At 47.8% G+C, this 72,089-nt stretch overlaps 1 protein-coding gene and 1 long non-coding RNA gene across 4 annotated transcripts in view; both read left to right on the top strand.

The window, feature by feature from the left end:
• The window catches only part of LOC142254253 (uncharacterized), a 10,448-nt gene extending 4,687 nt beyond the window's left edge, over nt 1-5,761 (top strand). Inside the window, exons 2-4 of one of the 2 annotated variants that reach the window (XR_012727215.1) lie at nt 361-429; nt 3,919-4,025; nt 5,583-5,761. This is a non-coding gene — a long non-coding RNA (uncharacterized LOC142254253). Of the gene's footprint in view, nt 1-360; nt 430-3,918; nt 4,123-5,582 lie in introns of both variants that reach the window. The other variant, XR_012727214.1, reaches the window with a different exon arrangement.
• A 29,273-nt stretch (nt 5,762-35,034) lies between these two features.
• Nucleotides 35,035-69,136, top strand: LOC142254252 (hemoglobin subunit alpha-3-like). 2 transcript variants are annotated; one of them, XM_075325264.1, is made up of 4 exons: nt 35,035-35,139; nt 45,107-45,277; nt 48,283-48,457; nt 69,008-69,136. In XM_075325264.1, the coding sequence occupies exons 2-4, from the start codon at nt 45,177-45,179 to the stop codon at nt 69,134-69,136; spliced, it is 405 nt and encodes a 134-aa protein (XP_075181379.1). In that variant the 5' UTR covers nt 35,035-35,139; nt 45,107-45,176. The 2 variants fall into 2 exon arrangements, with proteins under 2 accessions (XP_075181379.1, XP_075181378.1); XM_075325263.1 differs by lacking the exon at nt 69,008-69,136 and adding an exon at nt 59,422-59,617 and having other exon boundaries at nt 35,036-35,139.
• The last annotated feature ends 2,953 nt before the right edge of the window (nt 69,137-72,089 follow it).

Genomic DNA, 72,089 nt, shown 5'->3' with positions numbered 1-72,089 from the left:
TCTGTGTATAATCTTATATTGCCTGGAATGCCTTTAATGTGGCTATTAGATCTAATGGCCTTGGCTAGGGGCTCCATAATGATAGTAAACTGTATTGGAGGAAAATAATAACTCTGTCTAGTACCATTTATTATTTTAAAATATATAGAAGAATGATTACTGGTAAAATAGAGACAGACGGACAGTTATATAATACCATAATTGACTAAAATATTTGACCCTGAAAAACAAATTTGTTTAAAGTGTTGGATATATATTCCCAATTTACTTGGTCAAACATGATTTCTGCGTCAAGCGATAGAAATTCTGATGGTATCTTATAGATTTCAATTGCTGTTATTAAATTAATCATCCTTCTAGTGCCATCAGAAGCTTTCCTACCAGGTACAAAACCTATCTGGTCTGAAGGAACAATCTGAATTTCAAAAGGTCAGTATTTTTGCATAAATAAACAAGAATAGACTGTTGAGTTTCACATGAAAGTTCTCTTTTTCTGGATATCTTGAATGGAACCAACAAATGTTATGCTCCAGATTCTCAACTAGCTCAAAGGAAGGACAGTTTTATAGCTTCTCTAATCAGCAAAACTGTTTTCAGCTGTGCTAACATACTTGCACAAGGGTTTTCAAGGAATTTCTAAACATCCATTAGCCTTCTAACACAGTTAGCAAACACAATGTACCATTAGAACACTGGAGTGGTGGTTGTTGGAAATGGGCCTCTATACACCTATGTAAATATTGCATTAAAAACCAGACGTTTGCAGCTAGAATAGTCATTTACCACATTAACAATGTATAGAGGGGATTTCTGTTTAATTTAATGTTAGCTTCATTGAAAAAAATGCGCTTTTCTTTCAAAAATAAGGAAATATCTAAGTGACCCTAAATTTTTGAACTGTAGTGTATATATATATACGGGGAAAGAGACAGACAGGGAAAGAGACAGACCTGGAAAGAGACAGACCTGGAAAGAGACAGACCTGGAAAGAGACAGATGGAGCATATTACTTTGCCGATTTGGTTAAATCGGTGTGGAATATCTGTGGTGTGTGATAACACGCTCTGGGATCGCCTTTGCTAGGTTCAAAGGGCACGTATTCACTTCAGGCAGACAGCCGAATTCAAGGTGTAACTGACGCTTGGTCAGGTTTATTGCAGTGAAGCATAAACAAAAGAAAAAAACACCAACAAAATAAATCCTTGCCTGTCCGGCGCTAACTATACAGGATGATATCCTAACTACCAACTGGAGGGCTTCTCCCTTCCAGCTAAACCATACAGACATCAAGCATTGCTCCAACTTACGAGTGTCTCCTACACAGACAGGCTTACTGTGTTGCCCAGATGGAGACCCTCCCCCAACTTCCCAGATTCCTTTTACCTCCGTCCTTCACATCCCATTAATCCATTAGTAGCCAGGTGATCCTGACCAGGCTAAGTCACATAGGACCGATACCGGGGTGAGATATACCTGCCCTCATCCACTAATCCCACATGAGTCTCACAGGTGTTAAAATATATGTTGTGAAATGCTTCTATTAGCTTAGTTTTTGCCTTTTAATAATTACATTTCTATCTATTTGTTTTGTGGATTTGTGTGCAGAATACATTTTTGTTAATACATTCTATTTTGTTAACAACTGTTATTAACCCGGGCGAAGCCGGATAGTACAGCTAGTATACAGTCAGGGCCAGAAATATTTGGACAGTGACACAAGTTTTGTTATTTTAGCTGTTTACAAAAACATGTTCAGAAATACAATTATATATATAATATGGGCTGAAAGTGCACACTCCCAGCTGCAATATGAGAGTTTTCACATCCAAATCGGAGAAAGGGTTTAGGAATCATAGCTCTGTAATGCATAGCCTCCTCTTTTTCAAGGGACCAAAAGTAATTGGACAAGGGACTCTAAGGGCTGCAATTAACTCTGAAGGCGTCTCCCTCGTTAACCTGTAATCAACGAAGTAGTTAAAAGGTCTGGGGTTGATTACAGGTGTGTGGTTTCGCATTTGGAAGTTGTTGCTGTGACCAGACAACATGCGGTCTAAGGAACTCTCAATTGAGGTGAAGTAGAACATCCTGAGGCTGAAAAAAAAGAAAAAATCCATCAGAGAGATAGCAGACATGCTTGGAGTAGCAAAATCCACAGTCGGGTACATCCTGAGAAAAAAGGAATTGACTGGTGAGCTTGGGAACTCAAAAAGGCCTGGGCGTCCACGGATGACAACAGTGGTGGATGATCGCCGCATACTTTCTTTGGTGAAGAAGAACCCGTTCACAACATCAACTGAAGTCCAGAACACTCGCAGTGAAGTAGGTGTATCTGTCTCTAAGTCAACAGTAAAGAGAAGACTCCATGAAAGTAAATACAAAGGGTTCACATCTAGATGCAAACCATTCATCAATTCCAAAAATAGACAGGCCAGAGTTAAATTTGCTGAAAAACACCTCATGAAGCCAGCTCAGTTCTGGAAAAGTATTCTATGGACAGATGAGACAAAGATCAACCTGTACCAGAATGATGGGAAGAAAAAAGCTTGGAGAAGAAAGGGAACGGCACATGATCCAAGGCACACCACATCCTCTGTAAAACATGGTGGAGGCAACGTGATGGCATGGGCATGCATGGCTTTCAATGGCACTGGGTCACTTGTGTTTATTGATGACATAACAGCAGACAAGAGTAGCCGGATGAATTCTGAAGTGTACCGGGATATACTTTCAGCCCAGATTCAGCCAAATGCCGCAAAGTTGATCGGACGGCGCTTCATAGTACAGATGGACAATGACCCCAAGCATACAACCAAAGCTACCCAGGAGTTCATGAGTGCAAAAAAGTGGAACATTCTGCAATGGCCAAGTCAATCACCAGATCTTAACCCAATTGAGCATGCATTTCACTTGCTCAAATCCAGACTTAAGACGAAAAGACCCACAAACAAGCAAGACCTGAAGGCTGCGGCTGTAAAGGCCTGGCAAAGCATTAAGAAGGAGGAAACACAGCGTTTGGTGATGTCCATGGGTTCCAGACTTAAGGCAGTGATTGCCTCCAAAGGATTCGCAACAAAATATTGAAAAAAAAAATATTTTGTTGGGGTTTGGTTTATTTGTCCAATTACTTTTGACCTCCTAAAATGTGGAGTGTTTGTAAAGAAATGTGACAATTCCTACAATTTCTATCAGATATTTTTGTTCAAACCTTCAAATTAAACGTTACAATCTGCACTTGAATTCTGTTGTAGAGATTTCATTTCAAATCCAATGTGGTGGCATGCAGAGCCCAACTCGCGAAAATTGTGTCACTGTCCAAATATTTCTGGACCTAACTGTGTATATATATATATATATATATATATATATATATATTGTACCTTTTCTCATGATTGGATACACCTGCCTATGAAGTTCAAAGCTCAATGAGGTTACAAAACCAATTTAGTGCTTTAGTAAGTCAGTAAAAATTAGTTAGGAGTGTTCAAATCAAGAAATTGATAAGGGTGCACATACTTTTGCACCAGTCAAATTTTGTTTAAATGCGGATTGCACATTTTCTGTTAGTACAATAAACCTCATTTCAATCCAGAAATATTACTCAGTCCATCAGTTATTAGATATATGAAACTGAAATAGCTGCTGCAAAATCCCAAATTGTTATATTGTTAGAAAAAAGGTTAACATTAATAGGGGTGCCCAAACTTTTTCATATGACTGTACATTGTGTCAATAAAGGTATCATACCTAGAACCCTTTTGTATTTTTAGAAAGTAATTGCATTTATTACTGAGTTAGATATCTTAATCCCCATAGCTTTGTAATCACTATCCATCCACCTATGCAGTTTTTTTTATATATATATATATATATATATATATACATACATACATAACCATACCCTTTCTGCTCCTCCTGTAGTCTGTTCCTGAGTTTCCCTCAGACCACAACCTACTTCAGCCACATTGACCTGAGCCACGGCTCCCAGGATCTCCGCAACTATGGAGGAAAAATTATTAATGCCATTGGTAATGCTGCCCAGCACTTTGATGACCTTGATGGTGCTCTGTCCCCCCCAATGACCTGCAACCCCAGAACATCTGGGCGAATCCTGGCAACTTCAAAGTCAGTAGTTCATTCAAACTGCTAGGGGAAAGATTTATCAAAACTAGTTTATGGGTTACTATTCTACTATGTACAGTGGGTACGGAAAGTATTCAGACCCCTTTACATTTTTCACTCTTTGTTTCATTGCAGCCATTTGGTAAATTCAAAAATGTTCATTTTTTTTCTCAGTAATGTAAACTCTGCACCCCATATTGACAGAAAAAAACAGAAATGTAGAAATTTTTGCAAATTTGCGTCTCCCACGATTATTCACTTTGGCTGGACGGCCAGGTCTAGGAAGAGTTCTGGTGGTCCCAAACTTCTTCCATTTAAGGATTATGGAGGCCAATGTGTTCTTAGGAACCTTGAGGACTTCAGAAATTCTTTTGTAACCTTGGCCAGATTTGTGCCTTGCCACAATTCTGTTTGAGCTCCTTGGGCAGTTCCTTTGACCTCATGATTCTCATTTGGTGTGACATGCAGTGTGAGCTGTGAGCTCTTATATAGACAGGTGTGCGCCTTTCCAAATCACGTCCTATCAGTTTAATTACACACAGCTGGACTCCAATGAAGGAGGGGAACCATCTCAAGGAGGATCACAAGGAAATGGACAGCATGTGACTTACATATGAGTGTCTGACCAAAGGGTTGAATACTTATGACCATGTGATATTTCAATTATTCTTGTTTAACAAATTTACAAAAATTTCTACATTTCTGTTTTTTTCTATCAAGATGAGGGATGGGGAGCAGAGTGTACATTAATGAGAAAAAAACCAAAACTTTTTTGTACTTACCAAATGGCTGTAATGAAGCAAAGAGTGAAACATTTAAAGGGGTCTGAATACTTTCCGTACCCACTGTATATATCCTATGTTTCAGATTATAAGATGCACTTATAAATGCTATTTTTAATAAAGGCCGATTTGGCCGATTTATCCAAGCTGGTGTCCTGTGTTTATTGGGGGGGGGGAGAACTCTGAGAAAAATGGTTAAAGTTAGGAAGCAGGGGGCGTTTTGGTTAAAGACGGGGAGGACGCATCTTCAATAGTGCAGTCAAGCAGCAATGTCTACCTTTCATTTGTTCATTTTCATAGCTTTTTTATTACTTTTGTCAGATTTAAGTTATTTCTGTGACCATTGTGGGTTTTTCGTTCATTAAACGAGGGGAACCAACAATTTTGACCACATGTGTGTATGTGGACCCAACAGCCAGCGGTAGGGCGACATCAGAAGTGAAGAGGAAAAATGGCAGCTCATTTTTGGGACAAAACAGGACCATAATGCAACAGAAATTACCAATAATGTACTAGGAGCTCTCCCATAATAATACATTACAAACTGAACTGAACAAATACATAAAATCACCAGCAGATAGCGCTGTTACCAAAAAAATCCCTATAATAAAGCAGATAATGCACAACTAATATTCATTTTCTGCTATTTCGATTTCTAATGACAATTTCTTTCTCTTTTAGATGATGTCAAACACCCTCAATGAGGTCCTGGCCGATCAATTCCCCAGTGAATACAAAAATATTGAAATAACTTGGATTAAATTCCTGGCTGCTGAGTACTCTGTCCAAATACAAATAAACTGAACTTCAATGGGATAACTGGTTATAAACATGTATTAACCAGTTCAATAAAAATGATTGTGTAAGAATGCCTGGGTCCACTTGGAGTGGGAGAAGTCCAATTGCACGGCGTGACAGTTTTGATCAGACGTACGGACGTATGGTACACTACTAAAACACTTCATATAAAGGGGGGCACTTTAACAACAATGGGCCCTGCCACTAGGGAGGATGGGACATCTCCTGCACTCACTGTCCCCTGCACTCTGTAGCCAGCCCTATATGGTTTCTTTCACCATGTCGCTTATCAGGATACCTAATGTCATTGCAAAGCCCTATACTCACACTCACTAGTGAGATGGCCAGTGAGGAACACTAGTCCCACCTCTGCACTAATACAACATGAAGGGAAGGGAGACAAACAGGGGGAAAAAGGATACAAACACCAACTACACGACTGCAGCCAGTCTCTGAGGCAGCAGATGGATCTGCTCTGGTCAGAATCCCAGCAGTTCCTTCCACCTAGGTGGCCAGGACAGAATGGATTCTATCAAGAGCAAAGGTTGATGGATATTGCGACTATTTGAAGATGAAGGTCATGGTAACAGCATGCACCTGACATGGACTGCTAGAAAGCTGCTGGCAATAAAACTGGCATTAACCCTTAATACACAAAGGAAAGGAAAACACATGTAATCTCCAGAGTCTAAGTCACAAGCCTCCTAATAACTGGCAACATCAGTGACACTAGGGAGACAATCGTGAGTGAGGGGCTCTGTGTCCCCACGCCAGCATTTTACTTTCTCCCATCGGTGTTTCTTGGCCACATGCTACCTTATCATCCTATAGTTCACACTGTGGGTTCTGTGTCCAAAGTTATTAAAGACAAGTCCACAATGGTTAAAAACTACATGTACTCTACTTGTAACACATTTCAAACACTGTCTGTGACAGGTTTCAAACTTGGTTTCTCACAAGATATTAACATCTCAGTACAGACCGGCTCTTTCATTATACAGTGGAATCTTGGTTTACGAGAACAATCCGTTCTGGGAGTGTGCTTGTAAACTAATTTACTTGTCTAGCAAAGCAAGATTTCCCCTAGGCAATTACCGGAATGCAGAAAAGCCGTTCCACAACTTATAGCATGTTCCATCCTGGTCACCTATTGTGCAGAAACACAGGCGCGCATGTGACGCCCTGGACTAATCAGGTCGTCCCAGGTAGTCACACACAACACCACACCCCCTCCCGATTAGGTGACATCAGTCAAACTAAAAACCTTGTCACCACTCTCCAGGTTTCATGTCCACACCAGGGGGCGGAGCCAGGCGGTTAGCTCTGCCCACCAAGGAGTTCACAGGCCTGGAGGCAGGAAAACACTGAGTGAGGTTCAAGTTGAGGAAGAGAGTATTCTGGAGGAGGTAGAGAGTAGACAAGTTCACGGGCAGTCCTGTGTCCAGACCTGCCAAGAGACTACCAGATGGCTGGGTCAGAGCCCAGTCGCCATTGGCAAGGAGGCAGACGGTGGTGGCCGCCTGCAGGAGCCGGGATTACAGCCGGTGAAACCGTAGGGACCGGAGTCGGGCGGTGGCCCGCCGGTACCGAACTGGGGAACCGATTGGAAACCGTAGCACCAGGAGGGGTACTCAGACCCAGTACAAAGCCCTGAACCGACAGGGCCGAGTCAAATCAACTGATTGCGGACTGGACTTTAGGACCTTTCCCACACAAGCCCCGTTAGAAGACAACAGCCCAACCATACAGGGTAAAGCCACCACCAAGGCAGAGAGACCCAAAGGGCCAGCGTCTGCGGGCAAACTGTCTCCTATGGCATATACAAGTCGGGGAGCGGACTACCGGTGTCTAGGCATAGGAGTCAAACATTTACACACAGAGGTGCAGGAGAAAGGCGGAAACCACCAACCTATTCTGGGAGAAGCTCCAGCCGGCTGCGGGCCCCATTCATCACTCCGTTTGGTTTACCAGAGACTCCAATGTCTTGTGTCATAGTGAGTACAACAGTGCCATCAGGCACTACACTGCACCGCAACACTTCACCCTGCACCCCGGCCCTCGCCAACCGGGCCCCGGGACCAACACCCCCTATCCACGGAGGGGTCAACACCTAGCTGCGCCATTACACCGCTCCCGGGAGCCCCCATACTTTCACCGCAGCGGTGGTGTCTATGTGTTGCCCTGGGCAAGCCAGGGGACACGGGTCACAACACCACCACACCCCACACTCCAGGTAGGCACACCATGCTAACCAGAAATCCTTGTTGCCTTCCTCCAGGAGTCTGTTGATGCACACCAGGGGGTGGGCCAGGCGGTTGGCTCCGCCCATCGAGGAGCTCACAACTCTGGAGGCAGGAAGAAACCAGGTAATCTAGTCAGGGAGGAGGAAGTAGAAGGAGTGGAGGAGAAGCCTAGACAGGGCAAAAGTAAACAACAGCTAAGTGAAAGTGAAGGAAGTAAAGTGACAGAAGGAAAGAAAGCCTGAGAGCCCAGCTCTGTGTAGGGCCAGAACAGCAAGGTCAGCGACGGCGGTGACTGTCCGGAGGGGGACCGTTTGGAAGTTCCTGGAAGGACCCCGTTGGCTGTGTGCCCGGTGGTCTGGAGCAGTGTTCCGAAGGACAGTCAGCACCAGGGCAGGGGCCTCTCGGACCCCGGCAAGGCTAGGAGTCGCCAGATTTGCCAAATCCGTCAGTGAAGGGGACGTAGATCCCCCAGCAGCCAAGTCCCGATTGACGGCAACAGCCCGACCATTACCGGGGAGACACCGCCACCGCCAGGGCACCAGTTTCCCCAGGGCCAGCGCCTGCGGGCAAAGTGTAGAGCTCCTCCGGCCCAGATTGCAGTCGGGGAGCGGGTAACCGGAGGGAATCCACCGCTACCATCAGACCACACAGGTGCAAGGAAGAGAGACGTCACCGTCACCTACCGGGAGTGCAGGTGCAGCCGTCTGTGGGACCGTCCTACCAGCCGTTGGTTTACCGTACAAACTGTGTCCGTGTCTCAGGCTGAGTGAGTACCACAGTGCCGCAAGGCACAGCGCTGCCCCCGCGTCCCTGCGCCCACCGGGCCCTACACTTTACATCTCTTCACTGGGCTCCGGGATCACCAACCCCTACCCACGGAGGGGCAACACAACACCTGGCTGCTCCGCATCACCATCCCCGGGACCCCCATACTGAGCAGCGGTGGTGCAATCACCACAACCGTGGGTGGCGTCACGAACTATAACAATCCCCACACCCAACAAACACCCCCTTTCACTCACAGGCGAGGAGTGTCGCTCGAGACACCCCGGGATCCGGCCCACAGCTCGAGCCACCAGGAGCAGCTGCCGGACCCGAGCAGAAGGGGTGAGCGCGGTGTGCTGACACCCTCCTCCCCGCCCGCGACAACTTGGCGTCACGAACAGGATCTTACCGCTCTGCCGTCTGGTAGAGGTGTGCCTTGTTACCGCCGGAGGTATCCGGCAGAAAAATTTCAGAAGCCGCCATCTTTGGCGCGAAAAGTTCCCGCTCGAGCGTCTTCTCGAGCAGTAGAGGCGCGAAGGCCAAAACCCCGCCCCGAGAGAGGAGGGGCCGGAAAGAGCTAAGGGGGACGGAAACAAGATGTCTGCGCCCGACGGAGCCGCTGGAGGAGCGGTGGTCGCAGCCGCAGCGGCACCCGCGGATGGGAATGGGCCTGCCCAGGCCCCGGCCGTACCGGCGGGAGGTGCCGCGGCCCCCGCGCTTGCTCAGGTCATGCCGTTTTCCTTGCCCTATGCGCCCGGAGCTGCCTGGCTACCGCAGTATGACGGGAAACCGGATGCCCTACAGGCCTTCCGGAAAAAGCTTAACCCGTTGCTAGAGCTGTACCCCCTGACTGATAAGCAACGTGCAGCGATAGTGCTAGGCCAGTTAACCGGTGCGGCGGAGCAGGAAGCGGAGACCTGGGCCGAGGGGGACCGGCTCTCTGTAGCCACCATCTTCGAGAAGCTACAGACTGCCTTCGAGACCCGGACTGAAGCTGAGCTGAGGATGCAGTTTTACCAGTGCCGGCAACGAGCTGGGGATAGCATTCGGGACTATGCTCTACGTCTGCAGACCGCCCTCCGCACGCTGAAGCGGGTGAACTCTATTAATGAGGTGGATAGCAACAAGATGTTAGTGGAGCAATTTGCGCAGGGGATGAGGTCCCCTGAGGATCGTAAACAACTCCGGCTGTGGGCCCTGGAACACCCTGATGTGGACTTTGCTGTGTTAAAGGAGCGGGCTATCAAAGCACTACAGCCCCCAGCTGCTGAAGTTCTGGAACCCGTCCCGTGGCCCGTCGAGACAGCTCCTGTTATGGCGGCCTCAGCCAAACCAACCTCTGTAATGCCTGCAGCCCCGAGCAGCACAGTCGAAGAGTTGGCAGCCCAGGTCCGTCGCCTGGACGGAGACCTTGCCAAAATCCTTGCTGCACTGCAACCTCTGACCAGATCCCAGCCTCCAGCGCAGATACAGCTTGCTGACAGTCCCGAAGATGTTCCCTGGATGCAGCGGAGAAGCGCTAACAACCCGCGGAGCCGACCTCCAATCTGCTACAAGTGCCGTAAGCCGGGCCATTATTACCGACAGTGCCCGTTAAACGAGCAACCCCTGGGGCCCCGGGCCAATCCTCAGGAGTAGAACACCGTGGCCCCCCGGACTGGCGAGACCGATATGTCGGGGCCCGCCCTATCATCCCCGTGGCTGTGGACGGCATACCAGTGATGGCTCTCTTGGACACTGGATCACAGGTAACTACCATACCGTACACGTTGTATCAGCAGTATTGGGCCACAGACGAGCTGGCGCCTCCAGACAATAGTATAAATTTGATTGCCGCTAATGGACTTCCATTGACCCAGGTGGGGTATAAACAGGTGGCTATGACAGTGGGGCAAGCTGAACTGCAACATCAGGGCATGATTGTGATCATGAATGAACCCAGTGATCATAACCCGAAAATAGTGCTGGGAACCAATGTGATGGAACACTGCATGGCTGATGTGTTGAACCTATTGCAACAGCTAGCCACCACAGCGGCGGGGAGCCGGCAGAGGGCTGTGCAGCGTGAGATCCGCGCCCTGATGTACCGCCAGCATGTAAGCTCAACCGGAGGGGAGATTGGTGGAGTGAGAGTGATGGATGTTGCTCCATTGACTGTGCCCCCTAGGAGTGAGATGATGATTTGGTGTAGGGCAGCAGTAGGGCCTCAGGGGCGTGACTACCCTGCGATGATGGAGCCCATGCCTTCCGAGCACTGGCCCACTGTAGTAGCCGCCCGAGGGGTGGTAGATGTGAAGAAAGGGAGAGTGCCCGTGAGAGTGTTGAACTGTGGGGAGGAAGAAGTCAGGCTCCCCCGGTATGCCACCATTGCCAAGCTGCTCACCCTGGACCCTCACACTATCCATGAAGCCAGTCCATCCACACCCCCACCTACCACCAGCACTTCCCCACCCCAGGGGGACACAAAGGAGTGGCACCAACAGCTACATGTAGGCACGGATGACACCCCTACACATCACAGGGCAGGGGTACACAGGGTGGTGCAGGAGTACGAACAGGTTTTTAGTAAGCACCCCCTAGACTTTGGGCAGATCAAGGGGGTCCAACACCATATTCCCACGGGTGAACATCCCCCTATCAAAGAGAGGTATAGACCTATTCCCCCTGCACATTACCAGTGTGGCAAGGATATGTTGAGGAATATGCGTCCCATACACGGTAAGTTTTTTTAACTGCATGAGAGGACACACACAAGCTAGGGACCCCAACGTAGAGAAATACTTTGGCGTAGTGTTGGGGCTCTTCTGCATTGATCAATTCAGTAGCTAAATTTCTCTTTATTCATATATTCATGGCAGTAATGCAGGTTCCATTTTTCACATTTCATTCTTACAAATAGCTATTGAATTTTTCATGTCAGTATTCACACAGCAGTTTCTGCTATTCCATGTATTCCCCTTCCATAGTCACTGGTGTGCATACCTTATCTCCCCATAGTGATGTTTTTTAGGTTTTTTGCACCCAGTTCAGACATAGAATGGAGTTCCAAACGTTATTCCTTAATGTTAGTAGTTTTTCGTTTGTGAACCCTCCCCATACACACCTATTGCCAATCCACATTATACGCATATATAGCCTGGGTCTCAGCGTCCCATACACGGTAAGTTTTTTTAACTGCATGAGAGGACACACACAAGCTAGGGACCCCAACGTAGAGAAATACTTTGGCGTAGTGTTGGGGCTCTTCTGCATTGATCAATTCAGTAGCTAAATTTCTCTTTATTCATATATTCATGGCAGTAATGCAGGTTCCATTTTTCACATTTCATTCTTACAAATAGCTATTGAATTTTTCATGTCAGTATTCACACAGCAGTTTCTGCTATTCCATGTATTCCCCTTCCATAGTCACTGGTGTGCATACCTTATCTCCCCATAGTGATGTTTTTTAGGTTTTTTGCACCCAGTTCAGACATAGAATGGAGTTCCAAACGTTATTCCTTAATGTTAGTAGTTTTTCGTTTGTGAACCCTCCCCATACACACCTATTGCCAATCCACATTATACGCATATATAGCCTGGGTCTCAGCGTCCCATACACGGTAAGTTTTTTTAACTGCATGAGAGGACACACACAAGCTAGGGACCCCAACGTAGAGAAATACTTTGGCGTAGTGTTGGGGCTCTTCTGCATTGATCAATTCAGTAGCTAAATTTCTCTTTATTCATATATTCATGGCAGTAATGCAGGTTCCATTTTTCACATTTCATTCTTACAAATAGCTATTGAATTTTTCATGTCAGTATTCACACAGCAGTTTCTGCTATTCCATGTATTCCCCTTCCATAGTCACTGGTGTGCATACCTTATCTCCCCATAGTGATGTTTTTTAGGTTTTTTGCACCCAGTTCAGACATAGAATGGAGTTCCAAAAGTTATTCCTTAATGTTAGTAGTTTTTCGTTTGTGAACCCTCCCCATACACACCTATTGCCAATCCACATTATACGCATATATAGCCTGGGTCTCAGCGTCCCATACACGGTAAGTTTTTTTAACTGCATGAGAGGACACACACAAGCTAGGGACCCCAACGTAGAGAAATACTTTGGCGTAGTGTTGGGGCTCTTCTGCATTGATCAATTCAGTAGCTAAATTTCTCTTTATTCATATATTCATGGCAGTAATGCAGGTTCCATTTTTCACATTTCATTCTTACAAATAGCTATTGAATTTTTCATGTCAGTATTCACACAGCAGTTTCTGCTATTCCATGTATTCCCCTTCCATAGTCACTGGTGTGCATACCTTATCTCCCCATAGTGATGTTTTTTAGGTTTTTTGCACCCAGTTCAGACATAGAATGGAGTTCCAAACGTTATTCCTTAATGTTAGTAGTTTTTCGTTTGTGAACCCTCCCCATACACACCTATTGCCAATCCACATTATACGCATATATAGCCTGGGTCTCAGCGTCCCATACACGGTAAGTTTTTTTAACTGCATGAGAGGACACACACAAGCTAGGGACCCCAACGTAGAGAAATACTTTGGCGTAGTGTTGGGGCTCTTCTGCATTGATCAATTCAGTAGCTAAATTTCTCTTTATTCATATATTCATGGCAGTAATGCAGGTTCCATTTTTCACATTTCATTCTTACAAATAGCTATTGAATTTTTCATGTCAGTATTCACACAGCAGTTTCTGCTATTCCATGTATTCCCCTTCCATAGTCACTGGTGTGCATACCTTATCTCCCCATAGTGATGTTTTTTAGGTTTTTTGCACCCAGTTCAGACATAGAATGGAGTTCCAAACGTTATTCCTTAAATGAGGAATATGAAGGAGGCAGGGGTTATTCGGGACAGCTGTAGTCCCTGGGCCGCTCCGTTGGTACTGGTCAAGAAGAAGGATGGTACCATGCGGATGTGTGTGGACTACCGGAAGATCAACCAGATAACCCATAAAGATGCCTATCCGTTGCCTCGTATTGAAGAGTCTTTGGCTGCACTAAGAACTGCAAACTACTTCTCGACCCTTGACCTCACCAGCGGATACTGGCAAGTGGCCGTGGCCCCAGAGGACCGGGAGAAGACCGCCTTCACCACCCCGATGGGGCTCTGCGAATTCAATAGCATGCCGTTTGGGCTGTGCAATGCCCCTGGGACCTTCCAACGGTTGATGGAGTGCTGTCTGGGACACTTAAACTTCGAGACCGTCCTGCTGTATTTGGATGATGTGATTGTTTATTCCCAGACGTATGAAGCCCATCTGGAGCACCTGGCCGAGGTGTTCGCGTCCCTTGCCAAGTACGGGATGAAGTTGAAGCCCTCAAAATGCCATCTGCTGAAACCCAGGGTGCAGTATCTAGGGCATGTGGTGAGTGCGGATGGTGTCGCCCCCGACCCTGAGAAGATCACTGCCATCCAGAGCTGGCCGAGACCAACCACAGTGAGGGAGGTAAGGCAGTTTCTGGGCCTGGTGGGATACTATCGGCGCTTTATAAAGGGGTACACGAAGATGGCTGCCCCCATGCAAGATCTCCTCGTGGGACAGACCAAAGGTGGAAGACCCATTGGAGCCCCACTGTCGTGGGAAGACAAGCATGAGGAGTCCTTTTGCCAGTTGAAGGCGGCCCTGACCGGAGAAGAGGTCCTGGCGTACCCTGATTATGGACGCCCATTCATCCTCCACACGGACGCCAGTAACGTGGGGCTAGGAGCGGTCCTATCCCAGGTCCAGGATGGAAAGGAGAAGGTGATTGCCTACGCCAGCCGAAAACTCCGGCCGACCGAAAGGAACCCTGAGAATTATAGCTCTTTCAAGCTTGAGCTACTGGCGTTGGTGTGGGCTATCACGGAGCGGTTTCGGCACTATTTGGCGGCAGCAAAATTTACCGCATTCACGGACAACAATCCACTGACTCACCTGAACACGGCCAAGTTGGGCGCGCTGGAGCAGCGGTGGGTAGCCCGGTTAGCCAACTATGATTTCACCATAAAGTACCGAGCTGGTCGTGTCAACATCAATGCAGATGCACTCTCCCGGATGCCCCATTTGTCAGAAGAGGGGTGCGAGGATGACGACCTCGAGGAGATTGAGTTGCCTGCGTTCCACCAGCCGCCTACTGAAAGAGTACAAGTATGTCAGCAACGGGTGGATCTGGACCCGCGGCCCAGTCAAGAGTGGCAGGACGCCCAGGACCAAGCGCCGGCTGTCCGCCTTGTCAAGACCCTGGTGGAACAAGGTGCTATGGGAATAGACCCTGCCGCTCCAGCCGAAGCCCAACGCTTGTGGAAAGAACGAAAACGGCTCTACCTACACCAAGGGAGGCTGTACCGTGAGCTGATCAACCCAAAGACCCATGAGAAAATATGCCAGTTGATCGTTCCTCAAGCTGAGGTTGCTACTGTCCTGCGGGCATACCATGATGGTGCTGGCCACTTCGGGTGGAAGAAGCTGGAGATGCTGTTGAGGGAGCGGTTCTATTGGAGTGGGATGCGTGAATCGGTGGAAGCCTGGTGCCGAGAGTGCGGTCCTTGTACACTGAGGAGAAAGGACGAGACTAGCCAGAGGGCACCGTTACATCCCATCGTCACCCATCAGCCGCTGGAGCTGGTCGCCCTGGACCATGTCAAACTCACCCCTAGCCGAAGTGGGTACACCTACGCATTGACCATGGTAGACCACTACTCAAGATTTATGGTGGTAGTCCCCGTTAAGGACTTGACTGGTCAAACCGCTGCTCGAGCGTTCCAGGCCTATTTTTGCCGACCCCATGGGTACCCCGAGAAGGTGCTGACTGACCAAGGCCCGGCTTTTGAAGCAGAAGTGTTTCACGAATTCTGCCAGTTGTACGGCTGCAAGAAGATCCGGACCACTCCGTACCACGCCCAAACCAACGGCATGTGCGAGAAAATGAACCACTTGGTCCTGGGGCTCCTCAAGACGCTACCGCTGGAAGAACGGAACATGTGGCCGGAAAAGTTACCCGACTTGGTCGACATGTACAATAATATCCCATCCAGCTCGACGAAGTGCACCCCAGCGTATCTGATGAGGGCTCGGCCTGGCCGCCTGCCGGTGGATTTGGAGATGGGGTTGGAGGCTCCGGAAGCACTCCCTTCAACGGCAGAGTGGGAAAGTCGGAGGAGGGCCCAGTACCGGCAAATCCAGGAGTATGTGGAGAAAAACCTCAGTCGAAGTCGAGAACAGCAAGAGCACCGGTTCAACCAGAAGGCGCCTGCAGGTCCTTTCCAGCCAGGAGATGTGGTGCTGAAACGGAAGAGAAAAGCCCACAAACTGGATGACCAGTGGGAGCAAGTCCCTTACGTCGTACAACCCACCGAGTGGGACAATGGGAAGACTTACCAGATCAGTCGTGACCAAGGGGGCACCCTGGCCACAGTTTCTCGGGACCATCTAAAAAAATGCCCCCCAGCGTTGAAAGCAGAGGCTGAAGTACCGGTTCCTCCACCAGTGGAAAAGGCAGCAGAGGTAATCCACACTGTAATGGGTGACTTCCCAGCAAACTGGCCTACACAGAACGGCGCGGTGATACTTCCAGTGATACTGTTCCCACAACCCGTGGATGAAGAAGTAGTGGAAGCGGTTAACCGTGAGCCAGAACCAGTGCCAGTGCCCAGGGATGAACCTGTACCCAGCCCCCCTGCACCTCCGCCTGCTCCACACTATAGCAGGGAGGAGGAACCGATTGCTCCCTCTACCCCACTGTCTAGCACCACTGACACCGGGCCCCGAAGGTCCACCCGTTCCAACCTAGGTAGACCCCCACTTAGGTACAGGGAGACCGTTCTATGAGTAAGAGGGGTCCGCAAATGTAAAAGAGTGTTGTGTGTTTGTTTGAAAAAGTTTAAAAAGTTCTGCAAATGATAAGGAATGATCCCTGAGTTTTTACCTGATTATCTGCTTGATTGAACCGGCTGGAGCTGGCACCGTTGTCCCCGTGGGGACCGTTTAAAATGCATGGGAACTATCCATGGACAAGCCCGTGAACTTGCAGGGCACCACAAACGTTAAGTGGCTTGTAAATATGTTGGTTACCGTTACCGTTTCCGCAATGCCGCCTCCGGAGAGGCAGGTTGGAGGGAGGGCCCTGAGCAGAGCAGGCTAGGGCCCAGCCACCAAAGGAACCGGTGGCTACCCTCTGGAGGGGAAGGACAGATCCCGCTCGGGTGACTTGTGCTGGACTGTGGGTCAAGGGGTGCTGCCTGGGCTTTAGGGGCAGCATCAGGGCCAGGTTGCTTGGGTGGGAGAGAGCGGAAACCGTAGCCGTAAACCGTTGCAACGTTTAAGAAAATGTGCCTCCCGTCTTGGGAAGAGTTTTTGATTAAAAATGTATTTATGTTTGCTTAACCCTGTTATCCCCTTTTTACAGAAAAATAAAACCGGTGTAGGACGGCAGCCCGCGGACGGTCTGCATTTTGCTAAGGGGGAATGTGTCGCCCTGGGCAAGCCAGGGGACACGGGTCACAACACCACCACACCCCACACTCCAGGTAGGCACACCATGCTAACCAGAAATCCTTGTTGCCTTCCTCCAGGAGTCTGTTGATGCACACCAGGGGGTGGGCCAGGCGGTTGGCTCCGCCCATCGAGGAGCTCACAACTCTGGAGGCAGGAAGAAACCAGGCAGTCTAGTCAGGGAGGAGGAAGTAGAAGGAGTGGAGGAGAAGCCTAGACAGGGCAAAAGTAAACAACAGCTAAGTGAAAGTGAAGGAAGTAAAGTGACAGAAGGAAAGAAAGCCTGAGAGCCCAGCTCTGTGTAGGGCCATAACAGCAAGGTCAGCGACGGCGGTGACTGTCCGGAGGGGGACCGTTTAGAAGTTCCTGGAAGAACCCCGTTGGCTGTGTGCCCGGTGGTCTGGAGCAGTGTTCCGAAGGACAGTCAGCACCAGGGCAGGGGCCTCTCGGACCCCGGCAAGGCTAGGAGTCGCCAGATTTGCCAAATCCGTCAGTGAAGGGGACGTAGATCCCCCAGCAGCCAAGTCCCGATTGACGGCAACAGCCCGACCATTACCGGGGAGACACCGCCACCGCCAGGGCACCAGTTTCCCCAGGGCCAGCGCCTGCGGGCAAAGTGTAGAGCTCCTCCGGCCCAGATTGCAGTCGGGGAGCGGGTAACCGGAGGGAATCCACCGCTACCATCAGACCACACAGGTGCAAGGAAGAGAGACGTCACCGTCACCTACCGGGAGTGCAGGTGCAGCCGTCTGTGGGACCGTCCTACCAGCCGTTGGTTTACCGTACAAACTGTGTCCGTGTCTCAGGCTGAGTGAGTACCACAGTGCCGCAAGGCACAGCGCTGCCCCCGCGTCCCTGCGCCCACCGGGCCCTACACTTTACATCTCTTCACTGGGCCCCGGGATCACCAACCCCTACCCATGGAGGGGCAACACAACACCTGGCTGCTCCGCATCACCATCCCCGGGACCCCCATACTGAGCAGCGGTGGTGCAATCACCACAACCGTGGGTGGCGTCACGAACTATAACAATCCCCACACCCAACAAACACCCCCTTTCACTCACGGGCGAGGAGTGTCGCTCGAGACACCCCGGGATCCGGCCCACAGCTCGAGCCACCAGGAGCAGCTGCCGGACCCGAGCAGAAGGGGTGAGCGCGGTGTGCTGACACCCTCCTCCCCGCCCGCGACATCTACAATCACCACAACCTGTGGGTGGCGTCACAAAATTACATCCCAAACCAAACCACCGCGGCCCCGCCTGTGGAACCCCTCACCCAAGTCCCCCGCGTGTAGCGTCAACTCCCTTGCAGAGCGACGTGACACCCGGGTCCGTGAGAGGCTCGAACCACCACCCACAGTACGAGCACGGATCCGAGCGGCTCGGCGGCCGCAGCCGAGCCCGCGGGGCGGTACACGCACACACACACACACACACACACGCACATTATGCTCACTATTATCCTCTGTTCCCTCGCTGGCCTGGTTCTTGCAGTCCGCCGGTAACCATGGCGGTCGATGCAAGGGCTGCCGCTGTCAGCGGCTGTCGTCATTGCCATGAGCCACTTGCCTCTGTGATTGCCGTCTGTGGCTCTGATTGGTCAGCGCGCTGCCATTGGGAAGCACAGCGGCAGCTGCTGTATCGGTCGCGCTGGTTATCGGATCCACATGCCGGTGGACTAGAAGCACCAGGTATGAGGCCGGCGAGGGAACGGAAGATATGTGAGAATAATATGTATGTGTTTATGCATACGGAACCGGAAGTGTGTGCAGTATTTTGCTCGTACAGCAAAGCTTGGTCGTCAATTGAGTTACAAATTTACAGCAAGCTTTCCTCGTATAGCGAAATACTCGCACACTGGGTTGCTCGTAAACCGAGGTTCCACTGTAGTTGTGGACTAGATCACACCGGCTTGGGTATTTAACTACACGGGGCAATGTGTATCTCAGTTATTAGAATACCCTGCACAGCTAGGCTACTTCCTTGGGGTCACTTCTAGAGTTTGTTCCCCTGTGCCAGTGGCCTTTAGTCAGGTGAGCGTCTTCTCTTCTCTACTATTTCTAAGCTAATTCAGTGGTTAAAAATGCTGGAAGAGACAGTAAGCGCAAACAGGGTCTTATCCTTAAACACTGTCAGCAATGGTGCTGTAAGGGTAGACTCACCTGGTGTGGCTGTGAGAGTCACAACCACTGTAATGGCGTAAATACTGAATTCTCAAATTAAAGAGTCTTTAAATTTACTAAGTATGAAAATACCCAAGAGACAAGCGTGATTGAAATGTGTAAACATTTTATTTTCAATAAATTCATAGGGTAAAACAAAGAAATTAAACAAGAAAAGAACCAGAGTATGAGAAGTGATGGAGGGGAAGAAACCCCACGTGCCCCAGGGAAGGATATCAGATCTCACAAATGATCTGCACAGGTGCTTAGATAGGCAGCTAAATACCCGCATGCAAGTGCACAGAGTTGCTAGCAAGGAGAAAGACAAAGTCTCAATGCATAGCCTAACAAGGCAGAATGGCTGACCCAGCTAGCAGATCACCAAGTTTAACCCAGGTATACACGTGGGGACCGGCGTCCCGACACGTGTTTCGCGTGGTGTGCTTCGACGGGGGACAAGTAAAATAGGTGCACAGTAAGGGGATTATAAAGGGAGCCTAATTGCCTCAACGCCGCCTCTTCAGCGGCGCGTCATAGTGTGATTCCCCGCTACGGACCGCGCCGTGGCTCAGCGTCAGCAGCGAAGGCCGGATGGAAGAAAACTTCCGGTGACGTCACTAATACTTCCGGTCCTTCGCTGCTAGGAACGCCACCACATACGCACCCAGGAAGGCGGGTACTACACCAACGACGCGTGACTCGTACCTCCCATCTAAGGAAACAGGCCCATCGCAGCCAGTAGGTTAGATGTGGTGCAATTAGAACGTAATTATGCCGTAGTCGCCTACACACTACAAAAGCAGAATGTGAATACCTTCATTGCCAGGTTGTAGAAAAGAGCGTAGGAGATAAAGATTAGTAAGAAGTAAGATAGTAAAAAAAAGGAGAAAGAGAGAAGGAGCAGACGTCTGCAAAAAGCACATAGTAATCAAAAGGTAGACATAAATAGTCACATAACAGTACAAATACATAAATATGCAGTTGCTGCCCGATTCCTCCATAAATCCAGACATATAAAGCTCATTTGCCAGGCATAATTGCTTCAGAAATTTCCATTCATTCCTCAAAAAAGGCCTGGACTGGGAGCGAAGTGGCGAGTGAATAGCAAAGGATCCATTTTAACTAAACAAATATAAAAACACACTGTTAAAAGAGTCATAATAGGACTGCCACGAGTACAGCATGAACATACATAATATTACATAGAAAATACTACATAGAAAACAGCTCAATATATATGAATCCACATAGTGGATAACCCACAGCTTGGACATATATGTCATAAAAGTTTATTAAAATGTCCATCCTGAGGGGAATTCCAGAATGGGGGTCACTATAACACCAAGGATCTATTAAGACAAGAAGCTGGATAACTAGAGGAACGGGGCAAAAGAAAGCCGTTCATTGAGCCCATACGGTGCCTGAGTACCCAGGGTAAAGATCCAACGGCACTCCACCTGTGCCAAGCGTTTTTTGAGGTCTCCCCCCCAGGATCCCTAGATGTACCCTATCGATACCCCGGACCCGCAGAGATATTGGATCACAATTATGAACCTTTCTAAAGTGACGGGGTATCGTTTTTAGGGATTCGGGGTTGGTGGTCTCCTTGGCTGCTAAAATATCCCGCACATGCTCCCTCGTGCGGATATTCAACCCAATATATATCTTACCACAGCCACACGTGGCGTAATAAATTACGCCAGATGTGCTGCAGGAGATATATTCGCGGATGGAAAATTCTCTCCTTCCATCCGCAGAGCAAAAGGTAATGGCTCTGATAATATTTTGGCATCCCCGGCAGCTACCGCATGGATAGCAGCCAACACGTTGGGGGCCACATCCAAAGAGGGGGGTTCTCTTGACAACATAGTGGCTATGTACCAGTATGTCTCTGAGACTCCTACCCCTCTTTGCGGTCATCAATGGACGTTCTGGCAAATACCCCTCAAGAGAGGCCTTTGTTTGAAGAATGGCCCAATGTTTACTCAACACACCTCTAATTTGCTCCCACTGGCGACAGTAGGTGGAAATAAACCTAGCCACTGGGCTAGATGATGTTTTCGGAGTATCATTCCCAGACAAAAGCTGATCCCGTCGGGAATATTTAGCACACTGATAGCCCTTTTTTATGGACCTCCACTGTAGCCCCTATTAATGAACCTCTCCCTCATATCTCCCGATTCAGATTCAAAGGTACCATCCGAAGAGCACAGTCTGCGTAATCGCAGAAACTGGCCAGTCGGGATTGCATTCACTGCGAAAAATGGTGGTAGATACTGAGCAGCTAGGTTCTATGAAGATCCGAATATCAAGGAATTCGATGGTCCTAGGTCCGATCTGATGGGTCAAAAAGATGTTACGGTCATTGGAGTTGAGTCGACGCACAAAGTCCTCTAGCTCAGAACCGGTTCCACCCTAGACGACAAAAATGTCGTCGATGTAGCGGAGCAAGCACTGCACATGGGAGCTCGCCGGCACGCCGTCCCCGAAAACCTCGCTCTCCCAAAAACCGAGAAAGAGGTTTGCGTAAGATGGCGCACAAGCCGCCCCCATCGCAGTGCCGCGCTGCTGGAGGAAGAATCGGTCCCGAAACACGAAGAAGTTGTGCGTCAACACAAACTCCAACAACTCCATAATAAGACCGGACAAGGACCCATCGAGATTACTCGCATCTAAATAGAACTGTGTGGCAGCAAGACCATCGCGGTGACCAATACTAGAATAAAGGGCCTCAACATCCATGGTTACCAGTATAGCCTCCTCCTCCAAGTTAAGACCCTCTAATCTCCTAAGGACGTTGGAGGTGTCTCTGACATGGGAGGGCAACGTCTCCACTAAGGGATGCAAGTAATGTTCAATAAATTTGCATGTGACGTCACATAGCCCTCCCATGCCAGAGACAATGGGACGTCCCGGAGGTATCTTAGGGTTTTTATGGATCTTGGGGAGGAGGTAAAAAGTTGGAACCACTGGTGTTTTTACTAAGAGGCCCTCATAGATTTTTTGGGGGATAATCCCCGCCTCAAAAGCCCTCAGCAAAATCATCTCCAGGTCGTTGGTGAAACCACGCACTGGATTATGATGGAGAGGTTCATAGGCCTCTCGGTCCCTCAGTTGACGCCATGCCTCCCTTTCATACAATTCCACCGGCCACACCACCACGTTCCCACCTTTGTCGGCGGGTTTAATCACGACCCCCTCAAGAGACTGAACCTCCCTCAATGCCACCTGTTGTTGCCTGGTGAGATTATTTTTCCCACCCCTCTGTGGGAGTTGCTGAATGTCTCTTGTCACCAATTCTCCAAAAATTTGGATCGGGGGACGTAATGACAGAGATGGGAACGTGGTGGATCTTGGCATCGTATGGCGAGGAAAATTACCTGGTGGATGGCACGCAGACTCCTCCTCCAGTTCCTCGAGTGTAGCTATAGCTTCCTGTTCACGGATGGAAGTACTGGGTTCTCCTGTAACTCGCTTAGAGTGCAATTTGTGCAGTACTAGCTTCCGCAGAAACAGGTGGAGGTCCTTAATCACTGAAAAAAGATTGAAGTTAGTCTGGGGCACAAAAGACAATCCCAGCTTCAGTACCTCAATCTGCATGGGGGTAAGAATGTGCCTGGATAGATTAATTACCTCCATGTGTGATTCTCCCCCTTTCCTCTGAACCGGAAGAGGAGCCGCCCGTCCACCACCAGAGGCCATGGTTTGTTTATTACGAGCATTAGTGGCCCTCATATTGGGTCTCAAATTCCTAGTGTTGTCAGGTGCGGGGTCCTCATCCAATGAAGAAATAGATGAAGCTGAAATCGACATAGATGAGGTATGATGTTTATTCTTGGGATGAGAAGTACCCCGCCACCGAAACACCTGGCCATTCTTGTAATCTGTAACATCTCGCTGGAATTTTTTGGCCTTGGTGCTGAGAATCTCTTTTTCCCATTTAGAGAACTCCCTATCCAATGAATCATTATACCTGGACAGTTCATCAGGGGTTAATTCCGAGGTCAGATGAGCCTGGGCGTCCGCGATTTCAGTCTCTAAGTCACTAATGGACTTCTCATTCAGCTCGATCAGGAGCTGCATGAAAGTCCTGGAACAGCTAGACACGGCTTCCTCCCACTTTGTTTTCACTGTTTCATCAGAAACAACAAAAGAGGGGAACACCCTGACCCTCAGTCCCCTCGGGACCAACCCCCTATCCAAGTATCTTTTCATAAAGGCTACGTTCCACCATAGTCTCGTCTTCCTATTGAGCATGGATTTAAGACTGTTCATGCGGTCTAGGGCAGTCCTAGAACTCAAATTAGGTAACTCATCCCCTCCGGCTTCAAATACTCGGTCCAGTTGTGTTTCCCACGTTTTTTCGCAGGCTTTAAGATCCATGGGATCCTGAAAATGACCTGTGATAAACCACAGAAATACTGCAATATAAAACATAAAGGAACCGTAGGTAACATATAATAGGCAACAACTCAAAAATGCTGAATTCTCAAATTAAAGAGTCTTTAAATTTACCAAGTATGAAAATACCCAAGAGACAAGCGTGATTGAAATGTATAAACATTTAGTTAAAGGAGTTATCCGACATACACTCCAAAACAAATTGTAAGCTAATCTGTGCTGTATTGTCATATAAATCACCCCTACATTGTTATTTTCTGTTTTCTAACTTTTGTTTCTCTTGAATTCACACTTTATTCCCTGCAGCTCTTGTTTACATTTAGCTCCAACAAACATGACAATTTCCTGTATTCTTGGTTGACAAACCTCAGTCAGAGCTGTCACCGCCCAGCCTCAGTGTACAGGAACGCCCCCTGCCCGGCCTCAGTGTACAGGAACGCCCCCTGCCCGGCCTCAGTGTACAGGAACGCCCCCTGCCCGGCCTCAGTGTACAGGAACGCCCCCTGCCCGGCCTCAGTGTACAGGAACGCCCCCTGCCCGGCCTCAGTGTCCAGGAACGCCCCCTGCCCGGCCTCAGTGTACAGGAACGCCCCCTGCCCGGCCTCAGTGTACAGGAACGCCCCCTGCCCGGCCTCAGTGTACAGGAACGCCCCCTGCCCGGCCTCAGTGTACAGGAACGCCCCCTGCCCGGCCTCAGTGTACAGGAACGCCCCCTGCCCGGCCTCAGTGTACAGGAACGCCCCCTGCCCGGCCTCAGTGTACAGGAACGCCCCCTGCCCAGCCTCAGTGTACAGGAACGCCCCCTGCCCGGCCTCAGTGTACAGGAACGCCCCCTGCCCGGCCTCAGTGTACAGGAACGCCCCCTGCCCGGCCTCAGTGTACAGGAACGCCCCCTGCCCGGCCTCAGTGTACAGGAACGCCCCCTGCCCGGCCTCAGTGTACAGGAACGCCCCCTGCCCGGCCTCAGTGTACAGGAACGCCCCCTGCCCGGCCTCAGTGTACAGGAACGCCCCCTGCCCGGCCTCAGTGTACAGGAACGCCCCCTGCCCGGCCTCAGTGTACAGGAACGCCCCCTGCCCAGCCTCAGTGTACAGGAACGCCCCCTGCCCGGCCTCAGTGTACAGGAACGCCCCCTGCCCAGCCTCAGTGTACAGGAACGCCCCCTGCCCGGCCTCAGTGTACAGGAACGCCCCCTGCCCAGCCTCAGTGTACAGGAACGCCCCCTGCCCGGCCTCAGTGTACAGGAACGCCCCCTGCCCGGCCTCAGTGTACAGGAACGCCCCCTGCCCAGCCTCAGTGTACAGGAACGCCCCCTGCCCGGCCTCAGTGTACAGGAACGCCCCCTGCCCGGCCTCAGTGTACAGGAACGCCCCCTGCCCAGCCTCAGTGTACAGGAACGCCCCCTGCCCGGCCTCAGTGTACAGGAACGCCCCCTGCCCAGCCTCAGTGTACAGGAACGCCCCCTGCCCAGCCTCAGTGTACAGGAACGCCCCCTGCCCGGCCTCAGTGTACAGGAACGCCCCCTGCCCGGCCTCAGTGTACAGGAACGCCCCCTGCCCGGCCTCAGTGTACAGGAACGCCCCCTGCCCTCCCTCTGCACATTCAATGGCTGTCAGTATTCTGCCCAGCACCTGACCTCTCAGCAGCATGTGACAGAGCAGAGATCCAGCTTCTCTCATCTGTGACACAGCAATCAGCTCACATCCCATCAACAATGGTAACAGAAAGAGTTGTCACATGTTCCTCACCCCTTATAGATAAATGAATACTGTGTAAGGCAGACTATATATAGCACCCAATGTGAGTCTATAGTAGATATATACGCCATGTATGTATGGTACATGTGTGTGTGTGTGCGTGGTTTGTGTCATATAGTTATGTGTATACATATACATTATATATATATATATATATATATATATATATATATATATATATATATATATATATACACACACATAGATTCTCCAGGCTTATCCCTCTATGTGTCACTATATGAATTGACACATTGGGCTCAGAATGTGGAGTGTGCAGCTTGCATACGAGTGGTCACATGACCATTCATTCTGACTGTCGACAACTGTGTCTGCTGCATCTGCATCTGCAACCGTCTGTCTCGTTCACCGTCTGTCTCGTTCACCGTCTGTCTCGTTCACCGTCTGTCTCGTTCACCGTCTGTCTCGTTCACCGTCTGTCTCTGTCTGTCTCTAGCTTTCCGTCTCTTTTCTTTCCCTGTCTGTCTCTCTCTATCCGTCTCCCCACTGACATCTTATTACCTCTTATACTAACACTGTCCTTTGATACTATAGTAACCAATCACAGCTGAGATTAATAAACTGTAGTTCCAGGCTCCATTCACTTTAATGGAGTCATGTTTTTTGGAGAGTGACTGTAAAGCGCAGGGTTAAATTTTCATGTGAAACCGTAGTCTACGGCGTTCCCTGGGTCACATGGGTCATCTGTGCAAAAAAACGTTATTGTAAATGAGAGCTTATTCCTTTAGCGGACATACACACACACACGGTGGATGCAGCGGTGGCCGCGGGTAACCTCAGTGACAGCTCAGCTGATCGCGATACTCACCTCATTTGCTGTGTGGAGCTGACAGGAGCGGCGGCTGAGTAGCGCGATCAGCTGGACTGTCACTGAGGTTACCCGCGGCCACCGCTGCATCCAGGTAACCTCAGTGACAGCTCAGCCGATCGCGCGGCTGTCTTCATTAGCTGCGTGGAGGTGACCGGAGCGGCTGTGTATTATGCAGCTCCTGTCACCTGCATGCAGCAGAGCTGGATGCGACGCTGGAGGAACGTGGATTACGCCGGACAAGGAGGGCTTTGTTGTGGGTAATAAATTGGTAATGAGGGAATTTGTTAGTGTTTTTTATTTCTAATAAAGGATTTTTCGGGTGTGTGTTTTTTAACTGTAACTTACAGATTAATCATGGAAGGTATCTCGGTCAGACGCCTGACATGATTAATCTAGGACTTATTGGCAGCTATGGGCTGCCAATAACTCCTTATTACCCCGATTTGCCAATGCAACAGGGCAAATCGGGAAGAGCCGGGTACAGTCCCAGAACTGTCGCATCTAATGTATGCGGCAATTCTGAGCGGCGCTGGCTGATATTGTTAGGCTGGGGGACTCCCCATAACGTGGGGCTACCCATCCTGAGAATACCAGCCTGCAGCCTTATGGCTTTATCTGGCTGGTATTAAAATAGGGGGGACCTCACGCCGGATTTTTTAATTATTTATTTATTTATTTTACTGCACAGTATAGACACGCCCACCGGCTGCTGTGATTGGGTGCAGTGAGACACCTGTCACTCAGCGTGGGGGCGTGTCTCACTGCAACCAATCATAGGCGCCTGTGGGCGGGGAAAAGCTGGGAATACGAGATTGTTTAATGAGTGGCCGGCTTTTTCAAAAAAGGAAAAGCCGCTGGAGCAGTGTGAATGCCGTGCAGCGCCGGTGATCAGGGATCGGTGAGTATGAGAGAGGGGGGGACACTTCAGTCACTCGGGGGATTAGCGGTCACCGGTGAATCCTTCACAGGTGACCGCTAATCATGACGCTACACAGACAGAGCCGCGTGGTCGCTGTAAAGTCCCCTTTACACACTGAGACTTTCTAGCGATCATGCTGCACAGCGGGAAACAAAAGGAACAAAGAATGGTCCTGAACGATTTCTAGCGATCACAACTTCACAGCAGAGGCCAGGTCGCTGATGTGTTTCACACACTGCAATGTCGCTGGGGAGGTCGCTGTAACGTCACAAAACCGGTGACGTTACAGCGATGTCGTTTGCGATGTTGCAGTGTGTAAACCCAGCTTTAGTGCCTTTCATGTGGCACTAAGGGGTGCTTAGCCTTGTATTTAGCCAATAAATAAAGAATTAATAAAAAAAAAAAACGACGTGAGGTCCCCCTTATCTTTTGTAGCCAGCTAGGGTAAAGCAGACGGCTGCAGCCTGCAGACCACAGCTGGCAGCTTCACCTTGGCTGGTAATCCAAAACAGAGGGCACCCCACGCTGTTATTTAAAATTAAATAAATAATTAAAAACCAAAAACGTGGGGTCCCCCCCAAATTGGATCACCAGCCAAGGTAAAGCGGACAGCTGTGGTCTGTTATTCTCAGACTAGGGAGGTCCACCGTTATTGGACACTCCCCAGCCTAAAAATAGCAGGCTACAGCTGCCCCAGAAGTGGCGCATCCATTGGACGTGCCAATCCTGGCGCTTTGCCCCAGCTCATCCCGCGCCCTGGTGCGTTGGCAAACGGGGTAATATATGGGGTTGATGCCAGATGTGTAATGTCACCTGGCATCAAGCCCTGGGGTTGGTGAGGTCAGGCGTCTATCAGATACCCGACATCACCAACCCAGTCAGTAAGAAATAAAAAATAGACAACCAAAAAATTTTTATTTGAAAAAACACTCCCCACATTCCCTCTTTCAACAATTTATTGACAAGAACAATCAAATCCGGGTCCGGCGTAATCCAATAAGGGTGTCGCACGGCGATCCATACCATAGTCAATGAGACTCCCAGTCAATGAAGAACAAAATGTTCCCCATTGGCTGGGAGAGCCGTGCAGTGACCTGAGCTAACATCAATAGGTCAGCCCAGGTCACTGCAGGGGATGCCGAGCGCTGCCGTCAGGAGGTTAGATGAGTTCATTACCTGCAGTAACGATCTCCTGCTCTCCTGACGTCAGCGCTGTCACTGACTTCTATGCCCGCCGCGTTCTACGCAGTATCGCGAGAGCCCGTGACGTCACTGCTAGTGACAGTCTCGGGCCGCCCGCGAGACGGGCAGAGAAGGCAGTGACCGCGGTGACGTCAGGAGGCAGGAGATCGTTACTGCAGGTAATTATGTCATCTAATCTAACCTGCAGCTACATGTGCAGAGAGCAGGGAGCCGCGCACACTGGGCGCTGGCTCCCTGCTCTCCTAGCTACAGTACACATCGGGTTAATTAACCCGATGTGTACTGCAGCTACATGTGCACAGAGCAGGAGCCGGCGCTGGCAGCGAGAGCGGCGGAGGCTGGTAACTAAGGTAAATATCGGGTAACCACCTTGGTTACCCGATGTTTACCTTGGTTACAGCTTTCCGCAGCTGCCTGATGCCGGCTCCTGCTGGCTTCATTTCGTCGCTCTCTCGCTGTCACACACAGCGATCTGTGCGTCACAGCGGGAGAGCGTCAGTGTCCCGCTCCCTGCCAGCCCCGCGGCGTGAGAAGCTGCAGATACTGCGGGCAGACACTGACATTGCAGTGCGGGAAGCTGCGGGGCTGGCAGGGAGCGGGACACAGACTGCACGGGCAGTGAAGCAGCGCTCGTCATCCCCGCGGATGCACGCAATGCAGGCTGAGAATGAGAGGCAGCTTATACTGCAGAGGGGGGCAAACAATGACAGGGGGGGGGGCGGGGGGGGGTGAAATGGGGGGGGAACAGTTCCCAGGGCGTCAGGCAGTAAACATAATAAAGCGCTGGGGACACAGCGCTGGCAGTGTATCGGACAACAAGTGTTCCTTGCCTTATTGAACTGGACACTGACTCGGCTGCAATTCAGGGCGCACGTAGCTGGGCACAGGAGGCGGAGGAGGGAGACTACGGCGTGTGTGGGAGGTTGTGGGTGGAGTACGGGGTGCGGGGGAATGTGTGGGAGGGGGCAGGGAACGGGGGCGTTTACTCCAAACACTGTACAGCCCAGCAGGGAGGTAACATGCTGTCCCAGATTTGCATGTCAACATGGCCCTGCCCATGTAGACGTGCAAAGGCCGGAAGCAGCAAAATCGCGGCAGGAGGGGTCACATGACCGCTCTGAGCCGGGGGAGACGGGCTGACAGCGGGGCAGGTAAGTGGTCTCTATCTACTTACCTGCCCCAATGTAGCCCAATAGTGTAATAATGAAAAAAAGTCAAAAGAAGCCGGATAACCCCTTTAAAATGGATCCTTTGCTATTCACTCGCCACTTCGCTCCCAATCCAGGCCTTTTTTGAGGAATGAATGGAAATTTCTGTAGCAATTATGCCTGGCAAATGAGCTTTATATGTCTGGATTTATGGAGGAATCGGGCAGCAACTGCATATTTATGTATATGTACTGTTATGTGACTATTTATGTCTACCTTTTGATTACTATGTGCTTTTTGCAGACGTCTTCTCCTTCTCTCTTTCTCCTTTTTTTTTACTATCTTACTTCTTACTAATCTTTATCTCCTACGCTCTTTTCTACAACCTGGCAATGAAGGTATTCACCTTCTGCTTTTGTAGTGTGTAGGCGACTACGGCATAATTACGTTCTAATTGCACCACATCTAACCTACTGGCTGCGATGGGCCTGTTTCCTTAGATGGGACGCCGGTCCCCACGTGTATACCTGGGTTAAACTTGGTGATCTGCCAGCTGGGTAAGCTATTCTGCCTTGTTAGGCTATGCATTGAGACTTTGTCTTTCTCCTTGCTAGCAACTCTGTGCACTTGCATGCGGGTATTTAGCTGCCTATCTAAGCACCTGTGCAGATCATTTGTGAGATCTGATATCCTTCCCTGGGTCACGTGGGGTTTCTTCCCCTCCATCACTTCTCATACTCTGGTTCTTTTCTTGTTTAATTTCTATGTTATACCCTATGAATTTATTGAAAATAAAATGTTTATACATTTCAATCACGCTTGTCTCTTGGGTATTTTCATACTTGGTAAATTTAAAGACTCTTTAATTTGAGAATTCAGCATTTTTGAGTTGTTGCCTATTATATGTTACCTACGGTTCCTTTATGTTTTAAATGGCGTAAATACTGTACGGCTGCAGCAGAACCCACATGGAGATGCAGTACAAGTCTGGGGAGAAAGGGTTAATAGACCGCGCTGCCGTAGAAAAGAGGATCCACGTAGAAGGAATGATTTTATTCCACTACGTGTTTCGAAGCCTTATGGCTTCTTCCTCAGGACAAATCATATACCACGATCATCTTCTCTACGGCAGCGCGGTCTATTAACCCTTTTCACTCCAAATTTGAACTGCAAGATAATTCAGTGTAAAGGCAAATAATCTGTCTAATAATTTTTTTCCTGCGGATATATATATATACAGTTAGGTCCAGAAATCTTTGGACAGTGACACAATTTTGGCGAGTTGGGCTCTGCATGCCACCACATTGGATTTGAAATGAAACCTCTACAACAGAATTCAAGTGCAGATTGTAACGTTTAATTTGAAGGTTTGAACAAAAATATCTGATAGAAATTGTAGGAATTGTCACATTTCTTTACAAACACTCCACATTTTAGGAGGTCAAAAGTAATTGGACAAATAAACCAAACCCAAAAAAAAAATTTTTATTTTCAATATTTTGTTGCGAATCCTTTGGAGGCAATCACTGCCTTAAGTCTGGAACCCATGGACATCACCAAACGCTGGGTTTCCTCCTTCTTAATGCTTTGCCAGGCCTTTACAGCCGCAGCCTTCAGGTCTTGCTTGTTTGTGGGTCTTTCCGTCTTAAGTCTGGATTTGAGCAAGTGAAATGCATGCTCAATTGGGTTAAGATCTGGTGATTGACTTGGCCATTGCAGAATGTTCCACTTTTTTTGCACTCATGAACTCCTGGGTAGCTTTGGCTGTATGCTTGGGGTCATTGTCCATCTGTACTATGAAGCGCCGTCCGATCAACTCTGCGGCATTTGGCTGAATCTGGGCTGTAAGTATATCCCGGTACACTTCAGAATTCATCCGGCTACTCTTGTCTGCTGTTATGTCATCAATAAACACAAGTGACCCAGTGCCATTGAAAGCCATGCATGGCCATGCCATCACGTTGCCTCCACCATGTTTTACAGAGGATGTGGTGTGCCTTGGATCATGTGCCGTTCCCTTTCTTCTCCACACTTTTTTCTTCCCATCATTCTGGTACAGGTTGATCTTTGTCTCATCTGTCCATAGAATACTTTTCCAGAACTGAGCTGGCTTCATGAGGTGTTTTTCAGCAAATTTATCTCTGGCCTGTCTATTTTTGGAATTGATGAATGGTTTGCATCTAGATGTGAACCCTTTGTATTTACTTTCATGGAGTCTTCTCTTTACTGTTGACTTAGAGACAGATACACCTACTTCACTGAGAGTGTTCTGGACTTCAGTTGATGTTGTGAACGGGTTCTTCTTCACCAAAGAAAGTATGCGGCGATCATCCACCACTGTTGTCATCCGTGGACGCCCAGGCCTTTTTGAGTTCCCAAGCTCACCAGTCAATTCCTTTTTTCTCAGAATGTACCCGACTGTTGATTTTGCTACTCCAAGCATGTCTGCTATCTCTCTGATGGATTTTTTCTTTTTTTTCAGCCTCAGGATGTTCTGCTTCACCTCAATTGAGAGTTCCTTAGACCGCATGTTGTCTGGTCACAGCAACAGCTTCCAAATGCAAAACCATACACCTGTAATCAACCCCAGACCTTTTAACTACTTCATTGATTACAGGTTAATGAGGGAGACGCCTTCAGAGTTAATTGCAGCCCTTAGAGTCCCTTGTCCAATTACTTTTGGTCCCTTGCAAAAGAGGCGGCTATGCATTACAGAGCTATGATTCCTAAACCCTTTCTCCGATTTGGATGTGAAAACCCTCATATTGCAGCTGGGAGTGTGCACTTTCAGCCCATATTATATATATAATTGTATTTCTGAACATGTTTTTCTAAACAGCTAAAATAACAAAACTTGTGTCACTGTCCAAATATTTCTGGACCTAACTGTATATATATATATATATATATATATATATATATATGTATATATATATATATATATATATATATATATATATATATAAAAATCCTCTTTATGGAGGCATCATTTTGGTTCTGTACGCATGACAATATGATGTGGTTAATTTCCAATCAGTAATACCTGTGTATATGATGCCTTGAGAGTTCATATTGTGTCTGAGACTTTATTGATTAGGTTATACTGTGTATATATATATACCTCTGTTTACAGTGCCTCACAGAGCTGCTCTCTTTGTAGGGAGCAATGCAGTGCTGTATGAGCTAAGTGCGCTGCTGGATCCATTGTATGCTATGTGCACTATATGAATGGTCTCTATGGTAACAGGATGCTCTTATGTGGATACAAGACTGCATTGGTTATCCGTATGTGTGCTGTGATCATGAGATATCCATCCTGCCTTTTTGGACAAAAATGTGACGTAGCTATCATCTGAAGTTTGTCAGCTGATGCGAATTGGCACCATCCCTATGCGTTTCAGGAGGAGACATATGCGTTCCACTGAGCGCTCTCCTCTCTGGGATAAGCGATGACGCGTGTTATGTGGTATGGTCAGCTGCCCCTTTTTGTGGGCATTGGCTGTGCATTCCATCGCTCGCATCTTTGGATAGGTGTTGACCGCGTCCGTCATGTGACATGGCCAGCTGACCCCTTTTGGTGGACGTGGCCTATGCGTTCCAGCAGCCGCGTGCGGTCCACTGATGGACGGAGTGGGCCCTAAAGAAGGAAGGAGGACAGATTTTTGGGATGCACGGAGGTGTGTCGCCCTGGACAAGCCAGGGGCCACAGAGAACAACAGTTTAGCTCAGGCAGAGCTCGAGTGCGGAGCAGAGTTGTGTGCAGTTCAGTTTTGGACAGTGACAGTGGAAGGAGGAAAGGGTAGTAGCAGAGCAACTGACTGACAGCGTCCGGGTGTGTGGCCCGGGCGAGACAGCAAGGTTGGCAGACGGTGGCGACCGTCTGCAGGAGTGGCCGATTGGAGTCTACCGTAAGGACCGTGGACGGGTGGTGGCCCGGCGGTACCGGACCGGTACACAAAGGGAAGCCAGCACCAGTGGCAGGGGCCTTTCGGACCCCGGCAAGGCTTGGAGTCGCCGTGAATTTGCCGAATCCGTCAGTGAAGGGGACCTCCGGGTTCCTAAACAACTAAGTCCCGATTGAAGGCAACCGTCCAACCGAGTGAGAGGGACACCGCCACCGCCAAGGCATCAGTTCCTCAGGGCCAGCGCCTGCGGGCAAAAGGGGGCTCCTCCGGCCCATATCCAAGTCGGGGAGCGGGTTACCGGTGGGAACCCATCGAAACCGTACAGACAGAGTAGGTGCAGGGAAAAGACAGTCACCGCTAACCTGCCGGGAGCAACAACACCGCAGCCGTCCGAGGGACCCGTCCATCCAGCCGCTTGTTTTACCGTGAACTGTGTCATCATCATTGGGCTGAGTGAGTACCTCCGTGCCGTGCGGCACAGCGCTGCCCCTGCGACCCTGCACCTCATCAGGCCCCGCAACCCGCCTGCCATCAACCCTTAACCCATCACCGGGCCCCGGGACAACCAACCCCCTACCCACGGAGGGGAGGATTAACAACCAAAGCTGCTCCCGGTCACCGCTCCCGGGATCCCCGTCCAGAGCAGCGGTGGTGTCTACGCAATCACCACAACCGTGGGTGGCGTCACGGACAATATCCCCAAAACCCCAAAAATCACCCCTTTTCACTCACAGGCGAGGAGCGCCGCTCGAGTCCTCGGTATCCGGCCCATCGCTCGAGCCACCGAGCAGCAGCAGCCGCAGCAGCGGCAGCCGAACCCGAGCAGTGGGAGAAGCGCAGCGTCCCCTCCTCCGCCCGCGACAGGGGTATATATGTATCAACAAAGCTATGTTTACACCTGGAAACCCTGATTAGATCCAATATAAGATAGGGAGGAGTTTGGGGGGGTTTTGTATTTAAGGACACACTTATAGGGGTCTCATATTTTATGAGACCAGGCTAGATGTATTTGTAGCTCCAAATAGAGGCTGATGCTGCCCGTCCTACCTGTTGGCACCTGGTTTCAGTCCTGTCCTGCCTGTTCCTGCTACCAGTCCACACTGCCTTGTCAGTACTAGTGACTGTGTGCATCCTGGCCATGCCATCTGCCTTGCAAGTGACTCTGCCTGTCCGTCCTGCCTGTGCTGTCTGCCTCGAGCCTCTCTGGTGGTCCCTGTCTGCACTTCAGACTCCTCCTGTGTCCGCCCCTGTCTTGTTGGTCAGCTGCCACAATCCCGGTCTCTACCCCACAAAAGGGTAGGCCCCTGTGGTCCACTTTTGCTCACCGTAGTACCACCTCCGAAATTGAGCATTATATATGATGTGACTTGCAGTTAGTAAATTTATCGATTATATCTTCTGTCCAATGAGGGAGTGAATAGAAATATTTTTTCCCATCAGCAAATCTGCAGACATTGCATCTAGTTTCTGCATGTTTGAAAAATTGTTTAACCAGTTTGGAGCTGGATCTGGAACTTGTGCCATACTGGGAGATAGAAGGTTCATAAAGGAACGCCCTTTTCTGTCTATACATCTACATCCTCCACTGATTGATGCAGAATATCGTCCCCGATCACCACAGGTAAATATCGTAAGACTTTGTCTTTTATTTTAGTGAAATGTGGAGTAAAAGGTGTAGAGAATGTTATCCTGGAGTTATGTTTATCGGGGCGAGTTTTGTATTGTTATAACATATCATCATGGATTTAAGTTTTATTTTATTACACACAGTCTGAATTTTACCTCTATGGTAGCCCCTAGCCAATAATCTGTCACTGATAATATTACTTTCCTGTAAGAAGGTAGAGTGGTCTGAGCAATGCGCCTCGCTCCTGTGAATTCCCCATAGGGAATAGGATTGGTAGCATGTTGCGTATAGCAACCGGTAGATTGTAGGATAGTATTGCCAGCATTGTCTTTCCTAAATATTAACTAGAAACACTGCCTGTGATGGAATTGCCTATAAGTGTAATGTCAAAAAATGAAATACTATTATTGGGATTATGGCAAGTAAAGCAAATATTGTAATTACAGATGCTTCTCAATAAATTAGAATATCATTAAAAAGTTAATGTATTTCAGTTATTCAATATAAAAAGTGAAACTCGTATATTATATAGAGTCATTACACACAGAGGGATCTATTCCTATATATTGTATAGAGTCATTACACACAGAGGGATCTATTCCTATATATTATATAGAGTCATTACACATAGAGGGATCTATTCCTATATATTATATAGAGTCATTACACACAGAGGGATCTATTCCTATATATTTTATAGAGTCATTACACACAGAGGGATCTATTCCTATATATTATATAGAGTCATTACACACAGAGGGATCTATTCCTATATATTATATAGAGTCATTACACACAGAGGGATCTATTCCTATATATGATATAGAGTCATTACACACAGAGGGATCTATTCCTATATATTGTATAGAGTCATTACACACAGAGGGCTCTATTCCTATATATTATATAGAGTCATTACACACAAAGGGATCTATTCCTATATATTTTATAGAGTCATTACACACAGAGGGCTCTATTCCTATATATTGTATAGAGTCATTACACACAGAGGGATCTATTCCTATATATTATATAGAGTCATTACACACAGAGGGATATATTCCTATATATTATATAGAGTCATTACACACAAAGGGATCTATTCCTATATATTTTATAGAGTCATTACACACAGAGGGACCTATTCCTATATATTGTATAGAGTCATTACACACAGAGGGATCTATTCCTATATATTGTATAGAGTCATTGCACACAGAGGGATCTATTCCTATATATTATATAGAGTCATTACACATAGAGGGATCTATTCCTATATATTATATAGAGTCATTACACACAAAGGGATCTATTCCTATATTTTTTATAGAGTCATTACACACAGAGGGACCTATTCCTATATATTGTATAGAGTCATTACACACAGAGGGATCTATTCCTATATATTGTATAGAGTCATTACACACAGAGGGATCTATTCCTATATATTATATAGAGTCATTACACATAGAGGGATCTATTCCTATATATTATATAGAGTCATTACACACAAAGGGATCTATTCCTATATATTTTATAGAGTCATTACACACAGAGGGATCTATTCCTATATATTATATAGTCATTACACACAGAAGGATCTATTCCTATATATTGTATAAAGTCATTACACACAGAGGGATCTATTCCTATATATTATATAGTTATTACACACAGAGGGATCTATTCCTATATATTATATAGAGTCATTACACACAAAGGGTTCTATGCCTATATATTATATAGAGTCATTACACACAGAGGAATCTATTCCTATATATTATATAGAGTCATTACACACAGAGAGATCTATTCCTATATATTGTAAAGAGTCATTACACCCAGAGGGATCTATTCCTATATAGTGTATAGAGTCATTACACACAGAGGGATCTATTCCTTTATATTGTATAGAGTCATTACACACAAAGGGATCTATTCCTATATATTGTATAGAGTCATTACACACAGAGGGATCTATTCCAATAAATTGTATAGAGTCATTACACACAGAGGGATCTATTTCACATTTTTTTTTCTCTTAATATTGATCATTATGGCTTACAGCCAATGAAAACCCAAAAGTCATCTCAGAAAATTAGAATAATTAACACAAAACACTTGCAAAGGCTTACTAAGCATTTAAAGTGGTCCATTAGTCTGGGTCAGTATGCTATCATGAGGAAAACTTCCAGAAGGCAGTCACTGACACACTCCACAAGGAGGGTAAGCCACACAAGGTCATTGTTAGAGAAGCTGGCTGTTCACAGAGTGCTGTATCTAAATATATTAATGGAAAGTTGAGTGGAAGGAAAAAGTGTGGTAGAAAAAGGTGCACAAGCAACCGAGATAACTGCAGTCTTGATAGGATTGTTAAGAAAAGGCCATTCAAAAATTTAGGGCAGATTCACAAGGAGTGGAGGCTGCTGGAGTCAGTGCTTCAAGAGCCACCACACACAGACGTATCCAGGACATGGGCTACAAGTGTCGCATTCCTTATGTGAAGCCACTCATGACCAATAGACAACGCCAAAAGCGTCTTACCTGGGCCAAGAAGAAAAAGAACCAGACTGTTGCTCAGTCGTCCAAGGTGTTGTTTTCGGATGAAAGTAAACTTGCATTTAATTTGGAAATCGCGGTCCCAGAGTCTGGAGGAAGAGTGGAGAGGCCACAATCCAAGCTGCTGAGGTCTAGTGTGAAGTCTCCACAATCAGTGATGGTTTGGGGAGCCATGTCATCTGCTGGTGTAGGTCCACTGTGTTTTATCAAGAAGTCAGCGCAGCCGTCTACCAGGAAATTTTACAGCACTTCATGCTTCCCTCTGCCGACAAGCTTTCTGGAGATGAAAATTTCATTTTCCAGCAGGACTTGGCCCCTGTCCACACTGCCAAAAGTACCAATACCTGGTTTATTAACCACAGTATCACTGTGCTTGATTGGCAGCAAACTCACCTGACCTAAATCCCATAGAGAATCTATGAGAGACACCAGAGCCAACAATGCAGACGAGCTGAAGGCAGCTATCACAGCAACCTGGCCTTCCATAACACCTCAGCAGTGCCACAGTCCCCTGGCTCGATTTAGGCTCTGGAATTGGTAAATACACCTGCTTATTATTATTATTATTAATATTTATTTATAGAGCACCATTGATTCCATGGTGCCGTACATGAGAAGGGGATTACATACAAAATACATATACAAGTTACAATAGACAGACTGGTACAGGGGAAAGAGGACCCTGCCCTTGCGGGGTTACATTCTATAGGATATTGGGGAGGAGACAATAGGTCACACTATTTAGTCAATCATATAAAATTCGTACATCCCTGGTCACTATGTCCTGTTGAATCTGAAGTACCTGTGGGAAATACAATCATGTTCAAGGTGTTAAACAAAAAATATCTTAAGCTGGTGTCACACATAACGACGACGACAACGACGTCGCTGCTACGTCACCATTTTCTGTGACGTTGCAGCGACGTCTCTGTCGCTGTGTGTGACATCCAGCAACGACCTGGCCCCTGCTGTGAGGTCGCCGGTCGTTGCTGAATGTCCAGCTTCATTTTTTGGTCGTCACTCTCCCGCTGTGACACACACATCGCTGTGTGTGACAGCGAGAGAGCGACGAAATGAAGCGAGCAGGAGCCGGCACTGGCAGCTGCGGTAAGCTGTAACCAGCGTAAACATCGGGTAACCAAGGGAAGACCTTTCCCTAGTTACCCGATGTTTACGCTGGTTACCAGCCTCCGCTCTTGCTGCCAGTGCCGGCTCCTGCACTGTGACATGTGGCTGCAGTATGCATCGGGTAATTAACCCGATGTATACTGTAGCAAGGAGAGCAAGGAGCCAGCGCTAAGCAGTGTGCGCGGCTCCTTGCTCTCTGCACTGTGACATGTAGCTGCAGCACACATCGGGTTAATTAACCCGATGTGTACTGTACTTAGGAGAGCAAGGAGCCAGCGCTAAGCGCGGCTCCCTGCTCTCTGCACATGTAGCACAGCGACGTTATGATCGCTGCTTCTGCTGTGTTTGACATCTAAGCAGCGATCATAACAGCGACTTACAAGGTCGCTGTTACGTCACCGAAAATGGTGACGTAACAGCGACGTCGTTGTCGCTGTCGCTTAGTGTGACACCAGCTTAAGGCTGGTTTCAAACAGGCGTTGTTTTGCATCAGTCACAATGCGTTGTAAATAGTGTGACAATAAAGGCAACGGATTCCTGTGAAAAAACGTTTGTGATTTTTTTTCTATTTCCTGTAGTGGGGAGAGGAGAGAGAGATAGAGAGAGATTGTACACGATTTAGAAGGTTCTGCTGGGCATGCTCAGTAGAATGTGACGGAATCCTGCATTGGAATCCGTCGCGTGACGCATGACGACGGAATCAAGCACGATTGACATTCATTATGCCTCTTGACGGATTCCGACGGAATCCTGCGGAGTGCGTTTTTTCGCAGCAACAAAAAACGTTACATTCTGCGTTCCTCCCACCCGACGGTCACTCACTAAACGACTGATGCAATCCGCCCTTAATAAAATATTTTATTCTTAATCAACACATAAGACTCAGAAATATCAAAGCTTAATATTTTTGGCAGTTGGAGGGTTTTTTTTTAGATTTGGCTATCTTAGGAGGATTCTGTGTGTGCAGGTAACTATTACTGTGCAGAATTATTAGGCAATTTAATAAACACCAAATCTATTCCCATCTCACTTGTTTATTTTCACCAGGAAAACCAATATAACTGCACAAAATTTAGAAATAAACATTTCTGACATGCAAAAACAAAACCCAAAAAAATAAGTGACCAATATAGCCACCTTTCTTTCTGATGACACTCAGCAGCCACCATCCATAGATCCTGTCATTGGTTGATCTGTTTACGCTCAACATTGCGTGCAGCAGCCACCGCAGCAGACACTGCTCCCAGAGGTGGACTGTTTTCCCTGCCTGTAGATCTCACATTTTATGAGGGACCACAGGTTCTCTATGGGGTTCAGATCAGATGAACAAGGGGCCATGTCATTATTTTGTCATCTTTTAGACCTTTACTGGCCAGCCACGCTGTGGAGTAGTTGGATGCATGTGATGGAGCGTTGTCCTGCATGAAAATCATGTTTTCTTGAACGATACCGACTTCTTCCTGTACCATTGCTTGAAGAAGTTGTCTTCCAGAAACTGGCAGTAGGTCTGGGAATTGAGCTTCACTCCATCCTCAACCCGAAAAGCTCCCACAAGTTCATCTTTGATGATCCCAGCCCATACCAGTGCCCACCTCCACCTTGCTGGCGTCTGAGTCGGAGTGGAGCTCTCTGCCCTTTACTGATCCAGCCTCTGGCCCATCCATCTGGCCCATCAAGAGTCACTCTCAGTTCATCAGTCCATAAAACCTTTGAAAAATCAGTCTTCAGATATTTCTTGGCCCAGTCTTGATGTTTTATCTTATGTTTCTTATTCAAAGGTGGTGGTTTTCAGCCTTCCTTACCTTGGCCATGTCCCTGAGTACGGCATACCTTGTGCATTTTGATACTCCCGTAACGTTACAGCTCTGAAATATGGCCAAACTGGTGGCAAATGGCATCTTGGCAACTTCACGCTTGATTTTCCACAATTCATGGGCAGTTATTTTGCGCCTTTTTTGCCCAGCACGCTTCTTGCGACCCTGTTGGATATTTGCCATGAAACACTTGATTGTTCGGTGATCACGCTTCAAAAGTTTGGCAATTTCAAGACCGATGCATCCCTCTGCAAGACATCTCACAATTTGGGAATTTTCAGAGCCCGTCAAATCTGTCTTCTAACCCATTTTACCAAAGGAAAGAAAGTTGCCTAATAATGAAGCACACTTTATATAGGGTGTTGATGTCATTACACCGCACCCCTCCTTATTACAGAGAAGCACATCACCGGATTTACTTCATTGGGAGTTGGCTCTCACCTATACAGCTTGGAGTAGGACGACATGTATAAAAAGTATCAAGTGATCACAATACTCATTTGCCTAATAGTTCTGCACACAGTGTATATGCATGAGCAATGATGTGCAGCCCAGGAAGTGAAGTAGAGGTGGGAGCAGTGCACAGCCACGCCGGAGCGTTTGCTTCATTCCTATTTTCCACTTTTTTTTAATTTCCCAGTGCCGGATGCAGATCAATATCTGGAATCCCGGGCACCTTTGAAACCTTGTGGATCCGGATTTTTACAGTGTCCGCTTATCACTATTGTTTAGTGTCTTTTCTGTGACTGGTCGTTTATAGTACAAGAGGCTGTAATAGGTTGTCCAAATAAATAGATAAATGTTCCGTTAAGAAATAAATAGGACATAGAGGTGGTGAAAATATTTAGTTATGGACTTTTGGAAAGGCATAAAAAAAAGTGCAAACAGGATTGTTCAAAAAAATATACAGTGAAGGAGATCATTATTTGACCTTTTGCTGATTTTCTAAGTTTTCCCACATGAACAGTCTATAATTTTAAGGGTAGGTTAATTTTAAGAGTGAGAAATAGAATTTCCAAAATAAAATCCAGAAAATCACATTGTATAAATTATACAAATTTATTTGCATTTTGCAGAGAGAAAAAAGTATTTGATTAAAGACAGCTGTGTTACATTGTCACCTGTATAAAAGACGACTGTCCACAGACTCCATTACTCAGTCAGACTCTAACCTCTACAACATGGGAGACCAAAGAGATTTCTAAGGATGTCAGGGACAAGATCATAGACCTGCGCGCGGCTGAAATGGGCTACAAAACCATAAGTAAGACGCTGGATGAGAAGGAGAATTCTGTTGGTGCAATAGTAAGAAAATTGAAGAAATACAAAATTCTTGTCAATCGACATTGATCAGGGGCACCATACAAAATCTCACCTCGTGGGGTATCCAGGATCATGAGGAAAGTGAGAGATCAGCCTAAAACTACACGGGGGGAACATAATGATCTCAAGGCAGCTGGGGCCACTGTCATCAAGAAAACCATTGGTAACATATTACACCATAATGGATTAAAATCCTGCAGTGTCTGCAAAGTCCCACTGCTCAAGAAGGCCCATGTGAAGTTGGCCCGTCTGAAGAAAGCCTGTGACGCCCTGGACCCAAGGGGTCACAGGATAACATCACATACACACACACACACACACCCAGGTCAGGAACACCAGTCAAACAAAACCCTTATTGCCTCCCTCCAGGGTCTGATGTCCACACCAGGTGGGGCAGAGCCAGGCGGTTGGCCCCACCCACCGAGGAGTTCACAGGCCTGGAGGCGGGAAAAAGTCAGTGAGTCGAGTTCAGGAGTGTAGTTGAGAAGTCAAGTGGAGGAGTTGTGGAGTTTGGAGTGGACTGTGTGTGTCTGGGTCAGAGCCCAGGCACCATCAGCAAGATCGGCAGACGGTGGTGGCCGTCTGCAGGCGTTAGTGGGGAGTCTGCGGAACCGTAGGACTGGGGTCGGGCGATGGCCTGCTGTTACGGAACCGGGGAGCGGACCGAAGCTAAACACCAAGGCAGGGTACTCAGACCCCCGACTAGGCTCGGAAGCCGCCGTAATGGTCAAATTCTCTGATTGCGGTCTGGACCTCAGGGGTTCATTCCCAACCAAGTCCTGTCAAAAGGCAAAAGCCCAACCCGTCCAGATAAGCGCCACGGCGAGAGATCCAAGGGCCAGCGCCTGCGGGCAACACGGGCTATCCCGACACGTTCAAGCTGGGGAGCGGACCACCCGTGGGAATCCATAGGGGTCAAACATTTACATACAGGTGCAGGGAAAGACAGCCACCATCAACCCGTCCGGGGAGAGAGAGAAGACACCGCAGCCGACTGTGGGCCCCGTCCATCCAGCCGTTTGGTTTACCAGAGGCTCTGTTATTGACTACCTGAGTGAATACACCAGTGCCACCCAGCACGGCGCTGCCCCCGCTTCCGCGCTGCCTCCCCGCATCGGCACCTGCACCTATCCCCTCCTCACTACTCCCCGAACCGGGGCCCTGGGACCAACCGCTCCTACCCACGGAGGGGCCAACACCTCAGCTGCTCCCCGCTATCGCTCCCGGGAACCCCCGTCATCAGCAGCGGTGGTGCCCACCATCACCACAACCCCGTGGGTGGCATCACAACCGACATCCCACCACTAACCTTCCCCCTTTTCACTCGTGGGCGAGGAGGCGCTGCTCGAGTCCCCGGGTCCAGCCCCGTGCTCGAGCCACCGAAGAGCAGAAGCACCGGACCCGAGCGCCAGCGAACACCCCCCCCAGGCGAGCAGTGTTCCCGAAATCCCCCCGACTCCTCCGCCCGCGACAAGCCCATGTGCATCCGGCCCATCTGAAGAAGGCCCATGTGCATCCGGCCCGTCTGAAGAAGGCACATGTGCAACCATCCTGTCTAAAGTTTGCCAATGAACACCTGGATGATTCTGAGAGTGATTGTGAGAAGGTGCTGTGGGCAAAAACTGAGCTGTTTGGAATTTACTCAACTCTCTGTGTTTGGAGGAACATAAATGCTGCCTATGGCCCAAACAACACAATCCCCACTGTCAAGCATGGAGGTGGAAACATTATGATTTGGGGGTGTTTCTCTGCTAAAGGCACAGGACTACTTTACTGCATCAATAGGACAATGGATGGAGCCATGTACCGTAAAATCCTGAGTGACAACCTCCTTCCCTCCACCAGGACATTAAAAATGGGTCGTGGCTGGGTCTTCCAGCACCATAATGACATACAGCCAAGACAACAAAGGAGTGGCTCAAAAACAAGCACATTAAGGTCATGCAGTCGCCTAGCCAGTCTCCAGACCTTAATCCCATGGAAAACTTATGGAGGGAGCTGAAGCGCCGAGAAGTGACAGCCTCAAAATCTTAATGATTTGGAGATGATTTGCAAAGAGGAGAGGAGCAAAATTCCTCCTAACATGTGCGCAAACCTCATCATCAACTACAAACATTGTCTGACTCCTGTGCTGCCAACAAGGGATTTGCCACCAAGTATTAAGTCTTGTTTGCCAGAGGAATCAAATACTTATTTCTCTCTGCAAAATGCAAAAACATTTCTATAATTTATACAATGTGATTTTTTTGGATTTTATTTTTGATATTCTATCTCTCACTGTTAAAAATTAACGTATATAATGGATCCATAACTTGTTTTTTTATTTGTTTGTTTTTTGTTTCAAAGATAAAAGTAAGGGTGTAAGGGTATCGTCTCACTAAATGACGTTCCAGCGATTCTGACCACGATATGACCTGGTCAGGATCGCTGGTGCGTCGCTACATGGTGGCTGGTGAGCTGTCAATCAGGCAGATCTCACCAGCGACCAGTGACCACCCACCAGGCAGCAGCGACTCGTGGAAACGATGCTGCGCTTGGTAACCAAGGTAAATATCGGGTAACTAAGCAAAATGCTTTGCTTGGTTACCCGATATTTACCCTGGTTACCAGCGCACACCGCTTAGCGCTGGTTCCCTGCACTCGTAGTCAGGGTACACATCGGGTTACTAAGCAAAGTGCTTCACTTAGTAACGCGATGTGTATTCTGGCTACGTGTGCAGGGAGCAGGGAGCCAGCACTGGCAGCCTGAGAGCGGCATACCAAGGTAAAAATCGGGTAACCAAGCAAAGCGCTTCGCTTAGTTACCCAATGTGTACCTTGGTTACCAGCGTCCGCAGATTCCAGACGCCGGCTCCCTGCTCAGTGCACATTCAGATCGTTGCTCTCTCGCTGTCAAGCACAGCGATGTGTGCTTCACAGCAGTAGCGCAACGAGCAAAAAATGAACCAGCACTGTGTGTAACGAGCAGCGATCTCACAGCAGGGGCCAGGTCGCTGCTTAGTGTCACACACAGCGAGATCGCTGATGAGGTCACTGGTGCGTCACAAAACCTGTGACTTAGCAGCGATCTCGCTATGTGAGAAGTACTCCTAACTGACAGGTAGCCACTGTTAATGTGTTTGCTTATCTATTTTCAGTTCCCTTTAAAAGTTCCAGACAAAAGCTCAGCGTCAGAGACTGTCCAGTTCATCCGCACTTACATGCACCATGTCTTTCACCGACTCTGAAAAAGCTTTCCTCTTCTCCATGGGAGTTAAAATTTCTGACCCTCCTGTCGCTGATGAGTTGGGAGCAAAATCTCTTGAGCGGTAACACAAATAATTTTCTAGTTTACATAATGAATGCAACACGGTACAGCAACAGAACCGCTAAATTTACTTCCACCGCACATTGCAAATGTTATTCTTTTTGAAATGTAATTTATGTGTGTATATACAATTGTGCTGAAAGGTTTACCGTACATACCCCTATAGATTTTTTGCTCTCTTGGCCTGACACAAAACATAACACAAAATCTTTTTTTCCACACATGGTTAGTGGTTGGGTGAAGGCATTTATTGTCACTACTGTGTTTTCTCTTTTTAATTCATAATGACAACCAAAATATTGTATTACCCCCTCTAACATCAATGGCAGCTTGAAGTCTTTTGTAGTAGTTGTGGATGAAGCTCTTTATTTTCTCAGATGGTAAAGCTGCCCATTCTTCTTGGCAAAAAGCCTCCAGTTACTGTAAATTCCTGGGCTTTCTTGCATGAACTGCGCTCTTGAGTTCTCCCCAGAGTGGCTCAATGATATTGACGTCAGGAGACTGAGATGGCCACTCCAGAACCTTCACTTTGTTCTGTTGTAGCCAATGACAGGTCGACTTGACCTTGTGTTTTGGATCGTTGTCATGTTGGAGCATCCAAGTACATTCCATGCCCAACTTCCGGGTTGATGAGTGCAAATTTGCCTCCAGTATTTGCTGATAACATGTTGCATTCATCTTTCCTTCAACTTTGATGTTTCCTGTGCCTTTTTAGCTCACACAGCCCCACATCATCAGTGATCCACCTCCATGCTTTACAGTAGGAATGGTGTTCCTTTCATCAAAGGCCTTGTTGACACCTCTCCAAATGTAACGTTTATGGTTGTGGCAAAAAAGTTTGCTTTTGGTCTCATCACTTCAAATTACCTTGTTCCAGAAGTTTGGAGGCTTGTCTCTGTGCTGTTTGGTGTATTATAGGAGAGATACTTTGTTGCATTTGCAAAGTAATGTCTTTCTTCTGGAGACTCCAACATGCAGCCCATTTTTCTTCAAGTGCCTCCTTATTGTGTATCTTGAAACAACCGCTCCGCTAGTTTTCAGTGAGTCCTGTATTTCAGCTGATGTTATTTGTAGGTTTTTCATTCCATACTGAACAATTTTTCTGGCAGTTGTGGGCAAAAATTTTGTTGGTCTACCTGATCGTGGTTTGGTTTTTACAGAGCCCCTGATTTTCCATTTGTTAATCACAGTTTGAACACTGCTGACTGGCATTATCAATTCCTTGGAGATCTTTTTGTATCCCTTTCCTGTTTTATGCAGTTTAACTATCTTTTCCCATAGATTCATTGACAATGCTTTGCTTTCCCCATGACTCACAATCCAGAAACATCAGTGGATGAATGAAAGATGAAAGAGTCTGTCTGGATTCCAGAAACTAAGGCTACTTTCACACTTGCGTTGGACGGCTTCCGTAGCATTGCGTTGTGTGACGGATGCAACGAATGCGTTGCATATAGTGACACAACGGATACTACGGATCGTACAAAACAACGGAAAGCTTTTTTTTTCTTTTTTTCTTCTTTACAGTTTTACCGGCAGCAGACTATTGTGAACGATCAGCTGATCGCTCTCAATAGCCGGCTGCCGATCGCTCAGCTGAGCGCTCTCACATGCCGGCGGCTAGGCATGCCGGCGACCGGTCGCTCAGCTGAGCGCTCTCACATGCCGGCGGGCGGGCGCTCAGCTGGGCGATCTCACATGCCGGCGGCCGGGCATGCCGGCGGGTGGGTGCTCAGCTGAGCGCTCTCACATGCCGGCGGCCGGTCACTCAGCTGAGCGCTCTCACATGCCGGCGGCCGGGCGCTCAGCTGAGTGCTCTCACATGCCGGTGGCCGGGCGCTCAGCTGAACGTTCGGCCACCGAGAGACAAAATAAAGTTTGTTATTTAAAAAAAAAAAGATCATGCGCAGTGAAATCCTACGGATTGCGCTGCTCAAAAAAAGTTACATGCAGCGTTCCTTCCGCCCGGCGCAGCATCAAAATAATGACGTTGCGTCGTCCAGCGGATGCAACCCTGACACTTGCGTTACACAAGTCTATGGAGAATAGCGCAGTGCGTTAAAAAACTGCGCTATTCTCCATAGTGACGGACTCCGCTGAATGTAAGTGTGAAAGTACCCTCACTCAGCTTTTATGCACACACACTGATTACAAGCAAACAGGTCACAGGTGAGGATGTTACCTTTATTAGCCATTCAAACCCATTTGTGTCACCTTCTCTGCATGTTATCAGGCCAAAATCACCAAATAGAACTGCTCTTAGCAGCACTCACATGGTCTATTTCAATCCCGTACCCATGACTGAGTCATGGCTGTGGGCGGGACAGGTCCAAGCAAATGCTGCATGAAGTAAATAGCCTGTGGACAGGGCCTGATGACTGAATGTGAACAGTCACCAACCGCCAAAATCTAGACAGGTGGAATACATCCCAAATTGGGGTGCATAGCAAGGTGGGGGTCAGCCACCGACCAATTCAATGAAGAAAAAACAAAAAGCCAGCACTAAATGTGCACTTCAGCACTAAAAATTCCAAACTGTACTTATTATAAAAATTTTTAGATTTTTGGTAAAAAATTGCAATTTCTTGAGCTGCCTCGCCACATCACGGCAAATCTCATTACATTCACCATCTCATGCACCATACAGGGACAGGACTCTAATATGCAAGGCCTCAGTGTTGCCTTAATATTGCCTCACACTGTTACCTCAGTGTTACCTTGGTGTTGCCTCACAGTGTTGCCTCAACAACATATTGACTCACACTGTTGCCTCACTGTTGCCTCGCAATGTTGCCTCACAGTGTTGCCTTGCCAACATATTTCCTCACACTGTTATTTCCTCACACTGTTGCCTAGGTATGTGTATATATATATATATATATATATATATATATATATATATATATATATATATAAATATACTATATATATACTATATATATATATATATATATATATATATATATATATATATTTATTTATATTATACTCTTTCTGTTCCTGCAGACTGTTCTTGAGCGATCCTGGGACCGAAATCTACTTCTACCAGTTCAACAATGGAGGAAAGATTATGAAGGCCATTGGTAATGCTGCCCAGAACTTGGATAATCTTGATGATGCTCTGTCCCCCCCCAATGACCTGCAACCCCAGAACTTCTGGCTGAATCCTGACAACTTCAAAGTAAGTAGTTAATTCAAAATACTAGAGGGAATATTTATCAAACTAGCTTATGGGTAACAATTCCACTATATAACTGTTACAATATCGTTATCCAAAATAAAAAAATAAATGTTTAATTTATTCCATGAATAAAAATAATAGCGTTATATGTATATAGCTAACATCTAATCTTACATCTTATATAATTACTTTTAGTGTGTATTTTTTTTTAATTTGTTTATTAACAACAAATAATTTGCAAATGACATTAATATGACTTTTCCTTTTGTAAGAGCAAATTATTTCATCAGTAAAGCATCAATCATAGGCAGATGAAGAAGTCACAAACTTTGAGTGCAGTGATTTTAGATATTATATTTAAGTTACACAAAAATTAAACTAGTGTAATCATGACTTGTGGCGATATATGTTGAAATTGGCACTCTAAATCCACTCCTAAACAAAGACAAGAACGTTAAGAACCAATTTGCCATCAAAATAATTATATAGATATAACACATGGAAGAAAGAAACCTGAACATATCATATGTCAACACCAGGAATAAGATAAGGGATAATATCAATTCAACTTAGGCTGGTTTCACACTACGTTTATTTAACATCCGTCCATAACGTTTTTTTAGCGGAAAAACGGATCCAGTGCAGATGCGTTTTCACTTCAATGCATTTGCAATGGACTCGCGTTAACATGCGTTCGCCTGCGTTTGCGTGCGTTATAGTGAGGATCCAGCGACTTGCAGTTTTTTAACATCTTTCAAAAACGCTACTTGTAGCGTTTTTGAGCTGCGTCCAAATACTGCAAATTGCTGGATCCTGACTAAACAGCACGCAAACGCAGGTGAACGCTGGCGTGCTGATAGACAGGATCCTGCTTGCTCTACTGAGCATGCCCAGAACCAGTCTCGCGTGATCTGTCTCTCTCTCCTCCTCCCTCTCCCTCTCTCTCTATCTCTGTCTTTCCCCCTTCCTCTCTCTCCCACCTGAGAGCTGCGGACACTCGTAACCAAGGTAAATATCGGGTAACCACTTCTCTTAGTTACCCGATGTTTACGTTGGTTACGTGTGCAGACAGCCCTGCTCCTAGCAGCTGCAGACACTCGTAACCAAGATAAATATCGGGTATCCAAGCCCGATGTTTACCTTGGTTACCAGCGTCTGCAGCTGTCAGAAGCCGGCTCCCAGTCTAGTTCCCCTCACTCCCGATCACATGACTCCAATGCCCGCCCCTAAACATCCAGTGACAGGATCCTGCAAAATAACAGATGCGTTTGCATGCGTTTTTTGCTGTAAAAGCAGGATCCGCTTTTGCAGCAAAAAAACGTTCCTGACGCATGTTAAATAAACGTAGTATGAAACCAGCCTTATAGCAATATAACAGCGCCTTCATATACCCATGCTCTGGAGCTATAAGGGGGGATGAGTTCCAGGAGTCCCAGATCTTGCAAAATTTCTGTGGCCAACTTCTATTCTGATAGACTGTGTGTTCGTTTGGTATTACTGAGTTCACTAAAGCGGGCTTTACACGCTACGAGATCGCTACAGCGATCTCGTTGGGGTCACGGATTTTGTAACGCACATCCAGCCGCTGTAGCGATCTCGTTGTGTGTGACTCCCAGGAGCGATTTTGGATCGTTGCAAAACCATCCAAAATCCCTCCTCGTTGACATGGGGGTCCATTCTCAAATATTGCTGCTGTCGCGTGGGCGAAGTTGATCCTCGTCCCTGCGGCAGCACACGTCGCTACGTGTGACGCCGCAGGAACGAGGAACTTCTGCTTACCTGCCACACGCCAGCAATGAGGAAGGAAGGAGGTGGGCGGGATGTTCGTCCCGCTCATCTCCGCCCCTCCGCTATGATTGGCCGGCCGCTTAGTGACGTCGCGGTGACGTCGCTGTGATGCCGAACGTCCCTCCCCCTTGAGGGAGGGATTGTTCGGCAGTCACAGCGACGACGACGACCAGGTAAGTGTGTATGACGCTGCCGTAGCGATAATATTTGCTGCGGCAGCGATCACCAAATATCGGCATAACGAGAGGGGCGGGTGCTATCACGCTCGCCATCGCTAGCATCGGCTAGCAATGTCGCAGCGTGTAAAGCCCGCTTAACTCAGTCCAAGATCGTAAAGGATCTTCCCATCCATTGTAGAGCCAGAAGTTTCATTGACAGAAACAAAGCTTCCCGTAGGAAGATTTTGATATAGTGTTCCCACGAACCCTTCTTCAGGACCCCAAATAAGCAGAGCACTGGGTCTAGTGACATGGGAATAAAAATCAAAGATGCCAACAAGGATACTACCTCTTGCCAAAAGGCTAGGACCATCGGGCAGCTCCACATCATGTGTATAAAGACTGCTTCGGGTGCGTGGCAATACAAACACTTCGGGGATGTGGAGTGTCCCATCCGAAACAACCTCAGTGGTGTTAGGTAGGCTTAGTGAATTATATATGGTTGAATTAGTTTGTTGTTGATTGAGTGGGAGACTCTGGTTGGTGACTCCACTACAGAGGTGTATCTAGGCTTTCCAGCACCCGGGGCAAGAATTCAGTTTGGCGCCCCCCCATGTGACCAATTATTATGCGATTTGTGTGGGTGGGATATTATAGGCAGTTCTGCGGGGAATACATCACTGGGGGGTTATACACAGTTCTGGGGCTATATAGCACTGTGGTGGGGGGGATATTATAGGCAGTTCTGCGGGGTGTTCAGCACTGGAGGGTTATAGGCAGTTCTGGGGGTATATAGCACTGCGGTGGGGGATATTATAGGCAGTTCTGGGGGTATATAGCACTGTGGTGGGGGGATGTTATAGGCAGTTCTGAGGGGTATACATCACTGGAGGGTTATAGGCAGTTCTAGGGGTATATAGCACTGTGGTGGGGGGATATTATAGGCAGTTCTACAGGGTATACAGCACTGTGGGTGACAGGACATACAGCTCGGCGGCTCATTCCTTCCTCTGTGCGTTGAGCCTAGAATGTATGGGCTCCTTCCAGGTAATCGGCGTGACCAGTTTCATGACAAATTAAGTCATACCTGGACGGAGCCCATACATTCTATCATCTACCATCATCTGTGGGACTGGCAGGGCAGGGCAGTGCACGGTGCGTGCTAGCTCCGCCCACAGACAAACTTAACCCCTACATAGCGGTGAAGGCTGCATTCAGGTGTGTATCTAAGAGTCTGCAGGTGTCGGCATGAGCGTTGCCTGCGGGCCCCTGAACTCGGCCGCAGCATACATCACCGTCCTTGCTGAAAGGTGCAGCGCCCCCCCCCTGACACTGCGCCCGGGGCACGTGCACCCCCAGCCCCCCCCCCTAGTTACGCCCCTGCTCCACTATATCATCTGCATATAGGCCAATGGTGTCCGTCCGATCAGCTATAGTAATTCCGTTAATTGCTGGAGTGGAGCATTTTTACACCCTTTCAATTGAGGCGCTGGCGATAATGCTCGCAGGAGTGAGCAGGGAGTGGACCCACTGGTCCACAGCACACAGAAAACCTAGAGGGGCTTGACTACAGAACCACACCTGTTTTTACCCAGAGCCTCTGATGGTAAGGGTGTTGTGCTGCAGATGTGAGATGTGAGATCGGATGCCACTCAGGAAGACTGATGCTATGACAGCCGGCCCCAGGGGTGCAGACACTGACAGTCTTGGATGGTAGATGCACCCTGGAACAGCAGGCTTGGCCGGTAAGGATGGTAGCAATAGCTGATTCGGCAGGTATGGTTGGTATGGATTTTTGCATCAGTGGATACAGCAGATACAGCTGATACGTATAGTTACAGCAGCGGATACAGCAGAATGAGGTGATATGGATTGTTGTAATCAGTATCAGCTGCAAAAATTCCCAAATATGCGCCATAAATAATATAAATCAAGAGGGCAACAAGCCACTGGAAAACTCAAACAATAATATATCTGATAGAAAGATATTGTTGAAACTCTAAGTATGAAACTATATATAAACTTTATTAAACAATTAAAAAAAGCTAAAAAAGTGATATAACCATACATATGGAGGTACAGGTGTGGTACACAAGAGATGAAACACATGACATGGATACAAAAATATATATCCTGGTAAGTGGTAAGCAAACGGCCTCTAAGAGTTGGTCAATACATGTTAAATATAATAACAGTGCTGTTACTTATTGAAATGATCCTAATATGGCCACCAAAGCTCAATGGATCTCTTGTTTCTTAAGGAAGAGTAAAACAGCCAGTAATACCTAATATCAAAAAGTTTCATGCTTACCCATGGTGTTCCCTGTACTGGTCAGTAAGTCACTGACCCCAACGCGCATTTCGCATAGGGCTTCCTCGAGGAAGCCTCGCCCCCTGAAGATAATTATATATAGACTGCCCAGCAATTGGAAGTGGTATCCCCCCTTTTTTGAAACCTGTTAAATATGTTAAGTAACTTCTATATATATGTTAGGGCCAGGTGGACGGGCAGACCCAGGAGGTGGATCCACTGGGCCGAACACCTCACTGAAGGCAAGGGGTCCGGTAGCTGGAGCACTACAGGTAGCAGGACAGTCCGTTCTAAGGAGTGGAGTGTAGAAGTCCCTGGGACCACGGAGTCACCGAAGGTAGTCCGGGTGACGGAGCTCAGGTTCGGAGGCCGAGATGTTGTCAGGCAGAGTCCGGAACCGACGGAGCGAGAAGACGGGTCACCACAGGGATCAGAGATGGTATGGACTGACGGGATGGCGGACAGCCACCGTTCGGGGTTCGGGAATCGTCAGGACCGGATGGCGAGGCAGGAGCGGCTCTAGAAGAGAGATAGGTGAGTATACCGCAAGACACAAGGAGACCTGACTCCTAGCTAGCAAAACACGAAGAACAGGCCCCGCCCACTTGGAAAGGATCCCCCTATATACCCAGTACCTGATCCTTCAATATCCTGTTGGAGGACACTGGCCCTTTAAGAGAGGGTCAATGACCGCGCGCACGCCCTAATGCACATGCGCGAGGCCCGGGTGCCAGAAGCCAGAGGAGGGAGCGGTGAGCAGGAAGCAGGAGAGCCGGGCTGGGGCCGAGTTGCCGACGGGCGCCGGGAGCGGGGACCGGGCTGCCCGGGGACCGCAGGCGATGGGGCAGGAAGGCTGTGGAGTGGGGGACCGGGAAGCCTGGCACGGGAGCGGCGAGGCGCGACCTGAGAGCGGGGAAGCGTGGCAGGGGAGCCGGTAAGCAAGGCAGGGGAGCCGGGGAGCCTAGCAGGGGACCCGGGGAGCGTGACAGTACCCCCTCCCCCACGCCACCCTCCCCGCAACCGGGACAGGAAGGCACGTATCAGGGGAGTACCCACATTCTCCCGGGGTTCCCAGGACCTATCCTCAGGACCATACCCTGCGCAGGCCACCAGGAAGAACTGTCGGCCCCGTACGGTTTTCATGGCCACGATATCCCTTACCGCATAGATGTCATCATCAGCAATAGGAGGAGGAGCAGAACTGGCAGCAGCAGAGAAGGGACCAAGGACAACCGGCTTGAGCAGGGAGACGTGGAAGGAGTTGGGTATCCTCATCGTGGCCGGGAGCTGCAGCTTGTAGGAGACCTCATTTATCTTGCTGAGGACTTTAAACGGCCCGATGTAGCGAGGACCCAGCTTGTATGATGGTAACTTCAATCAGACATATTTGGAAGCAAGCCAGACCAGATCTCCTGGAGAGAAACACGGAGGATCCAGACGCCTCTTGTCTGCGTGTCTCTTCATCCGCAGGGAAGCACGTCCAAGGGACGCCTTGACAGAGTCCCAAATTGTTGCAAAGTCACGGACTACAGCATCAGCAGCAGGGACATCCGAGGAAGAGGATACAGGTAATGGGACGGAAGGCTGAAGTCCGTAAATGACATGGAAGGGAGAGCTGGAGGAGGACTCACTGACGTGGTGGTTATGGGAGAATTCAGCCCAAGGAAGAAGCGTGGACCAGTCGTCGTGATGGGCGTTGACGTAGTGACGTAAGAAGGAGGTCAAAATCTGATTGACTCGTTCCACTTGGCCATTCGACTGAGGATGGTAGGCTAAAGAAAAGTCCAGAGTCACTCCCAGATGTTTGCAGAGAGCCCTCCAGAAGCGGGAGGTAAACTGAGTTCCTCTGTCGGACACAATGTGTGATGGAAAGCCATGCAACCGGAAGATGTGCTGTATGTAGGCGTCAGCGAGTTCCTGGGCAGAGGGCAGTCCAGCCATAGGGACGAAATGAGCCATTTTGGAGAACCAGTCCACCACGACCCATATGACTGTATGTCCGGAGGACAGGGGCAAGTCCGTAATAAAGTCCATTGCTATGTGTTGCCATGGAACGGAGGGTATAGGCAGAGGCAGAAGACGGCAATATGGCAGGTGTTTGGGCGTCTTGTTCCTGGCACAAGAGGAGCAGGCTGAGACAAAAGAAGCGACGTCCGTGCGAAGGGATGGCCACCAGTAGTGACGTACAATTGTACTCCATGTTTTCTTCTGCCCAGCATGGCCGGCTATTTTCGAGGCATGGCCCCAGTGCAACACTTTTTGCCTATCAGTCTCAGAGACATAGGTCTTCCCGGGCGGTATCTGGGCCAGAGTGACAGGGGCCACCGGAATGATTTTACTAGGGCAGATGATGGGCTGGGATGTCTCCTCCTCCTGCTCCATGGGCATGAATGACCTGGACAAGGCATCTGCTCGTACATTCTTGTCCGCGGGCCGAAAATGGAGCTGAAAATCGAACCTGGCAAAGAACAAGGACCACCTGGCTTGCCGTGGGTTCAGTCGCTGAGCGGACCGCAGGTATTCCAGGTTCTTGTGGTCCGTGTAAATGATCACGGGATACACTGCTCCCTCCAGAAGGTAGCGCCACTCCTCCAGAGCCAGTTTGACTGCTAATAGCTCTCGGTCACCGATGGTGTAGTTGCGTTCAGGCGCTGAGAAGCTCTTGGAGTAGAAACCGCAAGTAACCATCTTCCCGGTGGAGGACTTCTGCATGAGCACTGCTCCGGCTCCCGAGGAGGAGGCATCCACCTCCAAGGTGAACTGTCGGTTTAACTCAGGACGGTGGAGCACAGGGGAAGAAGCAAATGCCTGTTTCAGGGAGCCAAACGCGGCGTCGGCCGCAGGTGACCAGTCCTTTGGATTAGCCCCCTTCTTGGTCAAGGCGGAGAGAGGTGCAGTCAGAGCAGAGAAGTGAGGGATGAACTGACGGTAATAGTTTGCGAATCCCAGAAAGCGTTGGATTGCCTTTAGTCCGGAAGGAGGGGGCCAGTTGAGAATGGAAGAGACCTTCTCCGGGTCCATCTGCAGACCGGTATCGGAGATTACGTAACCCAGGAAGGGAAGAGAAGACTGCTCGAAGACACACTTCTCGTACTTGGCGTACAGACGATTCTCCCTCAGTCTTTGTAGTACCAGCTGCACGTTCTCTCTGTGGGTCTGGAGGTCCGGAGAAAAGACCAGGATATCATCAAGATACACCACCACACAGACGTAGAGAAGGTCCCGGAATACGTCGTTCACCAATTCTTGAAAGACTGCTGGTGCGTTACACAGGCCGAAGGGCATCACACAGTATTCATAGTGCCCATCGCGAGTATTGAATGCGGTCTTCCATTCGTCCCCAGAGCGGATGCGGACCAGGTTGTAGGCACCCCGAAGATCCAACTTGGTAAACACACGAGCTCCTCTAAGCCGATCAAACAATTCCGGGATGAGCGGCAGGGGGTATTTATTTTTCACGGTGATTTGGTTCAATCCCCGGTAGTCAAAGCATGGGCGAAGGTCGCCCTCTTTCTTCTTAACGAAGAAGAAGCCTGCTCCAGCAGGAGAGGAGGATCTCCGAATGAATCCCCTTGCCAGGTTCTCTGTGATGTAGGTAGACATGGCCCTTGTTTCAGCAGGAGACAGCGGATATATCCGTCCTCGAGGTGGTGTAGTTCCCGGGAGTAGGTCGATGGCACAGTCGTAAGGACGATGTGGCGGCAGTACCTCTGACTCCTTTTTATCAAAGACGTCCGCGAAGGACCAATAGGCTGAGGGCAGTCCCAGTAGGGACTTCGGAGCCGGAGGTCGTCGGATGGGCTGTATGGTCTTCAGACAGTTCTCGTGGCAAGAGGAGCCCCATCGGGTGATTTCACCAGTACCCCAGCTGACTGACGGGTCGTGTGTCCGTAACCAGGGGAGTCCCAGCAGGATTTGATGAGACATGTGTGGGAGGACGTAGAGAGCGATGTTCTCTGTGTGCAGGGCACCGATACGTAGTTCCACCGGCTTGGTGATCCACGAGATGGTGTCAGAGAGGGGTCTCCCATCTACAGAGGCAATCACGAGGGGTTTGTCGAGTGGAGTAACAGGCACCTGGTACTTGTCCACCGTGGCCTGCTGGATGAAATTGCCTGCTGCCCCGGAATCGAGGTACGCCTCGGCCGTGAACCGCGTCTCTCCCGTTGTCACTTGAACAGTCCACGTAACCGGGTCTGAGAGAGTCCCAGCACCTAGGGTGGCCTCTCCTACCAACCCTAGGCTTTGGAGTTTCCCGGCCTCTCTGGACAGGAGCGTAGAAGGTGTGTGCCCTCTCCACAGTAAAAGCAGAGGCCCTTGGCGAGCCGTTCTGCTCGGCGTTGTTCGGACTGCCGCAAACGGTCGATCTGCATGGGCTCGTGGACAGAGACACCAGATGACGCTGACGGAAGTACGGCGGGCTTCTGCGGAGGAGAGGAATGCCGTATCGGACGTCTCTCACGGGACACCTCTTTGGATCGTTCCTGGAATCTGAGGTCCACTCGAGTGGCTAGTGCGATCAGGGCATCCAGAGTAGAAGGAACATCGCGGCCTGCCAGCTCGTCCTTAATACGACTGGAGAGTCCTTCCCAGAAGGCGGCGGTGAGGGCTTCATTGTTCCAGCCCAATTCTGAGGCCAAAGTGCGTAAGTGGATGGCATACTGCCCCACCGTCATGGTCCCCTGACGTAGCCTGAGGAGTGATGAGGCGGATGCGGCGGCACGGCCGGGTTCGTCGAAGGTGGTTCTAAACGCCTGCAGGAAGTCCTGGATGTTAGTGGTTACAGGGTCCTCCTTTTCCCACAAGGGGTGTATCCAGGCCAGTGCCTTACCCTCTAGATGGGACATCACAAACGCCACCTTAGCTTGGTCGGAGGCAAACAGGTGCGGAAGCAGCTTGAAATGGAGGGAGCACTGGTTTAAGAATCCTCTGCAGGTCTTGGGATCTCCGGCATATCGGGGTGGAGAGGCCAAGCGGAGTTTAGAAGCTTCCGAGGTAGCCGCCACGGGAACCGTGGCCGTGGACTGTGCAGTGGTAACCTGAGATGCCAGGGACGTGGCAGATGCTTGCAGCGTGTGCAGGCGGGTATCCACCGAGGTCATGAAGGCCAGCATGCGGGACTGAGTCTCGCGCTGACGTCCGAGTTCCTGCTGCAGGGTGCTCAGCTGGGCCGCTAGTGCTTCGGCGGGATCCATGGCCTGTTCTTACTGTTAGGGCCAGGTGGACGGGCAGACCCAGGAGGTGGATCCACTGGGCCGAACACCTCACTGAAGGCAAGGGGTCCGGTAGCCGGAGCACTACAGGTAGCAGGACAGTCCGTTCTAAGGAGTGGAGTGTAGAAGTCCCTGGGACCACGGAGTCACCGAAGGTAGTCCGGGTGACGGAGCTCAGGTTCGGAGGCCGAGATGTTGTCAGGCAGAGTCCGGAACCGACGGAGCGAGAAGACGGGTCACCACAGGGATCAGAGATGGTATGGACTGACGGGATGGCGGACAGCCACCGTTCGGGGTTCGGGAATCGTCAGGACCGGATGGCGAGGCAGGAGCGGCTCTAGAAGAGAGATAGGTGAGTATACCGCAAGACACAAGGAGACCTGACTCCTAGCTAGCAAAACACGAAGAACAGGCCCCGCCCACTTGGAAAGGATCCCCCTATATACCCAGTACCTGATCCTTCAATATCCTGTTGGAGGACACTGGCCCTTTAAGAGAGGGTCAATGACCGCGCGCGCGCCCTAATGCGCATGCGCGAGGCCCGGGTGCCAGAAGCCAGAGGAGGGAGCGGTGAGCAGGAAGCAGGAGAGCCGGGCTGGGGCCGAGTTGCCGACGGGCGCCGGGAGCGGGGACCGGGCTGCCCGGGGACCGCAGGCGATGGGGCAGGAAGGCTGTGGAGCGGAGGACCGGGAAGCCTGGCACGGGAGCGGCGAGGCGCGACCTGAGAGCGGGGAAGCGTGGCAGGGGAGCCGGTAAGCAAGGCAGGGGAGCCGGGGAGCCTAGCAGGGGACCCGGGGAGCGTGACAATATATTGGTGTTGTGAGAATAACCCAATGTATCAGTGATAATCTGGTCACCTTTTGACCTCTCCTATTGTTAACAGCTTTCTTATGTAGGCATATACATAGTACATATTATTATATATGTGATTGACTATAACTTTTTTTCCCTATTAATCGTTACTGCCTCCTGACCTATTTAAGTACCTTGCAGTCTTTTTTTAATCAATTTATGTGTGTCTTTTTTTTGGGCTATACCTTTTAAGCTATTTATTAAAAGTTAATTTTTAACAAGGTTTTTTGGTTCTTTGAGGTTTGAACTGTTCTATATATACCCTGTGGTAATCTTGCTGTGGCCTTTATTTTCGTGTTTAGACCTGACAACTGGCAATGTAAGGAACATATTGCTCAGGCACCTCCCCTAAGGGAAAGATGCTTTAAATACCTGATGCCTCTCGGCAATAGGTTAGGGCGTTAAGAAGTGAAAAGGAAAAATTACTGCTGTCTATTTTTGGGACAAAGCAAGACCATAATGCAACAGGAATTACCTATTACTGTGAGCTTTCCCGTAATACACTGAACTGAACAAATTTATAAAATCACCAGCAGATAGCGCTGTGACCCAAAACAAATCACTATAATAAAGCAGATAACGTGCAACTAATATTCATTTTCTGCTATTTTGATTCCTAATGACAAGTTCTTTCTTTTGTAGATGATGTCAAACACCCTCAATGGGGTCCTGGCCAAAGAATTCCCCAGTGAATTCAACATCAATACTCAGGCAGCTTGGAACAAATTCATGTCTGTGGTGTCCTCTGTCCTGGAGTCCAAGAACAGATAAACTGGACCTCAATGGGATGACTGTTTTTAAGCATGTTTTAACCAGTTCAATAAAAATTATTGCATTATTCACAGATGTCTGTGTTATTAATACTTTTGTAAACAATTACTTATACTATGTTTTTCCAAAAATAAGACACTGTCTTATATTTTTTTTGCCCCCCCCCCCAAAAAAGCACTAGGGCTTATTTTTGGAGGAGGTCTTATTCTTGGAGAAACACGGTTGGGGTAAGTTTACCGCCCAAAAAAACAGACCCCCACTTCCCAGGAGACTCATACTTACCAGACCTGGACATCTGCTTGGCTCCCAGGTCCTCCTGTGATCTCCGGTGGGTGCTGCACGCCGTCCTCCCCTGCTGCTGGCTAACACGCTTACACACAGCAGATCGCACGCACACACTCACACTCACACACATACACAGCAGATCACAGATCGCACACACACACACACGCGCGCACACACATCACATCCAGTGTTTCCAACCATAGGGAATGATGGGAGGAAGTCACGTGTGTCCGCAGGTCCTGTTGCGGCAGGTCCTTGCGCTCCACCGCACAGACTCTCAGGATTCTGCCGGTGAGAAGAGATCGGTGTCACTGGATGTGGTGAGTATGAGTGCGAGCTGATGTGTGTGTGATGCGATGTTTGTGTGTGCGATCTCATTATGTGTGCGTGTAGCGCCCCTGAAGCCATCCAGGGATATACATAGTACATATTATTATATATGTGATTGACTATAACTATTTTTCTCTATTAATCGTTACTGCCTCCTGACCTATTTAAGTACCTTGCAGCCTTTTTTTAATCAATTTATGTGTGTCTTTTTTTGGGCTATACCTTTTAAGCTAATTTAGTAAAAGTTAATTTTAACAAGGTTTTTTGGTTCTTTGAGGTCTGAATTGTTCTATATATACCCTGTGATAATCTTTCTGCGGCTTTGGTTTTCACGTTTAGCCCTGACTACAGGCAATGTAAGGAATATAACCCCAACAATCCCCCATACAATGGTACCCAGCTAGGGTCGGACCAATGAATGGCTGCCTAGAGGTGGAGCCAGTTCAGTCCACTAGTTGACCAGGTGGGAGGGGTGGACTGTGGTGGAAGGGGAAAGAGACAGTAATGGAGTAGGGTTAAGACTGTGAAGGTGTGGAGACGGACTGTCCTGTAGTGAGCAGTAACCTGGTACCCAGGAGAGTAGTTGCCGGTGGAGTACTCCCAGAACTATACACCGACGGGGTACAGGACCCTAGGACAAGCAGAAGCTCCAGGCAGGCTTGTTAACACCTGCACAGCAAGGGGACCATCAAGGACCTTGCTGACCCTAAGAATCTGAAGACTCAGTAGCAAAGGGAGAACAGGGGACAGGACCAGAGACTCCAACCTCACAAGGTTCATGCTACCGTCAGGCAGACAGCAGTGGAACAATACCACCTGATGGGGACCCCCAGTTGCTCTATGCCACGAGGACCCACTAACCAGAGACAGGTGCAGAGGAGGAAGGCACCAGATTACTACCTGGCACTGGGCAGAAGGGAACCTGGAGGTGAAACCAGCTGGCCTCGGGTACCCAGTTACCATCACCAGACAGTGAGTAAAACCAGTTACACTGAACTTTTGTGTGGACTCCCTTCTTCCAGCATCTGTCACAACACCTACCCTCTGTGGCCCGGAGTGCGGAGCGCCTACCATCCAGGCTGCCATTAACACCAGCCCCAGCAGTGGACATTGTGCAGTGGCGGCTTCATACACATAGCCGCGACACCGCAAGTGGCGTCCCATGTGAACATTATAATCCCCTGTAAATATACCCCCTTTACAAAAAGGGCCCAGGGCACGGAACCGGGCAACGGCCACCACCATGACACCCTCCAGACGTACACCGCACGGGACCGAGTACCCCATATCCCTGGGCGACACATGTGATCTGATTGTGCGTGCGATCTAATGTTTGTGTGTGCGATCTAATGTTTGTGTGTGCGATCTGATGTTTGTGTGTGAGATTGGATGTTTGTGTGTGAGATCGGATGTTTGTGTGTGAGATCTTATTGGGTGTGTGTGAGATCTTATTGGGTGTGTGTGAGAGCTGATGTGTGGGGGGGTGCGATCACTGCAGGTCCTGCCGCTCAGGGTCAGGTGAGTGTGATTACGGGTGCCCGCTGTGTATAATGAAGTGTCCTGCAGTATCTGTAACTTTTTTTTAGCTGCATGGACACTTCATTATTGAACTGCAACTAGGGCTTATTTTGGAAGAGGGCTTATATTTAAGCCTTGCTCCAAAAATGCTGAAAATCCCTGCTAGAGCTTAGTTTTGGGGGAGGGCTCATTTTTGGAAAAGACGGTATCAATTTTCATATATCACATTTACTGGATCCCATTTAAGCTAAATTCCCATGTTAAGTACTCACCCGTTAGGACAGATCCAGCAGCAATATGCTGGCAAAAATGTTGCGTGAACACATCTTTTTTGTACATTTTGAAAAAAATTATTTTTGCTGGATCGGTTTTTTTAACATGGAGTTCTATGGAAAAAGGATACGGTAACTGATTGCTATAGATTTTCCAGTCTTTAGTCTCCTAAGTAATGATGGGTGGACCTAGACTGTAAAAGTCCGGATCCGTGAGAGTTCAAAAGAACCCGAGCACTGACCCCGGGCCCTGTGTTCTCAGGGAACTCCGGATGACGATCCGGTTCTGGCCACCCAGGTAATAAAAAAGAAAAAAAGAAAAGCTAAAGAAAATAAGAATAAAGCAAGCGCTTCATACTTAACGGTCTCCACGCAGCTGTACATTGCTTCCGGGGCTGCTCACTCTACTTCCAGGACCGCTTATTATCTTCATACAAATGCACTGCTTCTCCCGCCCACCAGCAGTCCCCGTGTCTCTGATTGGTTGCAGTCAGGCAGCACCTCATCCTGTGTGACTAACTACAACCAATCAGAGGCACTGTGTGTGTGCACCTCTATTGGTGTAAAAATAAATAAGAAAATTGGCATAAGGTCCCCCCATATTATGATACCCAGCACAGATAAAGCATACGGCTATAGGTTGCAGCCCCCAGCCGTACGTGTTATCTTACCTGTGGATCAAAATAAGAAGAACCACATGGAACTTTTTTTTTTTTTAATTATTTAAATGAATAATTTAAAAAAACGGCGTGTCATACAATGTGAAAGGTTTAAACTCCCCAGCAAAACGTTACCTGACTTGGAAGGAGATTTAGGGGTACTTTGCATGCTGCGACATCGCTACTGCGATATCGTCGGGGTCAAATCGAAAGTGATGCACATCCGGCGCCAGTAACGATGTCGCAACGTGTAAAGCCTAGATGCGCCGATAAACAATCGCAAAAGCGTCGAAAATTGGTGATCTGTGTAGCGTTGGTCATTTTCATAATGTCGCACCAATAGGAGATACGATGTTGTTCCTCATTCCTGCGGCAGCGCACATCGCTGTGTGTTAAGCCGCAGGAGCGAGGAACATCTCCTACCTGTCTCCACCAGCTATGCGGAAGGAAGGAGGTGGGCGGGATATTTACGTCCCGCTCATCTCCGCCCCTCCGCTTCTATTGGCCGCCTGCCGTGTGATGTCGCTGTGACGCCGCACGACCTGCCCCCTTAGGAAGTAGGCGGGTCGCCGGCCAGAGCGACGTCGCAGAGCAGGTAAGTGCGTGTGAAGCTGCCGTAGTGATAATGTTCGCTACGGCAGCTATCACCACATATCGCATGTGTGACGGGGGCGGGGACTATCGCGCTCGGCATCGCTAGCTGATGCTAGTGATGTCGCAGCGTGCAATGTACACCTTAATCCTCTAATGCAGATATTATCTGCATTCAAGAATCAAAATTTGCCAGGATGATTCACCCAAATTTCTCCCACAAGGACTATTCAAATATCTACTCAGCCTTGAAGGACAAAAAAAAAAGCAGGAGTCATCACTATAATAAAAAATTCCCTAAACTTTAAATTCCTTTCAGAAGTCAAGGATGACAAAGGCAGATATCATATCCTAACATGCCTGATAAACAACAACCCGTGTACTTTAAAGCCACGTCTCACTAAGCAACATCGCTGCAGAGGCACGACTTTTGTGACGTAACAGCGATGTTGCTAGTGATGTCGCTGTGTGTGACATCCAGCAACAACCTGGCCCCTGCTGTGAGGTCATTGGTTGTTGCTGAATGTCCTGGGCCATTTTTTAGTTGTTGCTGTCCCGCTGTGAAGCGCACATCGCTGTGTGTGACAGCGACAGAGCAACAACTGAATGTGCAGGCAGCAGGAGCCGGCTTCTGCGGACGCTGGTAACCATGGTAAACATCAGGTAACTAAGAAGCCCTTTCCTTGGTTACCCGATATTTACCTTCGTTACCAGCGTCCGCCGCTCTCAGCTGTCAGTGCCGCCTCCCTGCTCCCTGCACATGTAGCCGGAGTACACATCAGGGGGTAATTAACCCGATGTGTACTCTGGCTAGGAGAGCAGGGAGCCAGCGCTAAGCGGTGTGCGCTGGTAACCAAGGTAAATATCGGGTTGGTTACCTGATATTTACCTTAGTTACCAAGCGCAGCATCGCTTCCACGCGTCGCTGCTGGCTGGGGGCTGGTCACTGGTTGTTGGTGAGATCTGCCTGTGTGACAGCTCACCAGCAATCCGTGTAGCGACGCTCCAGCAATCCCTGCCAGGTCAGGTTGCTGGTGGGATCGCTGGAGCGTCGCTTAGTGTGACGGTACCTTTAGTTAACCTCCACTCCCCAAATAGCGCACAAATAGGATTTCTAGATCGGGTGATAGATAAAACACAAGAGGTTAGAGTGGGGGACCTGATAATTGTGGGTGATTTCAATGTGGTTCCAGATAATAACATAGATTCAACGGCACCTAATCGACTCAAAAAACAATCTCTTAAGCAATGGATAATTCGTCAGGAAATGCTCGACGTATTTAGGTGCCTTAACACATCCTCCAGGGAATATACTTTTTACTCAGACTCCCATAATTCTTTTTCACGCATAGATCTTATATTAAGTAATTCCCTCTCTATCACCAAATTCAGGAAAATAGAAATAAACCCTAGAATATTTTCGGACCATTCCTCTGTCCTGTGTGAAGTGACCCTGGGACCCTCTCCTCAAAATAATTTTCTATGGAAATGTAACCCCTTTTTGATTAACTCGCCAACTTATAAACCCCAAATTGAAAAACTAATAAAACTATATTTTTAAGAAAATATAACCGATGAAATCTGTCCAACAACAATCTGGAACGCTCATAAGGCAGTAATGAGGGGTAATTTCATCCAAATGGGGGCTATCCAAAAAGGAACACAAAGAGAAAATATATATAATCTACAGACAGAAATAAGTAAAAAAGAAAGTAAGTTACAAGGATCCCATATTAATTCCCCTCCCATTCATAAAGAAATTTTAGATCTTAGGATAGAACTGAAAAAAGTATTATTTAAAGAGTAGGAACGTTTTAATTTTACCATGAATTCAAACTACTACTTATCTGTAAATAAACCCTCCAAACTTATGGCCCAAAAACTGGTACAACTTAGAGTAAAAAGAAGAATTCATCAGATAAAAAAAATCAGACGGTCCAATAATAACCCATCCCAAAGAAATTTCAGAAGAATTTGGCAAATTTTACGCTAAATTATATAATCTAAATAAAGACTCTCATACTCCCCAGCCAAGTGAACTTTTGATTAAAAATTTCCTTGATAAAATTAAACTTCCCCGAGTCTCCCAAACTCATCTTGATAACCTCAATGCCCCTTTCACAGTAGAAGAGATTAACAAAATAATAAGCGGTCTTAAAAACAAAAAATCTCCAGGGCCAGATGGGTTCACTAATGAATATTACAATTTATATTCCCATATTCTGTCACCCCTCTTGACCAAGGTTTTCAACAAAGTAGCAAAATGGGCAAATTTCCCGACGAAATGCTTGAAGCAACGATTTCTGTCTTGCCAAAGCCCAAAGGAGATTTGGACTCTGTAAATAATTACAGACCAATCTCGCTTATAAATTTGGACGTTAAAATATACGCGAAATTGATTGCCGAAAGATTAAAAACTATTTTGCCGGGAATAGTAAACAACGACCAGGTGGGATTTATAGAAGGAAGGCAAGCACCAGATGGTACAAGAAAAATCTTAAATTTGATTTCTCGTATAAATGAAAAAAAGATACCATCCCTGATTATATCTCTTGATGCAGAAAAAGCCTTCGACAGAATCAATTGGATATATCTAAAATTAACCCTTCTTAAATTCGGCTTCAACCAACAAATTATTGATACCATCCTGGCCCTATACTCCAACCCCACCGCAAAAATTTACTCTAATAACCATCTTTCCAGTCCCTTCAAAATATCAAATGGAACCCGTCAGGGATGTCCCTTATCCCCTTTACTATTTATACCAGCTATTGAACCCCTGGTAGAATATATCAGATCTAACCCAGCAATAAAAGGAATTCAAACCAGAGCTCGACATCACAAATTAGGTTTATTCGCTGATGACATAATTCTCACTCTTTTCGACCCGATAAACTCCTTAATGGAACTACGAAACACATTGGAATTATTCACCAAAATTTCATACTATAAACTAAATGCTGAATACAAAATCTGAAATCCTTCCCTTTTTTCTAATCAATTGGGTCATTAGCGACATAAAAAATCAATCATCATTTAAATGGGTAGAGGGGTCCTTGAACTACTTGGGTATTAAAATTACAAATAATTTCCAATCTCTGATAGACATAAACATGAAATATTTAACTGATAAAGTCCAAAAAGAAGCAACTAATTTACAAAAACATGAAATCACTTAACGCATTCAAAATGATGATTTTACCAAAGATATTATATTATTTTAGATGCATTCCCCTCTTAATCCCCCCCTATTACTTGAGTAGATTACAACCCATCTTGAAATGCTATGTCTGGAACTACAAGAGGCCGCGGATTGCTAGGCATGTTTTATTGAAACACAAAAAAAGGAGGTTACAGTCCAAATCCAAGAATCAAGGAACCATATATATTACACATATATATGTTCTATTGTTTTTCATTTTCGATTAATTTATTACATCACGATTTGAGATGTGGATCATGTCTACTACAATTGACTTTATTTTTCACATCATTCATGAAACTAATTGTATTGTGTCATGCTTCACTGCAATGCACCCTTTTCCCACCTATCAGGGGCGGTCCTGTGATATCATCAAATGTATTTAAACAGTGTTTGTCTCCATTATGTTAGATTTGATGTGTTCTTATGCCTGATGGTCCTGAGGAAGGGAGCTGAGACTCCAGAAACGCGTAGACCTGTGCAAAATAAAAGATCCATTAATCTGAATACCTGAGAAGTGATCATTGGCGCGGCTGATAAAAACCCGATTTTCTTCTATTGTTCTGTTATCTGCCGTTTGGGTTGCTGCTGCCGTGATCCCAGTTTTCCATGCCTATATAGTAGTTGTGACTTTCACAACTTAATTTGGTGAGTATTACTGCTCCCTGTCTTTACCCCCTGTGTTATTGGGGTAAAACCCTATTGCGCTTCTTTTCCACAGCTCTCTACTCGTGTGACGTCGCTGTGACGCCGCACGACCCGCCCCCTTAGGAAGGAGGCGGTTCGCCGGCCAGAGCGACGTCGCAGGGCAGGTAAGTGCATGTGAAGCTGCCAAAGCGATAATGTTCACTACGGCAGCTATCACAAAATATCGCATGTGCGACAGGGACGGGTACTATCGCGCTCGGCATCGCTACAATCAGCTTGCGATGTCGTAGTGTGCAAAGTACCCCTAAGAGTTCTGCCACAGAGGCATTTCGCCAATACCATTATTGAACTAGACCACTTTCTTGGCCTGTCTCCTAACCGAACAAGCTAGTGTAAGGATAGGAAGCAGTTTAGTAGTGTTCGGTTTATCAGTTTCTAAAAACTCCAACTAGCCAGACTCGTTCACGTGAGCCAAGTGGTTTTCAGAGTTACTGTAGATAGAGGAGTGTCTGATAACCATTCACTTATTGTTTTAATTTTCCCAGCTAAGTAGTAAAGAAAAATGTCGGGAAGTGACGTCCCACCTGTTAGGATCTCTGCAGAGTAGGTAGTTTAAGTTTAGCCTCATGCCTCCCATATAAATGAGGACATTAGTGAGTTGAAAGTTGAAAAGAAGGACTGGTACGGCAGGCTTGGCTAGTAAGGGAGGTAGCACTAGCTAATTCGGCAGGTACGGATTGTTGCTAAGTGGATAAGGCACATACAACTGGTAAATATAGTTGCAGCACTGGATACGGCAGATAAAGCTGATACAGATTGTTGCGGCAGTGGATACGGCAGCAGGTGTGAGCATATAGCACACAGCAGTACAGTAACAGTGGCGGCACTTGTGACCTGACAACTAGCAAGGTGAGGAACACATTGCCAAGGCACCTTCCTTAAGGGAAAGGCGCTTTAAATACCTGATGCCTCTCTCCCCATACTGTGGCCATAGATACTTCCCCCTCCCCATCCTCTCTCTCCCATGCTGTGTCCATAGATATTTCCCCCTCCCCATCCTCTCTCTCCCATGCTGTGTCCATAGATACTTCCCCCGCCCCATCCTCTCTCTCCCATGTTGTGTCCATAGATACTTTCCCCTTCCCATCCATTCTCTCCCATGCTCTCTCCCAATACTGTGTCACTAGATACTTCTTGCCTCAGCACATACTGTTCCTCTTCAGTGTCTTCATCTCCACTGGAGAACTTATTATCAGCACACTCCGTCGCCTCTGCGCTGCGGTGCTGAACAGTGACTGATCACCCTACAGATGTCGCTCAGACCCGGAAGTGCCGGCGGTCACTGGTTCCATTGTACTTGTGTCTAAAAGATACGATGACATTTGTTCAGTGGGACCCGGTGCGCTGCACTTCCTCAGAGTTTGGGCTATCATCTGGACAGCCGGGAATCAGAATAACTGACTCCCACTACATGGCGGGAAAACACAGCCACCGGGGAAACTCTGAGAGCGCAGCATCAGGCTGCCTGATGGCGCCCCCCTGTGCCTGGAGCACATGCCCCGCCAGCTCCCCCCGTAGATACGCCTCTGAATAATAATACAAATCGACAAATACTGACAAACATACTACGCAACAGCATTGTTACCTTCCTAGCATCTTACCAACTATGCTGGGAGCAGCCTGGTAACATTTTGCACAAGCTACAACAAATGATAAGAAGGCGTCTCATCAGAAGTGAAGAGGAAATAATGGCTGCTGTCCATTTTTGGGACAAAACAAGACCATAATGCAACAGGAATTGCCCATAATACATTACAAACTGAACAAATATATAAAATCACAGCAGATAGCGCTGTTACCAAAACAAAATCCCTATACTAAAGTAGATAACGCGCAAATAATATTCATTTGATGCTATTTTGATTCCTAATGACAATTTCTTTCTCTTGTAGATGATGTCAAACACCCTCAATGGGGTCCTGGCCAATCAATTCCCCCGTGAATTCAACACCAAGATTCTGGCAGCTTGGGACAAATTCTTGTCTACTGTGTCTTCTGTGCTGGAATCTAAGTACAAATAAACGGGATCTCACTGGGATGACGGGTTTTCAGCATGTCTATGTCTTAACCAGATCAATAAAAATGACTGAATTCTTCATGGTTGTCTGTGCTTCTTACTACTTTTGTAAACAATTATTTATATCAATATTCATATATCACATTTGCCAACTCTCCTGGAGCTGCCGAGTGTCCTGGGTACTGGATCCCATTTAGGCTGAAATCACACGTTCAGTGATCACCCGTTAGAACAGATCCAGCAGCAATACGCTGGCAAAAATGATTGTGTGAACGTACACAACTTTTTTGTCCATTTTGTCCATTTTGAAAAAAAATTATTTTGGCAGGATCCGGTTTTCTTAACATGGAACATTACGGAAAACGGATCCACGATTGGATGATATTTATCTTCCATTTGAAACAGATCCTATAAGCAAAAAATGGATCCTTTATAGCGTTTCGTACCAAACACAGACTTTACAAAAAAAAATAGACTTTTTATGCTTTATGTATGAACACCACTCACACGAGCATTAGTGTTCGGCCCAGTGCGAGCTGCTTGCAGTGTTCGAACGGCTCGCACTGGGGGTAACCGCATGATCAGATGTAGTGTGCACCCCCCCAAAAAAAAAAATGGAAAACCCAGAAGTGATCTGTTTATGGCTGTCTTCATGTGGGCGGAGACCCAAACTGCCCAATCAGTGACTTCCATTAAGGTTCAGGTCAAGTTAGAGTCCAAAACCGAACTTTATCTAACGTCCGTCTGAACCCGCCAAACCGAACGTCCATGGGTTTGGTCATCTTTATTGCAAATGAAAGAAAAATGGATGGCTAAATACCAATCAGTTAACGGATCCGTTTTCCATAGACTACCATGATAAAAAAACATACATAAAACAATTTTTTCAAAACAGATATATAATTTGGATTTGCATAACTATTTTGCAAACGGTTTGCTGTTGGACCCGTTCTAAAGGTAGATTCACATTAGCATATGGCATCGGATGCGATATACTAATGACCCTCGGCTCAGGCTCTGCTGTGAGTGTGAGCCGAGTGTCATCTACTGTGATCCGATCCTGTGATCGGATCAAAGGGGCGGAGAGGAGGAAGATCTGCGGAGATCACACTGCACTCTGATGACATCCGAGTGCTGCTGCTCCTTAATGCCACTCAATTCTGTTATTAAACCCCTTCAACCCCCGGTGATTTTCCCTTTCTTATTTTTGTTTTTTCCTCACCTTCTTCCAAGAGCCATAACATTTTTATTTTTCCGTCAATATTGCCATTTGAGGGCTTGTTTTTTTGTTTTTTTTTGAGGGACAAGTTGTACTTTTGATTAAAATTGTTAGTTTTACCAAATAGTGTACTGGAAAATGGGGAAAAAATTCCAAGTGCGGTGAAGTTGCAAACAAAGTGCAGCTGCACAATAGTTTTGGCATATTTTATTCACCCCGTTCACTTTATGGTAAAACTGATGTGTCGGTGTGATGCCTCAGGTCGGTACGAGTTCATAGATACCAAACATGTATACTTTTACTTTTATCTAAGGGGTTAAAAAAAATTAAGAAATTTGTCCAAAAAAATAATTGCGCTTTTCTCGCCATATTCCGAGATCCGTAGCGTTCTCATTTTTGGGATCTGGGGCTGTGATTGCTTATTTTTTGCGTCTTGAGCTGGCATTTTTAATGATATCATTTTTGTGCAAATGCTACAATTCGATCACCTGTTATTGTATTTTAAAACTTTTTTGCAGTCACCAAAAACCTAATTTTGGCGGTTTAAATTTTTATCTCGCTATGCCGTGTACTTATCAGATTAATTGATTTTATATTTTGATAGATCTGGCATTTCTGAACACATCGATACCAAATATATGTATATATTTATTCTTTTTTAGTGTTTAAATCTCAATGGGGCGAATAGAGGGGGTTTTGAACTTTTAAGTTTTTGTTTATTTTTTCATTTTTTTTGTTACATTTTGTATTTATTTTACTAGTGCCCCTAGGGGACTTTATCACTGCACAGTCCAATTGACTGTTCATTTCTGCTGATCAGAGCAGCATTGCTCTGATCAGCAGAAATGCAGCATGCTGCTCTGATCAGCAGAAACGCAGCATTCCTGTGAATGCCGGCACTCCCTGGAAGGGAGTCATGGCAGGGTCAGGGGTCTTCAGCTGACCCCGCGCTACCATGGCAACCCATTTGCGCCCCGTGATCGCGTCACGGGGCCGCTGATGGCGGCGGGGAATGACCCAATTCCCGCCACGGCCATTTAAATTGCATTGTCAGTATTTGACAGCGCAATCTAAGTGGTAAGCAGGTGCTGGTGCATCTTTGATCCACCTGCGCCAGTTAACCGCACATGTCTGCTAATTGGATCAGCAGATATGCGTGAGGATTACCATGGGCTCGCCACCGCAGCCAGCGGTTACTGGGGAGAGACAACCTAGGATGGATATATACCTCCAATGTCGTGAAGGGGTTAAACTCACTCCTGGCTCTCTCTGTGCCAGTTATAGTTCTTCTATGCTGATCTCCCTGGAGAAGTGGGTCTTTTCACAGGCGTGGAATTGCTTTTGTTGTTTTATACCCTCTTGTTTGTCACATTCACTGTGTTGTCTTATCGTAGCGGTAAAACTAGTGTCTTGCTGCCCAAATCACTAGCTAGGGCTAGCTCAGGGACAGCCAAGGCATAGCCACCTGATTGTGCAGGGGAAGGGGGGGGGGGGGGTAAAAACCATTCTGGGGAGCTCTGGGCTCAGGCACAGGTTACTGTCAAGGGGTCACCACATCCCTGTCTCCCTATCGTTAGGGTCATACAGCTTTAATGACCGAAAAATAGAAAAGTTATAGCTGACGGAAGGGGAGGAGGAAAAATCAAAGGCAAAAAAGGACCCAAGGGTCTGGATAAACCTGAAGCCGATCATGGTTATATGAATTACACATGCAGGTTAATATCAGGACTGTCCTCTG

This window comes from Anomaloglossus baeobatrachus, chromosome 10, assembly GCF_048569485.1.
Source record: "Anomaloglossus baeobatrachus isolate aAnoBae1 chromosome 10, aAnoBae1.hap1, whole genome shotgun sequence".
Classification (NCBI taxonomy): domain Eukaryota; kingdom Metazoa; phylum Chordata; class Amphibia; order Anura; family Aromobatidae; genus Anomaloglossus; species Anomaloglossus baeobatrachus.
Note: the sequence above shows the minus strand (reverse complement) of the source record. Positions and strands in the feature narration are given on the sequence as shown.

Excerpts from the sequence above, each read along its gene's own strand:
- LOC142254252 (XM_075325264.1), top strand. The coding sequence starts at position 45,177 with ATGTCTTTCACCGACTCTGAAAAAGCTTTCCTCTTCTCCATGGGAGTT. Across the intron at positions 45,278-48,282 it reads GGAGCAAAATCTCTTGAGCG|ACTGTTCTTGAGCGATCCTG; the intron begins GTAACACAAATA and ends CTGTTCCTGCAG. Across the intron at positions 48,458-69,007 it reads TGAATCCTGACAACTTCAAA|ATGATGTCAAACACCCTCAA; the intron begins GTAAGTAGTTAA and ends TTTCTCTTGTAG.